General features: G+C 58.0%; 1 protein-coding gene, 4 long non-coding RNA genes and 1 pseudogene across 10 annotated transcripts in view; 3 read left to right on the plus strand and 3 right to left on the minus strand.

The window, feature by feature from the left end:
* The first annotated feature begins 16622 nt into the window (after nt 1–16622).
* Nucleotides 16623–36840, plus strand: TSKU (tsukushi, small leucine rich proteoglycan). 6 transcript variants are annotated; one of them, XM_089331390.1, is made up of 4 exons: nt 24293–24366; nt 27690–27809; nt 28109–34126; nt 34522–36840. In XM_089331390.1, the coding sequence occupies exon 4, from the start codon at nt 34530–34532 to the stop codon at nt 35601–35603; it is 1074 nt and encodes a 357-aa protein (XP_089187516.1). In that variant the 5' UTR covers nt 24293–24366; nt 27690–27809; nt 28109–34126; nt 34522–34529; the 3' UTR covers nt 35604–36840. The 6 variants fall into 6 exon arrangements, with proteins under 6 accessions (XP_089187512.1, XP_089187516.1, XP_008261938.4 ...); XM_008263716.5 differs by lacking the exon at nt 28109–34126; XM_089331386.1 differs by lacking the exons at nt 24293–24366; nt 27690–27809; nt 28109–34126 and adding an exon at nt 16623–16647.
* LOC149128450 (uncharacterized) lies at nt 24245–25298 on the minus strand. The gene is made up of 2 exons (XR_016232976.1): nt 25136–25298; nt 24245–24513 (listed from the first exon to the last, which is right to left on the minus strand). It is a non-coding gene; the product is annotated as an uncharacterized LOC149128450 (long non-coding RNA).
* A 5878-nt stretch (nt 36841–42718) lies between the features above and the next one.
* Nucleotides 42719–43856, minus strand: LOC138847118 (uncharacterized). Its single transcript, XR_011384727.2, has 2 exons — nt 43681–43856; nt 42719–43239 (listed from the first exon to the last, which is right to left on the minus strand). It is a non-coding gene; the product is annotated as an uncharacterized LOC138847118 (long non-coding RNA).
* A 2493-nt stretch (nt 43857–46349) lies between these two features.
* Nucleotides 46350–48048, plus strand: LOC149128451 (uncharacterized). The gene is made up of 2 exons (XR_016232979.1): nt 46350–46521; nt 47759–48048. It is a non-coding gene; the product is annotated as an uncharacterized LOC149128451 (long non-coding RNA).
* A 4175-nt stretch (nt 48049–52223) lies between these two features.
* LOC138850042 (tetraspanin-6 pseudogene) lies at nt 52224–52666 on the plus strand (annotated as a pseudogene).
* A 6809-nt stretch (nt 52667–59475) lies between these two features.
* The window catches only part of LOC149128452 (uncharacterized), a 13275-nt gene continuing 10921 nt past the window's right edge, over nt 59476–61829 (minus strand). The window contains exon 2 of the long non-coding RNA XR_016232985.1: nt 59476–61829. This exon is cut by the window's right edge and continues 1359 nt beyond it. This is a non-coding gene — a long non-coding RNA (uncharacterized LOC149128452).

Genomic DNA, 61829 nt, shown 5'->3' on the forward strand with positions numbered 1-61829 from the left:
GCCAACATCTCTCCTCCCGGAGCGCCCAATAAGACCCACTCAGCTCTGGGCATAAGGGCCTTAGAGCGCTGTGAGCTTTTTAGAGTTCCCGCTTGCCACAGAATCCAAATCCAAACCTGTATATAGAAAAGCATGATTTTGAAAGTTTACCGACTAGAGAGGGGGGTCCGCGGCCAGTGCCCCACACTTGCCAGACTGGGGCTGGGGGCTGAGAGTACACCCTGTGTGGGCACCGCATGTTGATGGGCGTCAGACATGCTGAGTGTCAGGAGAGGAGGGGACCCCGCCCCCCACCCACAGCCAATCTTGGCACATTCCATCTGCTCACACCAGGCCTAGACCCCTGGGCTCAGCACCGCCGGCCCCATTAGCCTCACAGCAAGCCTGAGCCCCCAGGAGGCAAGGCGCTCAGCTGGGCTCTGGCGCAGTGACTCAGTCAGCGCCAAGGGCAGTGGGTCCTAACTGAGTGCCGGAAGTGAGGGAGCAACAGAAGAGCAGGGGCATTCTCGCAGGGCTAACGCTCTGGGGATGGCACAGGGCTGGGGGCAGGAGTGCCCAGCTGGGGCCTCCTCCCAGGCTCAAGCAACCTCGGAGCTGAAAATTCCAGCAGCTGGAAAGGCCTGGGCTGGGAGCGGGGGAGGGGGGCAGGGCGCCTGCAGGGAGGCACAGCTGAGCCCCCTCCCCACGCACCACAGGGGGCGCTGCAAGTCCCAGGCCTGAGACTTCGGCTTCATTTCCCCATCGTAGATAATGAGACCAAGTCACTGAGTCCCAGCTGGGCCCCAAGCAGGGCAGCTTCATCTCCATGACTACAACTTCCGCTCCCCAAAAGCAAGCGTAACCCTAAGAACTGGCTGGCCTTGGCCTGGGCACACAGCTTTAGCCACCAGTTGAGACACCCACATCCATATAAGGGTGCTCAGGTTCAAGTCCCAATTCTGCTCCAAATTCCAACTTCTTGCTAACACACTCTCCTTGGAAGGCAACAGGTGGCCCGAGCGGCTGAGCCTCTGCCACCCATGTGGCCTGAACCAAATTCCTTACTCCTAGCTTCAGCCTGGCCCAGCCTTGGCTACTGCAGGCATTTGAGGTGTCAATCAGTGGATGGGAGGGCTCTCTCTCTCTCTCTCTCTCAGCCTTTCAAATAAAAAGAAAATTTAAGAAAAAAAATAATTGGTAAAATTAGTAATTTCAGCAAACAGATTTTCTTTTTTCAAAGATTTATTTATTTATTTGAAAGGCAGAGTTACAGAGAGGGAGAGAGAGAGTGGTTTGCGCACAATGGCTTTTGCCTGGAATAATATCCCCATGCTAATTACAGCGCGGCACGGCCACCGTGCCAGGAGAGACGGGCAGGGTGGACAGAGGGTGGGCAGGACACCTCCCCTTTGCCCTGCACATCTGCTCTTCTCCCTTCCCCACTCTGCCCAGGCCCAGAGGCTGAGCCGAGGGGTGGCACTTACAGGCTCCAGTGCCCTGTGGCTTTGGACCAGGCCAAAGGGGAGCCCATAGGAGATGGCGGGAAGAAGGAAGGTGGGGGAGGCTGCTTCTCCCTCTGCACAGTGCCTCCCACTGGCCACATCCCCTCTTTGCATCGCTGTGTCTCCTCTGACCCCTACAGGCTCTGGGTCATGTCAGTCTTGCTAAGTCCCGGCACCGGCAGGACCCCATGAGGCTTCCCTTCACACACACACACACCTACCCCCCCTTACAAAGGGTCCCTTCATTGAGCCCACCTTGAGCCGTCCTGCTGCCATCTGTCTGCCCCAGAAGGGCACCGGCTGCCCAGAGGGGCGGGGTAAGGGCGCTGGGGCGGTTAGGAACCCACGTTCCCAGCCTGGAACGGCAACCTCGCTCTGCTGCTTTTTTTTGATGTATAAACTTGGCTACGTTTTGTGAGATTTCGTTTTCTCAGCTCTAAAGTGGGAGTTAGAACAGTACCTTGCAGGGCTGCTGCGAGGACCGAACGCGATAAAGAATGCAGAGCTGAGCCTCTTGCCTGGCGCCCGGTAGGTGTTGCTGCGGCTCCTGCAGCCGCTGAGCAGATACGGAGCAAAGGCCCACGGTTTCTCCCCCAGCTTGAGTTGCCTGGGGTTCATGAACAAGGAGGTCAACCAGATTGCGGTGTGAAAGGTCTCCAGGTTCTTTCCGTGGGGCTGTGAGCTGTCACCCACCCTTGCTCAGGGCCCTTGGGGCTCTCTCCTGCCGAGGGTTGGTGGCCCCAGCTGACCACTGTGTGACTGCAAGACCCGGCCACCAAGGGAAGCCCTAAGGCCCTAGACACTGAGCCCCCAGCCAGCTTCCGCCTCTGACAAAGGTCAAGAGGCCCCAGGCCTTTCTGGTGAGAGGCATTCAGGCCAGGCACTCCCCGCTGAGGCTGGAGAGGGGCTCCCAGCTCTCCTGGCCACCGGCCCACCCAGTGCCCCTGTGTTGCCCCAGCCCCCAGCTCAGCCACATGGGCCTGCCCTGCGCCCACAATCCATGGATGTTTGCTGAGTCCTCCTCGGAGCCCAGGGCCACCCCAGGTGAGGCCAAAGTAGCTCCAGCCGTCCATGCTCTGACCACACACCAGCAAGTGTAGATGGGGAGATTCAGAGGGGGCAAGGACCTGCCCAAGGCCACCCGGTGCCCTGGAGCACAGCCTGTTCCAGCCTGGCCTTGCCAACTACCAGGCCCTGAGTCAGCATGAGTTGCAGGAAAGGAGACACAGCCCAGAGGCTAAAGTGTGCCATGGCCCAAGGCCAGGCATGGAGAGACTTTGGAACTGACCTGAGTTCAAGGCCTGACCCTGCTACTGATTTGCTGGGAGCTCTTGGTGAGTCGCCTGATCCCTCTTAGCCTGTTTCCTGAGCTTTGAACTGAACATAATAACGCCTTCCCGGCCTGGCTCCTGTGGGGACAGGGAGAACAACTGCCGCAGGCCGGCGCCTAGCAGGCCTGGGTCGGGCCAGCAGGAGGCGCCAGCTTCTGCAGTAATGGTTCCCCCTCCAGGGACCTCTTCACTGGGGTGAGCAGCAGCATCCACTGCCTCTGCTCTTGTGCAAATCACCTCCTCTCTCGGCCTCTTCATCCGGAACCGTGGAGATTGTGTTCAAACCCGTGTAAGGCCTGGCCACATAGTAGGTGCTCACTAAAGCCTCGTCCCTCACTCCCTTGCGCCTCCCCGTGCGGACACTTCGTCTTCTGAGTGTAGCCTCAGGAACTTGCCCTCTTTGATGATCACAGGCCAGTGGCCGTGAAGACAGGACAGTGGCCAGGAAAGGGGAGAAGAGTGAGGACCTGCCTTCTAAAACTGTCTTCTCCATGAACAGGCGAGAGTTAGAAGGCAGAAGGGAAACCCGACGGAGCAACACTCCCAGGCCAGGCCGGGACTTCCGGTGTGTTCTACGCTGCAGCTAGGACCACCCCCTCTGTTCTGCCCCTGCAGACACTCTCCCGACTCCCCGGGCAGGACTCAGGAGGAAGCCGATCCTGTATGTTCTGCTCACAGCAGAGAGAAGAGTGGGACAGAAGATTCCAGATGTGGGACGGCCCCACCGTCGGAGTCCCACCTCCTGCCCCTGGATGGGTGTCTGCAAGGCACAGCCTGCAGGGCAGAGCCTTAGAGAGGTGACCCAGCCTGAAGGAGCCCTCGGGTTCTCTCTCAAGCTGGGCAGCGGGCCCTTCCTTGTGTCCACAGGCAGTATCTGTGAGCTGGACCAGGAGTAACACAGGGATGAGCAGAGCGGCCCCTGCCCCCTCCACAGCCTGTCTCCCTGCATTGTCATCATGTACTTAGCACCCAGCTCCATCAACAGCCTGGACCAGGGTGAGGCTGGACCAAGGGACGCCAGGCACTAGGGGTGCTCTCAAAAATATGGATACAAGGACTAAGAGGGTGACTCGTGTGCTGGGCAGGATAGAGGCAGCACAGGGCTCATCGCGCTGCTCAGAACGCATGCGGCTTAAAAGTCTGTGAATGATTTCTTTCTGATTTTTATGTATTGTATTTGAAAGGCAGAGAGATGGAGACAGACAGACAGAGATTCCCCCATCTGCTGGTTCATTCCCCAAATATTTGCAACAGCCAGGTCTGGGCCAGGAGCCAGGAACTCCACCAGGTCCCCCACGTGGGTGGCAAAGGCCCGAGTACTTGAGTTGCCTGCCAGGTGCATTGGCAGGAAGCTGGAATCTGGAGTGGAGTCAGAACCCAGGCTCTCCCAGACGGGCTGCAGGCATCCAAGCAGCAGCTTAATCTGCTGTGCAAATACCTGCCCCATGAATGATTTATATCTAGAATTTCCCTTTAGCATCCCAGGCTGCAGTGGATTGTGGGTCATTGAAACCGTGGAGAGAGGGACTCGTGCTGTCAGTATGAATGAAGGGGCTGTGCAAAGCAGTGAATAGTGGGCTCCACAGGGAACAAGGTGCTCACTGCTTCCAAGGCAGCCCGTTTCCCTGAAGGTCTAAGCCTGGACAGGCACAGCTGGCCCCGGGTCTCCGCCCATCCACCGGCGAGGCCACTACACTGCTACCCAGAGCCTTTTCACCCTTGCCCGGCCTCCCAACTAGGAGCTGGGGGATCCCCAGGCCTGGAAATTCCCACAGGCTCGGCCCACCCGCCCCTGCTCCCGCAGAGCTGGTCTTTCTCAGCACTGTTTCTTGGAAGGAGGCGTTGGCTCATGACCAGCAGTGCCGGAATTCACCAGAGGAAGTGACTGAACAGGAGGGGAAGGGGCCTGATTAAAGAGCTGGGAATTCTGGGTTTGGAGGCACAGGGAGGCGGGGTCGGGCGGCCCTGGCTCAGCCCCAGCTCTGTTGTTTAGGAGCTGTCTGGTTTCTTATTTGAAAGGCAGAGCAAGAGCTAAAGGGAGAGAGAGAGAGAGAGACAGAGAGAGAGAGAGAGAGAGAGAGATGTGTCCCATCTGCTATTTTACGTCCACAGTGCCTGCAACAGCGAGGGCTGGGTCAGGCTGAAGTCAGGAACCAGGACCTGCATCCGGGTTGAGCCTTCAGGTGCGTGAGCAGGGAGCTCAATCAGAAGGCGAAGGCAGGACGCGACCTGCGGCGCTCCGATACAGGCCACAGGTGTTCCAGCAGAAGCATTATTAAGCCTCCCAAGTCGCACGCCTCTCTGGTTTCTGCAAGTCCCTTTTAGCCCTGGTTTCCTCTTTTCCGGAGGGGATTATAGCACCTGCCTAGCGGGTTCTCGTGGGGAGTACGGAGGAGCCAGCAGGGCTGCCATGCAGCTGGCGTGTCATGATTTGAACTCACTGCTTAGTAAGTAGCCGCTACCCAGAGCCCCCTGTGTGGTGTCCCCACCCCATAACCCAGCAAGCAAAGGGTTAACATCCAGCCCGGCAGGGGTCTCCATCTCCAGGACACTGGAGACCCTTCTGACAGGCTGCCATACTGCACCAGGTGTGTAAAATGCTCTATGGACTGCCAGCGTTGGTTAGTCCCAGACACACACCTCCTGAACACAGATGTCCACCTCGCCTCAGGGCCCTCCACCTGCTGTCTCCTGCCCAGGGCACCTTCACCACGCTGCCAACAATCAGGAGCTGGGTGGTTCCCGGGCCCCCTCCAGGCACAGTGCCTCCCTGCCTGGCCTGATGCTGCTTACTTCCGGGAGCAGACAAGATCAGGGTAGTGTTGTGTTTCTCTAAGCCCCCAGACCCATCCCTCTCTCCTTCCCCTCCCCACCTTGCCCCCTTGGCATTTCTCTGCCCAATCAGAAGTACAACCTCCCAGCTGGCTTGTGCTCCTGCGCACCCCCCCTCCACCCACTTCCTTCTCACACAGTGGAGAGAGCCGCCTTCCAGTAGCAGGGGCCCCTCGCCCACCCTCCATAAAGCGTCACCCACCACTGACAACCCTCAGTGACTGTTGGCACCAACTGGCCTCCGGCGGAGACTTGGAGATGACGAGGTTGGCTAGGGAGGACTCTCAGGGCAGCACGGGCTGTGCAGGGGGATGAACTGGGCCAGAACCCCCCAGGGGCCGCAGCAAGTGGTTGACTTCAGGCTCGGCCCCGATCATAGGGGCCTTTACAGCCCACCAGGAACCTGTCACAAGAGGCAGGCTGGCAGAGGGCAGGGTACCGATACCAGGTGCCGAGGCCGTGGGATCTGGGCAGCAGTGGTGCTGGGCTCTGGGCCCACCCACCCCAGAATGTTGGCTGCACGCCGGGAAGCCCAACCCTGCGCTGCCCTCACGGTCTGCCCTGGCCACCTGGCCATCTGGGTTAGATTCCAGCTCTTTACTGCCTGCCCCAGATGTCCCCCCCACCCCCCGACTCCCAAACCGCGCTTCGTGCACTTTCCCAAGCCCACACGTGCCCTCTCACACCTCTCCACTTGGCACGCAGTATTTCATCTGCCCGGGACGCCCTTAAGTGGAGAAAAGAAATTCTGTTCTCTTCCAGCCAGTGCCTCTTGGTCCTCCAGACAGGCCCCAGCTCAGCACGGCCTCCTCTGGGAAAACTTCTGTTTGTTCCTCCAAAGCTGGAGCCGCCCCTGGGTGCTGGACAGCAGGCACTGGCCATGCCCAGGCCCAGGGCCCCAGGGCCTGGCTATTGGCTTATAGGGGCCTCACCGAGGAGCATGCATTTATTACAGGGGTAGGGAGCCTTGGGAGAGGCAGCAAGCGAAAAGACTGAGCTCACGCCGCGTCATCGTCCCGCCATCAGCCCCGTCGTCATCTGCGTCCCCAAGGCACTCATTCTGAGCGCCGGCTACACCCCAGGTTGTGTGGTCAATGTCTGCCAAACACCTCCCTGTGGTTCTTGTGAAAACTACTCACAGCCTCTGAGAAGCGGAGGGTGGTCCTACTGGAGCAGCCCAGAGAGCTGGGAGGGGCTGGCGGAGAGTATTTAGAGCCACATCCACCCTGCTAGGTCTGACTGAGGCAGGCCTTGACTCAGCCACGAGGGCAACGAGTTGCTTGAAAATCTCGTCTCGCCACTGCCTCATGTCATGGAATCGGAGTCCCAGAGGGAGGAACCCCATCCAAGGTCATGGCTGCCTACAGCGAGGGCTGATGCCTGGACCCTGGGCTCCCAGACGGGGCCCTGCCCACTGCCAGGCCAACTGCAGCCAAGGGCATCTTTAAGGGTCATTTGAGGGTGCTAGGAGGAGCCCCTCCTCACCCACTCAGTGTGCATCTCCTATGGCTGCTAAGGTGTCTGGGACCGCTCCCGTGGGCACAGGTCACTCACAGGCCTGGAGGAAGAGTGAGGCTCCCAACCCTGGACTCGAGCCCCTACCCGGCGTCTTGGGGCTGTGGCTTCCCTCACACAAGTAGCCAAGGGCTGACTCAGAGGAGGCTGTGGGAGGGCCGACACCAACCCTGGGCGTGCCGTCTCAGATGGACAAATAGACGGGGCGGCACAGCAAGTGAGAGGCTCTGAGCCAGACAGGCTGTCATCAGGCTCCGTGTGGACTGACACTGTGGACTACGGGACGATCACTCTGCACCCCGTTTTCCCCACCACAAAGTGGGGGGCAGGGACCACAGTTGCCCGACTGGCAAGGGTGTTACAGGGCCTCAAGAAGACACAGACCCAGAGGGTATTGATGAAGCAATGGTCCAGGCACCCGGGAGGGACTGCAGGAGGCAGCTGGGCTGAGTGCTGATCTGGGGTCAGACAGAACTAGGGAACCCGTCCCTGTCTCTCCCATCCTTGCTGGACAACGCTGACTCCTCCGTGTCCCCGGAGTCCCGCACAAGGCCTGGCCAGGGTCCTCAGCACCTCGGGCCTTTCGAGCCGTGTGGCATTCTGTGAACTGTGCAGGCAGAATGGACCCTGTGACTGACACACCGTGTGCCAAGCGCACCCTAAACCCTTCGGCCAGAGCCCCCCACCCAAGGTGGAGTGGGGCTGGGGGAGGCAGGCGAGCCCCTGGAAGCGGTCAGGCAGAGCCAGTGGGTGCTGGGCAGTGCCATGCTGACCACAGAGCAGCCAGTCTTCTGCAACACAAGCCCGCGGGGGAACCCAAGTGGGAAAGACCCTCGGCGGCCTCCGGGGACTGACGCCCCCATACCCACGAGAGGAGACGACTGAGGCCCCGAGAGGGAAGGGACTTGGCCAAGGTGGGTGACCGCCCAGTCCAGGACGAGGGGTAGCTGTCCTGTCTGCTGAGGATGGCTTTGTACCCATTCTGCAAACGCGGATGCTGAGGCCCAGAGGGAGGGGGAAGCTTGCTGAGGTCACCAAGAGGGTCTGCGACAGGCCAGACACGGGCTGAAGGGTGGCTGGCAGAGTGGCAGCACCAGCAGCCGCCTGCCCTCCCCCCCCCCCCCCCCCGGGGCAAAGCTGGAGGGAATCCTTCCCAGGGCCGGGAGGCGCCGTGTCCTGTCCCAGTGCTGTGCTGTTTCTGCCTCCTCTGCCGAGAGCCACAGCAAGCCATTGGTGACCCACCCACCCATCCACCCACTGCGAGCCTGAGCAGCACCCCAGGATCCCACGGCCTTGACCCTGAACTCCTGCTCTCTCAGCAGAGAACAAAGACAGAGAGAGGCAGAGAGAGACACCAGCTGAGACAGGAGAGAGAGCCCACCTGGGGCAGGCAGCAGGACACACCTGCACCACCTGACGAGCAGCTGGAGGCCCCGCCCCTCAGCCGGCGGAAGCCTTGGAGAACTGGTGGAAGGAGCCGCCCAGGGCTGTGTTCTTGTCCCACCCGTGTTCCCGCGGACCCCCACTCCGCATCCCACTTTCCAGTCACCGCGCCCATCCGACCCCTGGACCCTGCAGGATGAGCCATGCCTCTGTGCCTTTGCACTGCTGTCCTCTCTCCTGGAGAGCTGTCCCCTCCCTTGTCCCTCCAGCTCTTTCTCACCTTTCACTTCTCAGCTCTGGCTTCTCTGAGAGACATCCCATGACCACGGCTTCCCCAGCCCAGGCGCCTCCTTCCTGCTGTTGCGGTGCAGGCCAGACCAGGGGGCCCTGTCTGCGTTGGTGTCCACCTGCTACACAGGATAGAAGCCTCCAGAAAGCAGAATCGGCTCGGACTGAAGGCAACATCTCCGAAGGGTTGACCACAAAGGATCCACAGCTTCCCTCCTCCCCTACTCCCTCCCACAAAGACTCACTGCACACCCACTATGTACAGCTGTTTCAGCAGCAGGAGGCAGAGGGGGAGTGAACTAAGGAGACCATAGCGAAAACGTGACAGCCCAGGTAAGCCAGTTAAACAGTGTTTGCCGAGCTGGGAGCTGCAGACAGGAGGTGTCAGACAAGTGCAGGGAAGGCGCAGGCGCTGAGTTCCAGCCCTGTGCCTTCCCTCGCTGAGAGCTGCCTGCCGGGCCCGGGGGCGGGAGGCGGTAGAAGGCAGCCTTGCACCCCTTGGAAGTGCCAGACGTCTCTCCCGCCCACACCCACTTCCAGACTCTCCAGGAATTTGATTCAGCAGGTTACTGAACAGTTCTTAGGAAACTGTCATAATAGCCGCCACCTATTGAGGGCCTGGGGGCGGAGATGCCTCCCCCATCTCGCTGAGCCTCTCACTGTCTGGCTCAGTGAGTCGCACAGTCCGGTGCCCAGCCCACCTGGGTTGGGTTCTGTGCCTCCCAGCATGCCTGGCAGGGGTGGGGAGAGCCTGGTCCCTGCACCAGTGAGGAGCAGGAGTCCTTTAACCCCTCCAGGCCTCAGTTTCTCTCTGTGTCAAGAGGAGCCTGCTGTCCCAGCCTAGCAAAGTATTGCTATGAGCATCATATAAGACACAGACTGTAGAAAATGCCACTGCTGGGGCTGGTGCCGTGGCAAAGCTGGTAAAGCCACCTCTTGCAGTGCCGGTAGCCCATATGGGAGCCAGTTCAAGTACTGGCTGCTCTACTTCCAATCCAACTCTCTGCTATGGCCAGGGAAAGCAGTGGGAGATGGCCCAAGTGCTTGGGCCCCTGTACCCATGTGGGAGACCTGGAAGAAGCTCCTGGCTCCTGGCTTTGGATCAGCACAGCTCTGGCCATTGCTGCCAATTGGGGAATGAAGCAGTGGATGGAAGACCTCTGTGTGTGTGTGTGTGTGTGTGTGCCTCTCCTCTGTGTAACTCCAAATTTCACATAAATAAATAAATCTTTAAAAAAAAAATACCACTACCACACAAGTCAGCCCCTCCAGGCCTGAGACTCCCACCACCACCACCACCGCTACTCCCTGAACCCGCCCCGGTGTCTGGGCCTACGCTAGGCCGATCAGTGGCTCACACGGAGAGCAGAGTCTCTGTGAAGACCGCTGACCTCACGGCCTGCTAGAAGCCAGGGCAGGGGTGCCAATGTTAAACAGGAGGGTGGGGCGGAGGCCAGGAGGCCTGCGTTCATGCTGAGGCAGGATGACTCAGTCACATCAGCTTCCCCACCTCCGACCCTGCCTGTGTTGGCACAGAGGCAAAGGCCACATTTGCTGAAGGCCTACTGTGTGTCTGGTGCTTTCCCAGGCCTTGATGTCATTCCACTCGCCATGTGGAGCACACAGTTGGAGTCACTAACGGGACGCTGCATGCGTGTGTGTTAGCTAGAGTGGCCAGAACAGAGCCTCCCAGGCTGAACGCCTTAAACAGCAGAACATGCTGTTTCTCGGTTCTGGATGGTGGGCATTTGAGCAAGACCACAGTGTGGGCAGCCCTGGGGATGCAAGGCCCCTGCGTTGAAGTGCCTGCGTTCCAATCCCCTGCTCTCTTTCTGATCCAGCTAATGCACGCTCTGCGGGCAGCAGGTGATGCTCAAGCACTGGGGCCCCTGCCTTCCGTGTGGGAGACGCAGACAGAGTTCTCTGCTCTTGGCTTCAGCCTGGCCCAGTCCCAGCTGCTGCAGGCATTTGGGGAGTAAACCAGAACACAGGCTCGCTCACTCTCTCTCTCTCAGACTTCTCCCCGCAACCCCTGCTCCACCTGCCAAATAAATAAAAATAACTGTGAAAAAAATAGATGTCATCAGGATTGGTTTCTTGAAGCCTCTCCTTGGCATGTAGACAGCCATCCCTGTGTTCCCGTGCTGTCCTCCCTCTGTGTGTGTCTGTGTCCAAAGTCTTATAAGAACACCGGATGTGTTGGATGACGGACTGTGCTAATGACATCATTTAACTTAATTACCTCTCAAGAGACCCTGTCTCCAAATGCAGTCACATTCCGAGATACTGGGATTAGCACTTGAACAGATTAATTAGGTGGGGGGGGGGGCACTCATCTGTTACAGTGAGTAAGCGGCAGGATCACTTTCTGGACTTGGCTTTCTGGCTCAGAAGGTCTCGCCCCTGGACCTCAGCACTTCTCAGTCTGCTGCAAGGGGCTCTGGTAGGTTCAGGCTGTCTGTCTCCGCTAGGCAGAGGGCCTCAACCTTAATTTCGCTTATACCATGACACTGGGAGGTGGGCACCACGAGAAGCAGAAGTGTAGAGAGGGGACGTGATCCCTGTGCACACAGGAGTCAGGGCCGTGGGAGGGCGCGTGCCTGATCCTGGCATCCTGTCCTGGGGCCACGTCCACATTACCTGACTGGGCTACAGCAGCACAGCAGCACGGCCATGGCCAAGTGCATGCTGGCTGTCCTGGGTGGGCACAGGGCTGCCAGGCACTCACCACTGATTTCCAGGTGTGCCTTAGCAGAAGGGGATCACGAGGGGAAGTTAAGAGAACCAAGGTAGAAGCGTGTTAGTCTTTCCACAGCCACTAGAGCAGCTCAGGGGGTCTCCTAGCTGGACACCAGCCTCCATGTCCACCATTGGGCACCCCTGTAGGGGAGAGGCCATCCCAGAAAGTCAGCATTAGCTGGTGGAGACGCGGAACCTGCCAGGTTTTTCTTCTGGCCTGGAAGGATTTGCCCTCCTCTGAGAAGAGAAGCCATGAAACCACAGCATCCACGCCCCACACTGTGCATTTATTGGGACTTAGACCTTAGACCGGGGACCAAGGATTTGCCCAGGTTTGCACCGCGAGCTAGGCCACAGCAGGCAGCAGCCTCCCTGGCCTGACTCAGCTGCCCACGTGCCCTGACCCCACAGAACAACCTCCCGGGCTGCACAATTGCCTCATCCAGGAGCGGTGGACATGATCTCACTGGCCTCTCGGGCCAGCACAGGTCACCAGAGTTCCCCCGAGTGCCCCTAACCCCGACCTGGGCTGAGCCGAGTAAGGCTGGCAGTTGTCCTGGAGGGCAGAGGCCTCAGCCACCTGCCTGTCCAGGGCCGGGTCAGCTGACCGTGCTGTTGACCACAAGGCCTGGCAGGACCCCAGCCCATGAGTGAGAGGGCAGGAGCTGGGCGCCATCGGGGGAATCCCCTCCCACCGAGCCCCCGGTCAGTGAAGCTGTCCTGGGCACAGGCTCAGGAGCTGGAAGGGCCAGCCTCCAGTCCCGGCTCCACCACGCTCTCGCTCTGGGCTGGCGCAAGTTCTTTAGCGTCTCCATGCCTCCTTTTCCGTCAAATGGGGATGATGATGCTAGTGACCTCCTCGCGGAACTGGGGAGACGGAATGAGCGAAGGCAAGAGCTGTAACTTGCCCGTTGAGCCTCTGTTTTTAACTAAGTGTTGTGACTGGGGTCACTGCCATGGGTGCCCACTGGTGTCACCCCCCCTTTGGCCTCTTTCTCACTGTGTGGCCTGGACACTCATGGCCCTGGTCAGAGCTGCAGTCTGTAGGCTGGGGCGCAGGAGCCCCACCTCCCAGGGCCCCCGTGAGCTGCGGAGGTGGCCACAGTGTGAGCACTGGAGAGCCCTCCAGGGCTCTTCCACTCCAGGATACGGAAGTGTGGAGACACAGAAATAGCCTTCTTGCTCGCGGGCTCGGGCTTGCCCGTTGCTACAATGGTGGGACTTGGAGCCGGACCTTGGCTGAGCTGTGGGCAGGTCATGGGCCCTGGTGGCTTGCCATGGCCTGCAGAGGCCCTTCTTTGCGAAACCGTTCCGGGGATGTGAGTTTCGATGGCACACAGCCTGTGGCTGAGAAACTTGCTTCACCCAGCTGGCAGGGCCCCGGGCACACAGACTTACATAACTGTGCCCTGGGCCTGCACTGCCTGTCACCCGCTCCTCCCCCGCCTCCCCAGACCTCAACCATCTCCCTCCATCCCCTCAGGCCCTGGCTTGGACCCCTCAGCTCCTCGGTCTCTACCTGGACACAGGCAGGACCCCACCACCAGGGCAACCAGGACAGTGGAACAGGCAGAGCACGGTGGGTCCGGGGGGCCTGGCACCCAGGAGTGGTTCTGGGAGTGGGCAGGTGGGTGGAGGGAAGTGAGGCCTGCTGGGCAGGGGGGTGCTCACCCCCTGGTCCTCAGGAGCAGGACGGCGGCCCAAGCCTGGAGCTCAGAGGTCTCCCGGGGGGCGGGGCCTGCTGGGAGGGTCCAGGGCGGCTGACACCTCCTCTCAGCAGGGGGTGTGAGTGCTGAGGGTGCTGGGGTCGGGGTGGAGGACTGAGGTCGCACAACCACACCCAAGACACACAGCCTCAATCGGAGCCCTTTCCCCTCCTGGAGCCTCAACGTCCCCGTCTATGAAAGACGGCTGCTGACGGCAGAGCGCACTTTGGGACGAGTTGTCGCGGAGGCGGCGCTGGCCAGGGCCGGGCTTGCGGCTCGCAGCAGAGGCCTCCCTTGCCCGGTCTCAGCTCTGAAGGCAGCCATGTGAATGGAGCCACTTCTGTCAGTCCACACGGCCTCCCGGCTACCTGTCTCCGTCATTCTTGTCATAGGAGAAGGTTGTTACTGAAAACACTGAACCCTGAGCCACTTCTGCGTGTCGGGGTTGGCAGAGTCACCCACATAAATGACTTCGTTGAAGGGCATTGATGTTCTTTGTTTTACGGAAGAGGCAGTGGAGTTTTTAAGGGCTCACTAGGGGTGGCAGAGCCGAAACTCCAGCCCTGGCCCATGTGGTTGAGGACTTGAGCATTCCCCACGCTCTCTGCCAGGTGGGGTTTTCTGCCCATCTGTTGCTCATCCGGCCTCCCTGCTCCGTCTGCTTCCCAGGGCCTGAGGCAGAGGAGAGAGTCCAGGGCCAGTAGGGTGTAATGGAAGGAGCAGTCCCCAGAGTGGGAGGTGGGGCCCAAGTCCCGGCTTTTGTCTTGTGACTGCCTGAGCTGTGGCCTCAGCATCCCCACCTGAACGGCAGAGGTAAGACAGAGGGAGCAGTGCATGCTGCCAGCCCAGGGTCTGATGTGAGCGTCTCCCCTTCCTCTAACACAGGTTTGTGCAAATTACTTGGTGGACATGACCTTGCCGTGGTCACGTAAGGAATCATTAACCAGGACTCTGAGTGGCCAGTGGCCCCGGGATGGAACCATCTGGAACCATCTGCTCAATGGACCCGGTCCATCAATGTTCTCAGAAACCCCAAGCCGTGTGACTGTTCCAGAGCAAAGTAAACACCTCTAGAGAAGCTGGAACTGGGGAGGGGGGGTGGGAGCTCAGAGGAGATTCCAGCTATGGCTCCCCACCAGCAAGCTGCGGGACCCGCTCTGAGCCCCAGTCTCCCCGTCTGTCCAATCCAGGCTTTTCTTGATTGTAGAGAATACTCCTCACCCTCCGACGGCTTCTTGTCCCCGGGCCCAAACCCTGGGCCCCGAGCCTGCCAGGCCAGGGCAGAGGCTCTGTCCTCTGGGCCCCCAAGGAAAATGGGCTCCCGCCAGGCTGGGCTAAATACCCCAGGAAGTGTCTCCTCCTCAGAGCAGCACCGTTGCTGGGTTACAGAGACTCGGGTCAGACAACCCCACCCCCACCCCTGTCCTGCCTGAGTCAGAGATTAATTGTTCGTGACTCCCAGACAGGGCAGGGAAGGGTCTCTTATCAGTGCTTCATAAAAAAAAAAAAAAAAAAAACAAAAAAACAAAAAAACAAAAAAACAAAAAAAAACAAAAAAAAACACACTGCAAGTCAGAGAGCTCACCGCTGGCAAGTAAGTGGTGAGAACGGAATCCTCCGCTCCCACGGTCTCCGCCCTGTGAGTCCCCCTGCTCCGGCGCCCATGCCCCCTGCACCCTCTGACGCTGTCACTGTCACGGTCGCAGTGCCCATCATCAGGTCCTGCTCTCAGGCAGGGGACACAGTGACAGGCATGACAGTCCACAGGCTCCGAGGGCAGACAGTCTGCGGGCAGAGGCGGGGAGCCAGTTAGGAGCCCCGGTGAAGAGAAGCGCGGTGGGGGTGGATGGGTGCGACAGAGTCCACAGTGGTGGGTCACAGAGGAAAGGCCTCCTGGACAGCGGTCTGCTTAGCCATGACTGGTGACTGGGCTGTAGCCAGCATGAGCCAGGGCAGTGAATGCTAAGGCTGGGGGGAGGTCCCTTGTCCAAAGACCTGGAGGTGGCTGGTGTGTGTCTGGAACACAGAGGAAAGCGAGGCGGGAGGGGTAGGCAGACTTCTCGACGGTAAACATTTTCAACTTCATCCCCAAAGCCACAGAGTATTAGGGGGAGGATTCTAAGCCAATTAGAGACAAGAACAGAAATGCATTTTAAACTTTTTAAAAGTGTATTTATTTAAGAGGCAGACAGAAAGGCAGGGAGAGATAGTGAGAAAGATAGTGAGAAACAGACACAGAGAGGCAGACAGATTTTCTTTCTTTCTTTCTTTTTAAAGATTTATTTATTTGAAAGGTAGAGTCATAGAGGGGCAGAGGCAGAGAGAGGTCTCCCATCTGCTGGTTCACTCCCCAGATGGCCGTAAGGCCGGAGCTGTGCCAATCTGAAGTCAGGAGCCAGGAGCTTCCTGGGTCTCCTATGTGGGTGCAGGGGCCCAAGGACTTGGGCCATCTTCTACCACTTTTTCAGGCCACAGCAGAGAGCTGGATCAGAAGTGGAGCAGCAGGGACTTGAACCGGCGCCTATATGGGATGCCGGCACTGCAGGTGGCAGCTTTACCCACTACGCCACAGCACAGGCCCCCAGGCAGATTTTCCATCTGCTGGTTCACCCATAATGTGCTCAGTCATCGGGGCTGGACTAAGCCAAAGCCAGGAGCCAGGAACCCAGTCCAGGTCTCCCATGCGGGTGGCAAGGACCCGAGTACTTGAGCCCTACCTGCTGCCTCCCAGCATCTGCAGTAGCAGGAAGCTGGAGTCAGGGGCCAGAGCAGGGAATTAAACCCAGGTACTCTGACACAGGACATGGGTGTCTTCACTGCTAGGCCAAAGGTCTGCCCCTCAAATTGCATTTCAGAAGAAACCTTCTTCTTGCCCCACAAAGCCAGCTCCAGAGGTGATGAGATGCAGGCAGGGAGACTTCATGGAGGTGGTGTCCACGTGATCCTGGACTAGGATGGGAGATTGATAGGAACCCAGAGAGGAGGGTATGGGAAGGTTGAGGACATTATAACTGTGGCCAGGAGGAGTCTTGGGCCAGTCCCAGGCTCCTGGTTGATACAGTGGGGTGGGTGGTAGCACCTTTCACCACCATGAGGACTTGGGAGGGAGGGGCTGCTGGGGGCAGGAGATGACTCTGGCTCAGGCAACTGGAGCGTGGGGCCTGTGGAGCTTCCTGGTGATGTTGAGAGGACAGGTGGCCAGTGAGGTCCCAGCCGGAGACACTGATCAGCAGCTATTACCAGGGGCAGCAGAAGGCCCGAAGTGGGCGTGGTGGGGGAGGGGGATGCAGAGCAGAGCCTGCGGGAACAGTCTTGTGTGGGCCAGGGACCAAGGAGGAGGCAGCCAAGGAGCCCAAGCTGGAGCAGCCAGAGGTGCGGGGGGTAGGGGGGCGAGGAAGCCGCTGGTGAGCCCTTGTCGGCAGCTTGGCAGTGGCAGAGGCCAGGGTGCAGCCCTGCGGAGGGGGCGGATGGGAGGTGGCAACAAGGAAACACTGAGTCTAGATAGCTGTTCCCCAGTGTTGCTGGTGGTGGAACCCGGAAAATGCTCAAGAAATAATTCTACCTGGATGTTTAGGGCTCGGAAGGGAGGGTGTGACTGCAGTGGGCCAGCCTGGAGGAGGTTCCCTCTTGTTCTTTTGTTTTAACAAGAGAGACTAAAACAGAAGCTTTCGAATTCCCATTGTAATGTGTTAGTGAGATGTGAAATCAATTTACTAGGCCTGTGACCACCATTACTCCTAGTGGAATAGAATAGGAAAGAAAGAATCAGGTTGCATTACACGTGGTAGAGCTGAGTGCAAACACAGATCCAGCTGGGTCCCAGGTTGTGAGATCAGGTGCATTTCTGACTATTGGGCTGCCTTTTAAAAAAATCTGGAAACGTCTCGGTAGAACTGCTCTGCTTGTGGCTAGCACTGATTCTGATGTTCCCCGAGATTAACCTCCCATGGGCCAACATTGTGGAGTTCTGTTTGTCCTGGGACAGAAGGCAATAAATTGAGCACACAGCCCTTTGCACGCAATAACGTAATAATGCACCACAGGCCGATAACAAAGTTCCTCTGAGTTCATTGGCCCTCAAGGATGAGTGACCCAGTCAGGAAGCTTCAGGCTTTGGAGATGAGACACCTTCCCCTACAGGGGGTGCTGGAGAGAGACAATGGGTCAGAGGGACTTTGTGGGCTGCCAATGGCCTTGCAAATTTGTCATTTTTTTTTTGACAGGCAGAGAGAGAGAGAGAGAGAGAGAAAGAGAGAAAGGTCTTCCTTTTCCATTGATTCACCCCCCCAAATGGCTGCTGCGGCCGGCACGCTGCGCTGATCCGAAGCCAGGAGCCAGGTGCTTCCTCCTGGTCTCCCATGCAGCTGCAGGGCCCAAGCACTTGGGCCATCCTCCACTGCCTTCCAGGGCCACAGCAGAGAGCTGGCCTGGAAGAGGAGCAACCAGGACAGAATTCAGCACCCCGACCAGGACTAGAACTGCAGGTGGAGGATTAGCCAAGTGAGCCGCGGCACCGGCCGTAAATTTGTCATTATTAACAAGCTGTACTTGCTGGGTCTGAAAGCCAGGTAGTTGGTGGCAAAAGCCAGGATGGGAATCCCGTGTCCCGGGCTCTGTGTGTGCACAGTGCAACGCTAGGACACGGTGGTCATTGTCAGGGAGACAGGAGTGGAGTGCAGCAGGGAAGGGTCTGGGTAACCAGCAAGGACAGAAGGCTAAGAGAGAGATGGACCAAGGACAGGGGAGGAAATGAGTGCAGGTGCGTGTGTGTGTGTGTGTGTGTGTGTGTTGGGGGTGTAGAAGGCCTTCGGGAAGACATCCACAGGCTAGCACAGGGGGGACAAGGACGCCCTCAGGCCTCCACCGCCTCGCTGAGCACTCTTTGTGGAGATGGTCTCACTGGTGGAGCCCATTGGTGGCTCCCAGGTGCTGGCACCAAGGGCTGTCCCCTCAGCCTGCCCCCAGCACTCCCTGTGACTGCTGTTTGTTCCCTTCTCAGACCCATACCCCAGCCATGTGGCACCATTCACTGCCCCATACTCTCCCCTCTGGTCCCTGGTCAGGCCACTCCCTCCTCCTGGAATGCCCTTCCCTGCTTTGCTCAGCCTGACCCCCACCCTCTGTGCCCGACAGGATGCCCTCCCCGGCTGCAGCCAGGCTCCTCTCTGCTCCCGTGCGCTGCACAGATGTCTAGCAGGCACCCGAGACTCCTCAGGACCTGAGAGGGGTCTGTGTCAGATGCCCACCCCAGTGGGGAGCTCCAGCAGCCCCGCAGCAGACCCGCTGGGTCTCAGAGGCTCAGGAGGTTGGGTGGACGCACGGGGGGACTAGACAGAGGACGGACGGGTGGGAAGTCAAGCTGGGCAGACACAGAAAGAGGCAATGTCCAGGGGTAAAAGGAACTGTTGCCTAGGAGACCAGGAGCTGTGCTGCTCACCAGCCCGTGACCTTGGTCCAGTCACTACTCTCCTTTCCCTCTGAACCTCAGTCTGCCACCGACACAGCAGAGGGACGAGGGGTAGGGTGCCTGGCCGCTGACCCCCAGATCTGCTAGTTCCCCTGCTGACTCCATGGCGGGAGCATCATGCCCTGTCTGAACATGTGGGTCCACTTAGCTCCCGGATACAGCGATGGAGCAGAGCATCCAGGGTCAGAGGCCTGGAAGCCAAGGGGAGCAGGGAGGTGGCCTCCCCGGAGGAGACTGGCTCGGGCAGCTGCTCAGAAGACTGTTTGCTCCTGGCCTTCTCCCCACCACCACTGAACTGGGCAATCTGGAGGCTGAGGTCTTGGCCAGCCCTGGAGAAGCCAGGGCTGGATGGATGGCACCACAATGTCCCCTCCCCCACTGGCTTCCCCTTTCCCCCTTCGTGCTTTCCAGGCCTCCCACACCCCACGCCGTGCTCCCCTCGCCCTACATCCAGACTCCTGCTTCATTTCCCATCCAGTTATCTGTTGTTCAATTTTTCTTTTATTGTGGTAAAATATCCAGAACCTAAAACTTGTTATCTTAACTGTTTTGAAGTGTGCAATTCAGTGATAGTAAGTACACTCTAATGTTGTGCAACCATCACTGTCTTCCGTCTTCATAACCCTTTGCATGGTGTAAAACAAACTTGACACATTAGCTGTGTGTCTGTTACATCTGCTTGGTTTATTAGGCTGTCCAGGCCCTCTTTCTTTCATCACCCTCTGTCTGGTTGTTCTATCCATTATTATTAATATTTTCTTTATTATTTTTGGTTTAATACTTTTTTTTTAAAAAAAGAGACTTCTTTAATTGCAAGTCAGAGTTAGAGAGAGAGAGAGAGAGAGAAATGATCTTCCATTTACTGGTTTACTCCCCAGGTGGCCACAACAGCTGGGGCTGGGCCAAGCCAAAGCCAGGAGCTTCTTCCAGGTCTCCCATGTGGGTGCAGGGGCCCAAGGACTTGGGCCATATTCTACTGCTTTTCCTGGGCCACAGCAGAGAGCTGGACCAGAAATGAAGCAGCCACAATGCTGATCTCTGTTCTATCCATTATTCAGAGAGGAGTATTGAAATTTCCACCTATTATTGAGGAACATGTGTTTCTGTCTTCAATTCTGTCAACATTTATTTCATATAGTGTGATGATTTCTTACTGGGTGTATACATTCTTGTAGTTATTCTATTTTTTCTTGCTGTATTGAACCTTTTGTGAATACATAATGTCCTTCTTTGTGTGTTGTGACCTTTTGTAGTTAAAGGCCACTTTGGCAGATATTAACATCACTGCCTAAGTTCTCTTTTGGTTCCTCTGTGTATGGAATATCTCGTCCTGTTCTTTCACTTTCAACCTATTTGTGTATTTGGATCTAAAGCAAATGTCTTATAGGGAGTGTAGAGTTTGGATCTTGTGTTTTTATCCATTCTGCCAACCTTTGTCTTGACTGGAGAATTTAACCCATTTACATTTAAAGTCATTACTGGTGAGGCATTCAGCTCTGTCATTTTGTTATTTGTTTTCTATATGCTTTACAGTGTTTTCATTCCTCACTTCTGTATCACTGTCTCCTTTTGTGTTCAGTTGATTTTTTTTGGCAGCAAAACATTTAAATTCCTCTCTCATTTCTTTTTGTATATATTCTATAGCTATTTTCTTTGTGGTTACCATGGGGACTACATTTTACACCCTAAAGTTGTAACATTCTAATTTGCATTTATACCAGCTTAATTTCTTTTTTTTTTTAAATTTGACAGGTAGAGTTATAGACAGTGAGAGGGAGAGACAGAGAGAAAGGTCTTCTTTCCGTTAGTTCACTCCCCAAATGGCTGCTACAATCAGCACTGCGCTGATCTGAAGCCAGGAGCCAGGTGCTTCCTCCTGGTCTCCCATGTGGGTGCAGGGCCCAAGCACTTGGGTCATCTTCTACTGCTTTCCCAGGCCACAGCAGAGAGCTGGACTGGAAGAGGAGCAACCGGGACTAGAATCGGCACCCATATGAGTTGCCGGTGCCGCAGGTGGAGGATTAACTAAGTGAGCCACGGCGCCGGCCCCCAGCTTAATTTCAGTAACATATACAACTCTGTTCCTTTAACAGTTCCCTCCCGACATGTATAAGTCATTGATGTCACAAAATTACAGCTTGATTCATCATGTGCCCCAACTAGAACTATTCTTTTAAATATTCATCTCTTAAATTAAGTGAAAAACAAAGAGTGGAGTTACACGTAAGAGTTACAATGATACTTATTTTTACAATTGCCTGTGCACTTAGCTCTGTTGAGACCTTTATTTCATCACAGTGCTTCAGGCTACTGGCTAGCGTCCCTTCATTTCATTCTTTTTTTTTGACAGGCAGAGTAGACAGTGAGAGAGAGAGAGACAGAGAGAAAGGTCTTCCTTTGCCATTGGTTCACCCTCCAATGGCCGCTGTGGCCGGCGCACCGCGCTGATCCAATGGCAGGAGCCAGGTGCTTCTCCTGGTCTCCATGGGGTGCAGGGCCCAAGCACTTGGGCCATCCTCCACTGCACTCCCTGGCCACAGCAGAGAGCTGGCCTGGAAGAGGGGCAACCGGGACAGAATCCGGCGCCCCGACTGGGACTAGAACCCGGTGTGCCGGCGCCGCAAGGTGGAGGATTAGCCTAGTGAGCCGCGGCGCCGGCCTTTCATTTCATTCGCAAGACCCGTGCACAGAATCCGGGAGTTATCACAGGGAGCCAGCGGAAGTTCTCTCATTTCTGAGTCTCAGTTTCCCCATCTATAGAAGGGGACTGGTAGCCAAATACCTAAAAATCTGTTAAAAAGGTTTAAAAATGGGAACACGACGGGAGGAATGTGCCACCTGAAGGGGTTCTGCCTGTCCCCCGTCCTCATACCGACACCAGAATCACCAGGGAAGCTTTTAAAAGCGCAGCACGGCACACACACATACACACACACTCACACTCACACACACACACACTGCAGACATGCAGGACCGGCAGGGCAGCTGGAGACACATTTCTTTTCCTCCCAATCTTCTTTTCCATTATTTCCCCCGTGGTCCTGCGCTCTATTAACTTCACCCTGCCAGCTTCTGCCAGCTGAGGAGAAGAGAATGCAGCAGGAAAAACCCACTGCGCTAGTTAACTAGTTGAGGTCCGGGGTGGGGCACAAGTGGTGCATTGGACTCGGGGTGGATTCTGGCCTGACTTTGGCAGCTATGGTGGGGAAGAGAGAAAGGAAGATCTGGCCAGCGCCGCGGCTCACTAGACTGATCCTCCGCCTTGCGGCGCCGGCACACGGGGTTCTAGTCCCAGTCGGGGCGCCGGATTCTGTCCCGGTTGTCCCTCTTCCAGGCCAGCTCTCTGCTGTGGCCAGGGAGTGCAGTGGAGGATGGCCCAAGTGCTTGGGCCCTGCACCCCATGGGAGACCAGGAGAAGCACCTGGCTCCTGCCTTCGGATCAGCGCGATGCACCCGCCACAGCGGCCATTGGAGGGTGAACCAACGGCAAAGGAAGACCTTTCTCTCTGTCTCTCTCTCTCTGTCTACTCTGCCTGTCAAAAAAAAAAAAAAAAAAAAAAAAAAAAAAAAAAAAGAAAGGAAGAAAGATCTTTCTCCAACCCTGGAAAGTGAGCAAACAGCCAGAGGGAGTGACGATGCCTTTTAACTTCCGTTTGAAAGTTGTGCAAGCAAAGTGGTTCTGAGCCAATCTCCTTCAGCTGCAGGATGACTGGTCCTTGGGTTAACTGAAAGCACCCAGCTCCCTAGAGCTGAGGGGGCTGGGGTGGGGGTGGGGAACGGCCGGCCCCCAGGCCACATAAGGCCGGCAGAATCATTCGGTCTGGCTCTGCCAAGGCAACTGCAGTCAGACTTGAAATTGAATAACCCGATAGCAGGCTAATGTTTAAGCTGAAACCGTGTGCAACCCACGAATGATGTTCTAAATACCCAAACAAGAAAGGCTCCCCCCCACCCACCGCATCTGCACCTATTCATCGGATCTTCCCAGCACCCCTGGGAGGCTGGGCTTCTTACTTACACCTCTTTTACAGGTAGGGCCGCCGAGGCTCGGGGAGGTGGTGACTTGCACCTGGCATCTCGAGCTTCCCAGACCTTTCTGCCACACCACACTCAGCTGTGGGTGGGGGCCGTACAATAGCCAAAAGAAAACTGGGGCCCAGACCGCTGTGGTCGCTCTGGAGAGAACGTGCTGGTAATCTCTGGCAGATCTCTCACCCTCTCCGGGCCTCCCCGCCGTTGATTTACGGTGGCTGATGTCAGCACTGAGTGATACAATGATTTTTTTTTAAGATTTATTTATTTATGTGAAAGAGTTACAGAGAGAGGTAGAGACAGAGAGAGAGGTCTTCTATCCGCTGGTTCACTCCCCAGATGTCCACAACGGCCAGAGCTGCACTGATCCAAAGCCAGGAGCTTCTTCTGAGTCTCCCACATGGGTACAGGGACCCAAGGACCGAGGCCATCTTCTACTGCCTTCCCAGGCCATAGCAGAGAGCTGGATCAGAAGAGGAGCTGGGACTAGAACCAGCGCCCATATGGGATGCCAGCGCTTCAGGCTAGGGCGTTAACCCGCTGTGCCACAGCGCCGGCCCCAGGGATACAATGATCTTAAAGGTGTCCAGCGCGGTCCCTGGCCAGGCAGAGCAGCCACGCTGACGGTGCAAAGAGGGCAAATGGTGAAAATCACAATGAGGGCTTCTCTGTAAGGGTCACGGCAGCACAGCAGGAGGAGGGGTCAACTCTGCCAGACTGAGGACTTCCCGGAGGAGGAGACTCTGGAAAGAGGATTGAAGACGGCAGAGGCACCCCCACTCCTCCTTATTCCCGTGTGACTAGAGTCCCAGAGCTTGGGCTGTGTAATAGTGGTGGCCAGAAGGGATACTGAGGAGGCCGGGAGAGAGGGCGAACCACATGGGGCCTTGCATGCCAAGCTAAGGAGTTTGGCTTCTGCCAAAGTTTTAAGCGGGCAAGTGTTGTGATCCATTATACAGATCTGCAGCTTAGAACGGGTCACTCTTGTTACATGACAGTGTGGACGGGAGACAGGAGAGGGGAGCAGAGGCAGAGACAGTGACAAGAGACACAGTGAAGGGGGAGGCAGTAAAGTTAACAGAACCCCTCCCCCCAGGCCCCTGGAGGCCACCTGCCAGGTGAGGGCAATCCAGCGAAATGATAGATGTGGAAGTGCACGGGAGCTGCTGCCGGCCAGCAGCCAGTGTGGAAGGGCACTTAGCCGGTTCCTGAGAATGGAGGGGCCCATTCCAGGGCCCTGGTGCCCACAGCCCTGCACACCTGGGCAGCCGCCTCCCAGACAGCCAGGAAGCTGAGCAGTCTTTAGCTACAGCTGCTGGGTGCTGAGACCCAGCCCTCCACACCCAGGCAAGGCTACCCAGTGCTGGAACCTGAGCCCGTCCAAGTCCATGTGTGGCCCTCACTCCTTGCCCTGGGAGGAAGGATCTGGCCCCGCCCCTGCCACCGCCCCAGGTTCCAAGTAGACCAAGGTTGAATGCCAGCAGCGCCTTTATTAAGCTTGACCGTGCAGAGGACACTGGGTGTAAAGAGCCGGAGGTACCGTTCCCAAAGCCGGTTGATGAGGGGCCAGTGGAGTTCTCACCCCCACACAGGTAAGACAGGTGCCCGCCCTCCCAGCCCCCTGACAAGGGTGCCCAGGCAAGTCCCCATGACCACACAGGGACCAGGAGGCCGCAGACTTGACTATGAGGGTGCCGGCTTCCCTCCTCCCAGGCAGGCAGCCAGACACAGCAACTCTTCTTAATTAAAAAGAGAAAGAAAAGTAGTAAGGAAAGCAGGAGCAGAGAGACTGAGCCAAACAAGACTGGGCCACGGGGGTGGGGGGGCAAAGTCTCCCCCCAGCGCTCTGTAAAGTGCAGAAGTTCCTGGGAGGTCTACACGGTGCCCCCCCCCCAGGTCTCTCCCCTGCCAAGGTGGGCTGTGGTCTGGCTTTGTAGACAGGGACACACACACACACACACACACACAGGCACCCAGCTTGCACCTTCCAGGAAATGCATCCCCTAGGTGATTTCTGCCCCCAAATCCCTACTGTAAACTGTCTTAGATGCTTTCCTGACCTTTTTTTTCCCCCTGCATAAGCAGGAGTACAGGAGGATGGCCTGGGAGGGAGGGAGAGACTTAAACTTGTGTGGGGTGCACACAGCAGCTTCTCATCTGAGACAGCCAGCCACAAGTCCACGGTTTCCTGCAGAAAAATTTCTCTCCTGCCCTGCCTGAGCCGGGCTCTCCCCTCTCGCCTCTCCGGAGTTGGTCTTTGCCTGCTCTGATTCTCCGTCTCTCTCTAACGTTTCTGGACTTCTTTACACTCTTTAAAAGAAAGGGAGGGGTGAACCCCAGGAAAGGGAAACCCTCACCCACCCATCTCTTTCTCACCAACAAGTCCCTCCTCTCTCTCTCTCTCCCTCTCCCTCGCCAGCGACCTCCAGATGTTCCCGACCGAGCGGCCATCTGCTGAGACTGCTCGGGCGCGCAGGGGGAGGGGCAGGGGTTCGGGATGCAGGAAGCCGGGAGTGAGGCGGCCTGGAGAGGGCGGGCGCTGCGCACTTTTGAGACGCTCCCTCGGGTGGAACCCGGGCTCAGAGCGGGCTCAGCCGGCGGGCGGGGGGCGGGGCGGGCGGGGAGCGCGCGGCGGAACGCCGGCACTTTGGCGACGCTCCCTAGCCGCGCGGCCGCCCGGCGGAGCCGCCACTGGGCGCCCGGCAGGGGGGAGCCCGGCGGCGGGCGGGGACCGGGGGGCGGGCCGCGCGGCGCGGAGAAAAGAGCCGGCCCCGGGGCCCGCGGCCGGGCCGCCTAGGTGAGCGTGCCGAGGCGGTGGCTGCGCAGCCTTCCAGGTGGGTGCGGGTCCCCGGGCGCAGCGGGAGTCGGCGCCGTGGGCAGGGGCCGAGCCGCGGACCCCAGCCACCCCCGCCGCTCCAACGGACGGGCGGGCGGCGCCAGGCACAGGGGCGGGGCGGGGTCCCGCCGAGGCCCCTCAACTTTTCCTGGACCCCGGGCCATGGCACGGAGGGGGAAACCCGGACCGAGGGGAGAGGGCTTCCAGGAGACAAAGGCTCTGCCCTGGGCCGTGGGAGTGGGCGGGCGCCTGGGGGGGTCTTTGTGGCGACACGTGCATCCCGCGGGTGTGGGTCTTTGTGGACTGGGGTTCGGGACGGTCATCTGCCCGTGCCTTTGTGTGTCCGGGCTGTGCGCCGGCGTTCGGCGGTGGGTGTCGTGGGCGCGCCGCCGCGTGTCCCTGTACGTGGTCCGTGCTGTCTACGTGTCTGGGCTGGGTGTCCGTGGGGTGTGTGCGCGCCCGGAGCCAGCGCCGCCGCAGCTGCTCGCCCCCTGCTGTCGGCCCGGCCCCCGACTTGGCTCAAACTTTTCCCCGGGCTCCCCGCGCGGCCGCCCGCCCCTCTTTAGCCTCCTGAGGTCCTCGGGGCAGAGAGCCAGTGGGATGGGACGAGGAGGGGGAATCGGTCGGTCCTGGGCCCCCGCCAGGGCTGGGAGGAGCGTGCCGGACCTGACTGGGAGCAGGAGGGACGCGGCTGGTCCTGGGCTCGGACCTGAGCTGGAGAGAGGAGGGGACAGGGCAGCCAGCGTCGCCCGCCCAGCTTCTCGGAGAGAGTATGTGACCGAGAGAAACGGGGCGGCTCGGCGTGGAGAGCGGCTCCCCTCTGCGGTCCGCGCTGCAACCACTTGCACCCCGACCCGGGTCGGTCGGCGAGAAGACAACTGCTGGTCTGGATCCGGGCTTGCAGGACCCCGAGCTGGGCCGCGGGGCCTGCGAACCTCACACACACTGGCTTCGAGTGGGACGGGCAGGGTCGCACTATTGGCCGCTGGGCGCGATGCCCGGCCTGGCCGAGTCGCGGCGACCCTGCCCCCCGGGGTGGGGGGGACTGGGTGAGCACGCCCTCACCGCGCTGGGGATAGCCTGCGCTGCCCGAGCCGCGAGCGGCGGAGAGCAGTGCCCGCCCACACTTGGCCCGGGAGGCCGGGAGGTGGTGACTTAGGAACTTCTCCGGACCTTCCTGGCTCCACGCTCTGCCTCTGGGATACGTTGAGACTTGCAGGGCCCGGGCCGGGAGGGCTGGGAGCTAGAGGCTGGAGTCTGCTGGGCTTTGATCTGGGGTTAAAAAGATAACCCTGACACCTTCCCCCCACCCCAGCCCGTCTTTAACCAAGGACTCTAGGAAGGCTGCGGTCAGGAGGGAGGGGCAAAGGCCACTTGCCTGGAGAGGTGGGTGCTCTGCTGTCCTTCTCTCTGCCTGAGTTTCTCTCCTGGGAGGAGAGGGTGGGGGGGGGCCTGTCTCCTCCCTTCCTGTTCTGGTTGACCCGGTAATTGGCACCTCCAGAGTGACCTCTACCCCCTCCCCAGGAAAGGCAAAAGCTGCTGAGTTCCAAATGGAGGGAGTTGAAGGGACCGCCACCCTCCCCCAACCCCACCTTTTAAATGACAGGTTGTGAGTGGCTAGAGTCCAAATCAGCTCTCTTCGTAATCATGACTTGTGATTCAAAGCAGGGGATGCACTTGGAGTCCACCCATCCTTTCTCAGGGAAGGCTGGGCTGGGCACCGAGGGTACTTATTAAAGACTGCGGGGGGGGGGGCGGTGCCATGGTGTACTGGGTAAAGGGGTGGCCAGGGGTGCTGGCCTCGCGTATGATCACCGGTTCTTGTCCTGGCTGCTCCACTTCCAATCCAGCTCCTGCTGAATGGCCTGGGGAAAGCCCTGGAAGATGGCCCAGGTGCTTGGGCCCCTGCCACCAACATGGGGGACCCGAGGAGGCTCCTGGCCAAGCCTGGTCGTTGTGGCTATTTGGGGAGTTACCAGTGGATGAAGGAAGATCTCTCTCTCTCTTTGTTTCTCTCTTTCTCTCTCTTTCTCTAATTCTGCTTTTCAACTAAATAAATAAATCTTTTTTTTTTTTAAGAAAAAATAGGAGTGTTGGTCCCCCTGGAAGCCCCCAGCCACAGGACGCACAAGGAGGCAGGAAGGGGCCCGGACAGAGGGGCAAGCGCAGGATTGTGTGTGTTGTGAAGACAGCACAGAGGTGGGCAGCACGGTGGGCTGTCAGGTGCCCGGTCGTGGGGGTGGGAGGGGAGGTGGGGGCTGAATTGCCCCAGATCGCGAGGAGCTGGCATTTGAACTAGGGCTGTGGAGAGCAGCTGCAGGCTTTAACCAGGCGCTGAGGGTGGGACTGGTCGTTCTAGGACACCGGCCTCTGCCTTGTGGGTGGCGCTGGCGGCTGAGCGAAGTAGCCTCTGAGTTAAAAGGACTGGGTTTTCCTCCCGCTCCGTTGCCGTCTAACTCCTTGGCTGGGCTGAGTAGCTTTACCTGTCTCATTCTCAGCCTCTTCCTCCCTCGAGTGAGGATGCTCGTCTGCACCGCGGCGCTGTCGGAGCTGTGAGAAAGGCTGAGGAGTGACAGATGAGAAGTGGTTTGTGGTTTGTGTCACGTCCCGCAGACATTTGCTAGGTGGCACTGACAGTAGAAGGCACGGCCGGCATCTGCTCTGGTCCTGAACCGGATTTCCCTACCTGGCAAAACCCTAAGTATTGCAAGTGTTCTGGGCAGAAGGAAGCTTTGTGGCCGTGACATTGCAGTCATCTGGTTTACCCCATCCCATGCCCAGGTCCTGAGCAGAACAGGAGCTGGACACTGATTTGAAGACAGTGACACACCACGAAATGGTCTGAAACCTTGACCGGGGCAGCTGCAGGGCCCCGGGAGCTCATGGGGACAGAGAGCCTTCGCTGGGTGAGGGGCCGGTGAGAGGGAGAAGGCTTCCGAGAAGAGAGAGTTTGGTGGACAGAGGAGAGGGGACCTTTGTCGTCTTTGTCAGAGGGAACAGCCTGTGCGAAAGCAGGGGCCCTAGTGGGGGTGACAGGCCTCTGGACTGGGAGGCTCTGTGTGGCCCAGACTTTAAACAGGGAGCAGTGGTGGAGTCCTGGTCTTCTGGTGGGGGGTGCGCTCTGCTGCCACACTGGCTGCCAGTTGGAGGCAGGTGCCAGGGTGCCGTGCTGGCCTCCCAAGCCCACCCTGGGCAGGTGCATCGACCGCCCCACTGGGGGACGAGGAGGAGCAAGCCAGTGAGCCACCAGCTCCTCTTCCTGCTGTCCTGGGCAACATGGCTGCTTCGGCCGCTCTGGTCCCTGTGAGCCTTCAGCTGCCCCTCGCCTCACCAGCCTCCTGGGAGTGCTAGCCAACACTGGGAGCCCAGGCCAGGCCCTGGCTGGGATGCATTTTCCATTCTGCATCGTCCTCTGCCCCTGCTGTGCCTTAGCACCTGCTGGTGGCACATGAGACCACCCTGAGGGAGCAGACACCGACCTGCAGTAAGCACCAGGGGTGGCAGGCCCAGCGCCGAGTCCTTGTCTCTTTACCTTGTGTCCGCATCACGGAGACCCCCTGGCAGCAGTACCAGGGTTCCCACCGTGTCGCAGAGCGGGGTGCGCCGAGACTCAGGGATGAGGACACACACCCTATGCATTGGAGCCCAGCACGCCTGGCTGCAAGAGTCTCCCCCTGCCCGCCCCGTGCTGCCCCCACCTGTGCCCACACATGCTGCCTCCAAAGAATGGCACTTGCCAAGCTCCCAGAGGAGGAGGTGTTGGAAGGGGGAAGTAACACCAGGAGCCTTGCCTGTCTCCTGACAGATTATCCCCCTGGGACAAGGTTGCTGGCCTTCCAGGCTTCTCCTACCCCAGAAACCTGGGTCCTGAGCCCAGCCCCTGCCCTTGGTGGCTGGCTGTGTGTCTCTGGTCAGATCACTGAACCTCTCTGGGCATCTTCACACTGCACTAACTTAGGGATGGGGCCGTCTAACCTGCTGATCTCGCAGGGTGGCCAAACAGGTGACGGGGGCTTGGCAGAGGGTGAGAGAAGCAGCCTCCCACATGCCTGGTGTGTGTGCATATGCTCTCTGCCCTGGGCCAGGCCCAGTGCTCGGCTCCAGGGCCGTAAAGGTGAATCCAAACCCCACCCCCACCCCCAGCGGGCAGGCAGGTAAACCTGTAATTGCAGTCCGGCATGGCCAGCTCAAAGGTGTCGACCACACATGCCCACTTGTAAGTGGAGGCAGAGCAGTCTAAGGGGTCCTGGCTTTGGAGCCGAGACGCCTGGGCATGAGTCCTGTTTCCTATCCTCCCCAGCTGAATAACGTCCATCCCTTGCTGGTCTGCACATTAGGGGCCCTAGTGGCCCAGTCCTGGGTTATGGCAAGGCAGGATCAAGATGGTGGTGGGGGCGTGGTGAGCTGCTGCCTGCGTCCAGATGTGCGGCGTTAGTGTAGCTGCTGGGGGAGCCGGCCCTCGAGGTGCCTTGTGTTTCTGCCTTGCGTTCGCAGAGCTGACTAAGGGGTTGGAGGCAGGCCGTTGATGCAATCCCACCCGGGGATTCCGCTGGCGTCAGTGTGGGTGAGCTCATGACGGAGGGGCGTGGGGCGGCTGGCCTTGAGGAGCAGCTGGGCAGGCCAAGGCCTGTCTCAGGTGGCTGCTGCAGCCCCTGGCCTCCTCCCCACCTGGCTCCTGTGCCAGGGGCTCTCTGTTAAAGCTGTTGGAGGAAGCTGGAAAGTTCTGTGGGCCTGAGGTGCTGGGCGGTGGCACCAAGGGCAGGCAGCAGGGGCCAGGGAGGCCTGAGCTGGAACCCCAGGCCCTTGGGGAGGTGTCCTTGGAGGAAGAGGAGAGAAGGAGGAGGGAGATTGTGGGCTTGGTGACAGGCACAAACAAAGTGACTGGAGATTGTTGGCACAAGCTGGGAGCCTGGGCCTGCACTGGGAGCCTGGGTGGGAGGAGTGTGAAAGTGTCATGGTCACGGCCTTCAGGAAGCTGAATAAGCGAGCGCCGTGGTCCTGCCACCCGGGGAGCACTTGGCACGCAACCGACACCGAGCCGCATGCCTTGCTCCTGCCGTTTCATCCTGGGGACAGCCCTGGGTTCTGCTCCCCGTCGAGGACCCTGAGACTCAGCAGGGCTGGGACTTGCTGGAGGCTCGGTACCACGTTCGTGCCCGTGCCTGCCACGCCTGGCTTGGACCCCAGCTCAGGGAAGGCACACAGGTGAAGAAGGCGGGGCCCCACCCCACGCTGCTCACCCGTCAGGGACTTGGCCTGTGGCGTGAGAGGCCAGGGCTGGCCCAGGAGCGGGTGTGGGCAGAGGGGATCTGCATGGGCCCAGCCGCGGCGCAGGGGGTCAGCTCCCAGCTTCCTGGCCTGCTCTGCCACTTCCTTGGCACCCCATGCCCCTCTGGGCCTCAGTCAGCTGTGGCCTCCACGGAGCCTGTGATGCGAGCAGAGGCTGGCGGGTGAGGGTACCCCCCCTCCCCTTGACCACCAAGCAGGGTCTAAATCCAGATGGGGGCTTAGGTCTGGGAGGAAGGTAGGGACAGCTTGCAGGTGCATCGGTGCTGGTTAAACAGAACCCGAGGCGCCTTTGATCAGGGCAGCTGTCTCGTGGCAGAGAGCCCTGCCCATGCTCCCAGGCCGTCAGCACACTTTGCCTAGAGTCACTGTGGACTTGTCACCTGGAGAACCCCGGGCGACGTCGCTGCTCCTGCCCGCAGGTTCTGCCGGATCCACCGGATCAGTGCGTCGGGGGAAAGTGAGGAACTATGACCCCGGACCCCTTTTCTCCCTTGGCCTTCTGCGGGGGCCGCCCATCTCTTTTCTCCGCGCAGTCTGCGGCCGGGGGAAGCGCTGTTAGTGCTGTCCACAGAGGAGAGAGCCCAGGCTCGGACGAGTGCACACAGCTGTGAAGGGCGCCCAGAGCGGCGGCCCTGGCCTCCTGGGTCCAGGCATGTACGTGCTCTTGTGCCTTTGTGCCTGCCCACATTGCTGGTCTGGGCTCCAGCCCTGCCTCCCCCCACCCCACCCCTTCCCGTGGCCTTGTCCAGTGTTTGGTACATAGTAGCAGCATATTAAATGTTTTTGTGAATTTTTTAAAATCCTGAAACTCTGGAGTTGGATTATCTAGACTGAACCGTTTACCGTGAAGCTGGGGAAGCCGAGGCTAACAGAGGGCTGGGGACTCGTCCAGGGATGGGACAGAGTGGGAAGAAGACCTGACTCTGCACCAGGATGCACAGCGACCCTGTCCCCACCCGGCAGCCCCTGGAGTGTGAGAAGGGAGGCAGGGCCCCGGTACCCAAGCAGGCTGGGGGAGGCTGGCTCCGTCCGTGTCCAGGCTGGGCACTGTCACGTGTGTTCCCCTTGGGAATGGGTCGCCCTTTCTGTCTCCTCTGACCCATGACCCCCCAAGCTTGCACAGTGGCCCATGTGATTCCATGCTGGTCCTGTTTCCTTTCCTGTAACACGGGGATGGGACTACAGGCCTTATGGAGAGACCCTGGGCACTGGACAAGCAAACGTGTGTTTAGCGCTGGCCTATGGTGAGGACTGTCCCCCACTGTCACAGTCAGCACTTCCCATGGCCGGTGCCCAGCCCTTGGGTGTGAGCTGGAGCCCCTGGAGAAGTGTGTTCCCCCTTCCCTCCCTCCCGAGCCAGCGGCCCTGTGCAGGGCTGAGTGAGGGCCTGGTCCCATGCCCTGGGAGCAGTTATGAGTGGAGTCGTCTGGGTGGGTCTCCGTCCACGCTTCTGCCCCCTGCAGTGGCCCCTCTGCCATTGCCTCGTTCCTGATCTGTCCTGCACACGGGCTCCACGCTGCTGTCCGCATGCACTCCAGCAAGGGCTGATCGACCGCTGTGAGGGCAGCTGGAGCCCAGCACAAGGCCGAGGCTGGAGGGGCAGCGCTGGCACCGCGTTCTGTTGCCAGTTACATAAGCAGGTTCATGTGAACCGCTTGGTGTCCCAGGGACGCCTTGTATAATCACCCTGGGAACCCAAGGGTGATCCTGGGCCCTTTGTGGTGTGTGTTTGAGCCCCAGGAAGGGTGGGTAGGATTAGATGGACCTAGCAGGGCAGGTGGAACACGTGGCGGTAACGAACCCTGCTCGCCCCGGGAACAAAGGGGACCTGAAGCAGCTTCATATTTTCCTTTTGGTTCCAGACACTGGAACATTCTGTCCTGCCTCAGCAGAGACCCAGCAGAGGATGCACCTGGGCTGGGTTTAATCCTCAGATTGGCCTCTACAAAAGAAAGGGGTGGGAGAGGAGGGAGCCCCACTTCGCCCTGCCCCTGGGCGGGCCGGAGTGCAGATCAGGTGACCACTCCCTGAAAGTTTCATGCTGGCCTGGAAATGCTATCCTGCTGTCCCTGGCCTATCTGCAGGCCGGTGGGAGGGCTGGGGGAGGGGGGAGGGAGGGCAGGAGGGCAGGGGCCAGGCCAGGAGCCCTGCTGGGGCGCGGCCTCAGCCCTTCCCCCTGCCCGCCCTTCCCCCTGCCCCGGTGGTCCCTGAGCTAGGCAGGGGTGGCCACAGGCTGCCCGAGCCGTCCAGCTAGAATCCTTCACTGCTCAATCCTTTGTTCACACCAGCACCCCTGGGTGCCGGCGCCCCAGCCATCAGCGGAGGCAAGCACAGGCCTTGAGGCCCACCACGTGGCTGTGCCTGTTAGATGGGACAGCAGATACAGGATGCCTGGCATCTGTGGCAGCCACAGTTGTCATTGTACAGAGAGCAGGGTCCAGGGAGGATGTGGCCTAGCACATGCCAGAGGGAGGAGCTGCCCCCCGCAACTTCGCCTCTCCCTGCTCCCCTGCCTGGCCTGCTGGAGGCAGTGGGCGTGAATAGGGGGATTGGGTTCTAATCCTGTCCTGATTCTTACTAGTTCCGGGTATCAGGTCCTCTTGCTACCTGAGCCCATTTGTTCTGCCTGCCCAAGATTAAAGGCAGGTGCACGAGTAATAGCTCTGTCAGCTGGGGAAGGGGTCGGGGCCAGGGGGAAACAGCATATGACGGAGGTCCCTCGAGTCCATTGGGAGCCTAGATGGGGGCCCCAGGTGGAGGAGCCTGCCCTGGAGGACTGGCCATGGGGATGGGGCAGGGAGGGATGAGGTGGGGCTGGCTTTTGCAGGCCCTGGTCTTTGTGGGTCTTGTGGTCTTTGTGGGCCTTGGGGCTGGTTCAGCCACTGCCAGAGCACAACAGGGAGCCGTGCTCCCTTTTCTGTGTGCCCTGTGGACACATAACTGTGTGGCTCTGTGTAAGTTTCTTTCCTTTTTAAAGATTTATTTATTTGAAAGGCAGAATAACAGAGAGGGAGAGACAGAGATCTTCTATCCTCTGGTTCATTCCTCAAATAGCCACAGTGGCTGGGACTGGGCCAGACTGAAGCCAGGAGCTTCTTCCAGGTCTCCCATGTGGTTGCAGGGGCCCAAGCACTTGGGCCATCTTCTGCTGCCTTAGCAGGGAGCTGGATCAGAAGTGGAGCAGCTGGGACTCGAACTGTCGCTCATATGGGATGCCAGCATTGCAGGTGATGGCTTAACCACACCCAGCATGAGGCATGGGCTCAGCAGAGGAGATAGGAGCTCCCTTTCCCAGTGGGGCCTAGGTGTAGCCCATGGACCCAAGGCCATGGGCGCTGGCGATGCCAGCCCGAGAAACCCTTCAGTGAGTTTTCCCTGGGGTGGAGACGGGGGGCAGGTGTGGAAGGCTCCGGGCCCCCACTTCAGCTGCAGCAGTCCCACTCGCATCTGCCCATCTGAGGTAGGTGCGTCCAGTTAGGAAGCCGAGGCCCCTTTGCCGGCTCTGGTGAGGAGCGGGAGCAGGGATGGAAGGCGTTCCAGGAGGTCAGGCTGGCCGGCGCCTTCCGGGGTGGGGTCAGGCCCGTCTGGGACACTCAGCCCTCACCCCTGGCTCCTTTTCCAGCCCCGACCATGCTGTGGCCCCTGCTGCTGCCCCTGCTGCTATCGCTGGCCGCGAGCAGAGCCCAGACGAGCCGGCCATGCTTCCCTGGCTGCCAGTGTGAGGTGGAAACCTTCGGCCTCTTCGACAGCTTCAGCCTGACGCGTGTGGACTGCAGCGGCCTGGGCCCGCACATCGTGCCTGTGCCCATCCCTCTGGACACGACCCACCTGGACCTGTCCTCCAACCGCCTGGAGACGGTGAACGAGTCGGTGCTGGCTGGGCCGGGCTACACGACGCTGGCTGGCCTGGATCTCAGCCACAACCTGCTCACCAGCCTCCCGCCCACTGCCTTCTCCCGCCTGCGCTACCTGGAGTCGCTGGACCTCAGCCACAACGGCCTGGCAGCCCTACCGGCCAACGCCTTCACCAGCTCACCGCTGAGCGAGGTGAACCTCAGCCACAACCGGCTGCAGGAGGTCTCCATGTCAGCCTTCACCACCCACAGCCAAGGCCGCGCACTGCACCTGGACCTCTCCCACAACCTCCTGCACCGCCTGCTGCCCCACGCCACCCGGGCCGGCCTGCCCGTGCCTACCGTACAGAGCCTCAACCTGGCCTGGAACCGGCTCCGCGCGGTGCCCGACCTCCACGACCTGCCTTTGCGCTACCTGAACCTGGACGGTAACCCCTTGGCTGCCATCGGCCCTGGCGCCTTCGCGGGGCTGACGGGCCTCACCCACCTGTCGCTGGCCAGCCTGCAGGGCATCCCCCAGCTGGTGCCCCATGGTTTCCAGGAGCTGTCGGGCCTCCAGGTGCTGGACCTGTCCGGCAACCCCAATCTCAAGTGGACGGGCGCCGAGGCGTTCACAGGCCTGGGCTCGCTGCAGGAGCTGCACCTGTCGGGGTCGGGCCTGGCGCCGCTGCCGGAGCTGCTGCTGCGCCACCTGCCGGCGCTGCAGAGCGTCAGCGTGGGCAGGGACGTGCAGTGTCGGCGCCTGGTGCGGGAGGGCGCCTACCCCCGGCAGCCTGGCTCCAGCCCCAAGGTGACCCTACACTGCACAGACGCCCAGGAGGTCGCGGCCAGGGGCCCTGACATCTTGTGACGAACGGCGTGGCCCAGGGCCACGGGACAGACTGCTACCCAGGGCCTGCTCAGGTCTTGAGTAACTTAGATTCCAACGTGCCAGTGTGACGGGGGAGGCTGCGGCCTCACCGTGGAGCCGCGGGCCTGCGGGAGGGGCTCTGCTGCACCCGGCCCCTGTGTCCCTGTTGTCCCGAACCACGAGCAGAGGGACTTCGATGCCAAACTGGACTCCATCTCTTCCTGCTGCCCTTGCCGCCTTGTTCCCCAAGTGCCTTCCCTCGTGCCCCGCCCCACGTGACCATGACAGGAGGAGGGTGGGCGGGACCAGCGCTGCAGGCCAGGTCTCAGATCCCCCTGGGCCGGAGGTCTCTCCCAGCCTAGTCCCATCTTAGCTCTGGGCCGTGAGGTCCAGCTCATCCTATTCCCTTCTCCCGAAGCCCTGGGTAGCACCTTACCTGTGGGGGCCACTGGAAAGGATGGCAGGTCCCCTGTCATCACAGCGCAGAGCGGAAACCCAAGGTCCCACGGGGGCAGACTCCTGGCTGGAACCTGCCTCCTGCTTCTCAGCCCCAGGCCCTCTGTGACTCCTGGCTTCTCCACGTCGTCCCCTCCCCGGGTTCCCCCTTGCTGTCATTCGTGCCCTTTGCCTGTCGTCACCAGCGGCAGTGACAGCAGGGCCCTCAGAGGGGCGTCTCAGCCCGGGGACCCACTATGTGGCATGGGCAAAGCCAGTTCACCTTTCAGAGCCCCTGGGAGTGTGGGGCTCACCAGTCCCAGCCCTGTCAGCTCCTCACTCCAGACGGGAACTGCCCCACCCCCCAGATGCTCCCCCGAGGAGCTGAGCTAGCAGAGGCCAGCTGGACCCAGTTCCCCTGGGGCCTCTCCCCCACCCCTGTGCACACCCACACCCAGGGCGGCATCTCAGCTCCCCAGCCCTGGGCACTGTCCTTCCTCCTCGTTTTATAAGCATCGTTCCCTTTTTAATGACCGTCCCTTCCAACCGCTACTCCCCTCCCCCGCTGGCAGGGGACGGGAAGGTGTGATTTGTAAAAGAAGAAAGTTGGTATTTGTTCACTTTTGTAACGGTGGGTCCTGGGCGTGTGCTGGGGTGTTGGGCAGAGGCCAGCCTTTAGCGGCTGCGGGAGCACCAGGGCTGGTCCCAGTCAATGCCCATGAGGCCGCAAGAGCTGTGTCTTCCTCCACCAGCCCAGCCCAGCGCGCGACCAGTCCTTGGTTTAATAAACACTATATAAAGAGCTCTTTCCATTACTCGGCGGCAGCCACTGAGCCTCCCCAGGCCGGGCCCTGGGGCCAACAAGAATGGAGCCGGGTGGGCCCTGACCTGGGCAGCTTGTTTTTCCTGAAAAGCCTCCCAATCTGGCGGGACTGTGGGCGTCAGGTCGGGAGGGAGCTACCCCAGGGAGTAGCGTGGCCACCTTGCTCCATCTCCCTCTCCCTGCTGCCCAGCTCCACCCCGGCCATCCAGCCGTAGCCGTGAACTTGCTGCTGTTTGGACCCTCACTGTGGGCCCTGGTCCTGGCCCCGATCCCTGCCCCTGGACTGTGTGGTGCCCCAGGTCATGTTGGCACACTTCTGGTGACGGTGACGGCTGTCCCAGCTTGTGTGGACACCTTCGCTGTCACAAAGTGCTCCCTCTGGCCCAGGTCTACGAGCATGTCCCTCGGGAGCGCCTCCTGCTGCCCACTGAGCCCCGGACCCTGTGCTGGACAGGGAGTTGAGTGGAGATGCGTCTAGGTTGGGAGAGGGAAGCACTGAGTGGCCCTGTGGTGGAGGGAGGAGGCCTGAAGGGAGGGCTCAGCAGTACAGAGCCCAGCATTCAGGTCACAAGCATGGGGGGTGGAGCTTGCCACCTTGTCAGTCAGGCCTCCCCAGGTGCCCACTGGTCAGTGTAGGAAAAGCTGAGACCTGGGGTGGGGGAGGTGTCAGGGGAGCCCCGAGACCCTCAGTCGCCAATACATAAATGTAGGGGTTGGGAGGGGTCGGGGACACTTAGCACCAAGTGGATCAGGGTTCCCAAAAGCTCCGTTGTGGAGGAGCCCTTGGGAGAAGGCCAGAGGGCAAAGGGTCTTTTTAAAAAGGATGACTTGGGCCGGCGCTGCAGCTCACTAGGTTAATCCTCCGCCTTGTGGCGCTGGCACACCGGGTTCTAGTCCTGGTTGGGGCGCCGGATTCTGTCCCAGTTGCCCCTCTTCCAGGCCAGCTCTCTGCTGTGGCCCAGGAGTGCAGTGGAGGATGGCCCAAGCGCTTGGGCCCTGCACCCCATGGGAGACCAGGATAAGTACCTGGCTCCTGGCTTTGGATCAGCGCAGTGCGCCGGCCGCGGCAGCCATTGGAGGGTGAACCAACGGCAAAGGAAGACCTTTCTCTTTGTCTCTCTCTCTCACTGTCCACTCTGCCTATAAAAAAAAAAAAAAAAAAAGGATGACTTATTTTATTTGAAAGGCAGAGTTAAGAAAGGGAGAGAGATCTTCCATCTGTTGGTTCTCTCCCTAAATGGCTACAACAGCCAGGGCTGTGCCAGACCGAAGCCAGGAGCTTTTTCTGGATCTCCCACAGGGGTGCAGGAGTCCAAGGACTTGGGCCGTCTTCTGCTTTCCCAGGCACATTAGTAGGAAGATGGATCAGAATGGAACAGCTGGGGCTGGTGCTGTGGCGCACTGTATTAAAGCCACACCACAGTGCTGGCATCCCATATGGGCGCCAGTTCGAGTCCCCGCTGCTCCACTTCTGATCCAGCTCTCTGCTGTGGCCTGGGAAAGCAGAAGAAGATGGCCCAAGTCCTTGGGCCCCTGAACCCACATGGGAGACCCGGAAGAAAGCTCCTGGCTCCTGGCTATTGCAGTCATTTGGGGAGTGAATCAGCAGATGGAAGACTTCTCTCTCTCTGGCTCTACCTCCCCCTATAACTCTTTCAAATAAATAAATTAAAAAAAAAAAAAAAGGTGGAACAGCCAAGACTTGAACCAGCGCACATATGGGATGCTGGCATCACAGATGGCGGCTTAACCTGCTGTGCCATGACACCAGTCCGAAACAAGAGGCCTGGAAGATGGGACAAAGCTTGAGCAGCCAAGAAGGCTGCAGGGAGCTTGCGCGAGAGCCATCGCCTTGGCCAGGAGTTGTGATTCCTTCATCGGTAAACTGGGCGGGGTGCGGCTCCTGGGGGAGGGGGAGCTGCCATCACACCGTGTCATCCTTCCCTGGGGGGCATTGCTTACTCCAGCCCTGGCCTTGGGCAGTGTCTTCCAGAGAGCCAGGCTCTGCAGGGTGGTGGGCTTGGCGGTACCAGAGTATAGGCCCTTCCCAGAGCAGCACCCAGCCCATAGCACCACCTAGTGGTCACGTGCTGGGACACCTCCTGCTCTCCCACAGCCCAGTTACTGGCCAGTCTTCATTCCCCACCAGTCAGACCACCTTCATTCCACGTAGTCTGCCCTCCAGGAATTCCGGCACCCGGAACGAGGGCATTAGAATCTTTTTTTTTTTTTTTTTTTGACAGGCAGAGTGGACAGTGAGAGAGAGAGACAGAGAGAAAGGTCTTCCTTTTCCGTTGAGTCACCCCTCAATGGCCGCCACTGCTGGCGCGTCGCGCTGATCCGAAGCCAGGAGCCAGGTGCTTATCCTGGTCTCCCATGGGGTGCAGGGCCCAAACACTTGGGCCATCCTCCACTGCACTCCCTGACCACAGCAGAGAGCTGGCCTGGAAGAGGGGCAACCAGGACAGAATCCGGCACCCCAACCAGGACTAGAACCCAGTGTGCCGGCGCTGCAAGGTGGAGGATTAGCCTACTGAGCCGCGGCGCCGGCCGAGGGCATTAGAATCTTACCAAACCCCAGAGGTTAGTGCAAAGATTCCATTTTGGGGTTCACAGAAAATGGGCCCTCCCTAAAGCAGTTGTGTGACCTGGGCACAGGTGTGACTCATCTGACTTCGTAGAGCCTGGAGAGTAGGGGTAAGAATGTCCCCCTGAGTGGGACTGAGCGGCCAGGACAGGAAATGCGGCGGTGGACAGGTGAGGCCAGGCCGCATGGCGTAGGCGCCTGGCCACTCTTCGCGCCGTGCCTGCCCGTGCATTGGGAAGGTTATAGAGCCAGTCCCCCTGGAACCCTGTCTCAGTAATTTCCTCAGAGCTGAAAAGTTTTGTCCACTCATAGGATTACAGACTGGCAGAGCAGTACCCTTTTTTTTTTTACTTGATTCCTTAGTTACTTTATTTATTTGAAAGGCAGAGTTACAGACAAAAGGGGTGATGTGGGGGGAGATCTTCTATCGGATGGTTCACTCCCCAGATGGCTGCAACAGCCAGGGCTGGGCCAGGCCAAAGCCAGGAGCTTCATCCAAGTTTCCCACGCAAGTGCAGGGGCCCAAGCACTCGAGCCATCTTCTGCTGCTTTCCCAGACCATTAGCAGGGAGCTGGATCAGAAGTGGAGCAGCCAGGAATTGAACCAGCATCCATTTGGGATGCTGGCATCTCTGGCGGCGGCTTTACCTGCTGCACCACAGGGCCAGCCCCAGAGCAGTACCCTTGAGTCCGCGGAACCTTGGCGGCTCCGTGTGAGACGAGCTTCAGAGATGAGGGAAACGGAGGCAGCACAGCCAGGGAGGGCCGCTGCCCACGCAGCTGCTGTGCACTGGGCTGCGTGCCTTGCCCAGCCCATGGTCTCACAGTGGTACCTGCTCTTTGTCACCATACTGGTGAGGAAAGCCCCAGGTCTGGCTTCGTCTGTCGGTTGGGAATTCCCCCAGTCTCGCCTGCCCCTCCGGGGAGCTGGGCCAGCTGTGCAGACCCCACAGCTCAGGGAAGAGGTGCTCCGAGAAAGCAAACAGTGCTGGGACTCCGTGTGTTTTCTGGTTGCAGCTGCATCTCCAGGGGGCTGCTGATGGCAGATCCAAGAGCATACACAGCCAAGGTCACGGCGCGCTGCTTCCACTCCCGGCTCCTTTTCACAGATGGGCAGACTGAGGCCCTGGAGGGGGCAGCCCGAGGGCCCCATGGCAAGGAACCAGGATTCTGTGCCTCAGGGCTGGGTAATTTGTGGAACGCAGGGGAAAATGAACAAGGGGACTTCTTGTTCAAAGATCGTGAAGAAGCTCAAGGCAATACGACCAGGGTGTCAGACGAAACCCCAGGTCCTCCCGGGGTCCCTCTGCCTGTGAAGCCAGCGCTGCTGTACCCTGATCGTCCCCTGACCAAGACGGACAGGACAGCGTCCATTGGTGCCGGGCAGCACAGCAGAGGAGAGCGTGGGGCTGGATAACCTGGTCCCTTGGTAGTGCCAGGAGCTGGTGAGACTTCCAAGTTCGGGAAATTCTCTCCCCTCTGTTACCACGCCACGTCCTGGCTTCCCCCAGCTGTCGCGGCCAAGGGGCTTTTGGAATGAAAGGGCAGACGGAAAGGCAGGTACTGTCACCGAAATGCCAGCAAACCAGCTCACACAGGGGGTGTTTCCCCGGACAAGACTGTGGGGCCGCTTTGTGGGGGCAGTGCCTATGACAACAGGTCACTGAAGGCCACTGTAACCCCGCCCCACGAAGTTCGGTGCTCCTTGTTGGCTCCTGTTCACCAGGACACAAATGGCCGCTGCTGCCCAATGGCAGCTCCCACCGAGGGTCAGAGTGCACGAGGGGAAAGGGCCCCACGCCCCATGGTAGCCACGTCAGCCGCACGCCAGCGCCCCCTGGTGGTGACCACAGGTGCTCTGTGCTCAGCAGCACAGTTCCCTGAGATGGACCGAGTGGTTTATTTCAGCTCGCGGTTTTGGAGGTGAAGACCAAGCTCAGGTGGCCCCCACTGGTCAGCTGTCTGGTGCCGCAGTGGCAGAACACGTGTGGAGGGAGATCACGTGGCCAGGGAGGAAGCAAAGAAAAGGTGGGGCCCAAGTTGGCTTGTAGAACACGCCCCTCGCACCTCTCCCACCACCCAGGGACCTCCCACGAGGCCCACCTCCTAAACACCGCCAGTAGAGGAAGTTCCGCCCTCTTAGGACCCTGAACTTGGCTCTTGGGGTTCGGAGGCCCGCTTGGGCTCAGGAGCCGCATCCCAGTGAAACCGCAGCCTGCTCTGTGCACCTGATGCACCTGCTCTGTGCACCTGCTCTGAGCAGTGTCTGTAGCTGGACGACTGGCAGCAGCACGTGTCCACCAGGGAAGTCCCCGCCTTGTGTCCATTCTTCTCTTGTTTATTTCCCATCTTGTATTTATTTAAATACTAGTGGCTGTGTTTACGGAAATTATTGTGTTTGTTGAGCTTGGAGGAAAACTCTTCCTGTGTTTCTTCTGCGACTCCTGAAGTTGTTCAGTGTTTTCTTTTGCATACTCGTTAGACAGTCGACATGTCCGGAATTGGGAGTGAAAGTCTTTCTGGACACACACACACACACATACACATACACACACACACGTGTGCGTGTGGGCGGGTACCCTGGCTGTAATTGTTATACCCAGGGTACAGGCAGACACAGAAAGGGAGAAACCAACTTTTGCATAGTTGGTTCTTTGAAACAGCAACTTGTCCGAAGTTTAGGGGATGAATTCAGCGGCAGCTTTCCTGCTGGGGTGTAGCACAAAGAGCCCTCTCCTGGGCTGAACCCCGCCAGACACCCCAAGGAGGTCCAGGCGCGGGTGTGGGGGGCTTCCTACAGCAACATGAGTGGCGGGTGAGGCTGCCTGGGCTCAGAGCCCAGTTCTGCCACCTACAGCTAAGTGGCCCTGGGAAAGCCACTCTCCCACTCTCCCAGCCTCAGTTCCGCATCTGTGAAATGGGGCCATGGTGGCCAGTCACAGGAGTGCCATGGGGAAAAGTAAGTCACACACCAGACTGGTGCCTGGGTGTGAGGAGTGCTGGAGAGAAATATTATTTCTCTTCGTCTGAAAATTCTTCGTATTCGTCTGTTGTATCTGGAAATAGTCTCAGGCAAGGTTTCGCCAGCGGGCATCGGCTCCCAGGGGTGCTGTCATGGAGGCTGTGGTGCTCAGAGGTTCTGCCCTCTATCCCAGTGCATTTCAGAGCCACCCAGCCACAGGGCTTCTTTCAACATCAAGCCCTTAAAGGCACTGCACGGGCCAGCACTGTGGCATAACAGGTCTCAGGCCATTTCCTATGCACTGTGTCTTTTTTTTTTTAAAGATTTATTGTATTTATTTGAAAAGCAGAGTTACAGAGAGAAAGAGAGAGAGAGAGAGAGAGAGGAAGGGAGAGACAGAGACAGAGAAAGACCGTCCGTATCTGCTGGTTCACTCCCTAAACGGCTGCAGCAACCAGGGCTGGGCCAGGCAGAAGCCAAGAGCCTGGAACTCCATCCGGGTCTTCCGCATGGGCGCAGGGGCCCAAGCACCTGGGCCATCTTCGGCTGCTTTCCCAGGTGCCTTAGCAGGGAGCTGCATGGGAAGTGGAGCAGCCGGGACTAGAACCGGTGGCTGTGTGGGATGCTGCTGTCACGGGTCGGGGCTTAGCCTGCTGAGCCACATCGCCAGCCCCAGATACAGTGTCTTTTAGTTGCAGCGCAGGAGTGGCTGCACTAGTGTCCGACTGGAGTCTTCGGAAGACCTGGCCACTTCCGTCTCTGCAGGCTCGGGAGCCCTGTGCAGCCACGTTCCGAGTCCGGCGAGACCATGGGGAGAGGCCCGGAGTTTCTATGAGCAGAGGAAACACTCAGCCGTCCCGTGTCCCTCGAGTCTCACGCCCTGCCCCACCCCCCTGCCCGGCAGCTTTGTGCACCTGTATGACCACACAGAACCAGCCGGCCGAGTCCAGCCCAGGGCGCAGAACCATGAACAAATGGACAGGCGGTTGTCCCGGGCCTCTGTGCTCTGGAGCACACAACTACAGCAGCCAGCGCCCCCGCCTCCCGCGCCCCTCCTGTGCTAATGTCGACGTGGGACCTGGCAGGTGGAGAAGATGCCAGATGCCAAGCAGCTTCCTGGAGGGGGCGCAGTCTGTGGGCGGCAGGAGAGGGGGCAGCGGGGAGGAGGCCCAGGGGCTCAGCTCCTTAGATCTCTGCTACCCTCCCTGCAGCCTGGCCCACTCCTCCCGGCCCCGCCCCAGACAGACCCACCTGTCACCCTTGGACTTGCCTTGGTCTCATCTCAGCCCCCAACCTGTGCAGGCATCTGGGGAGCCCTGTGAGGACTGCCCAGGCCGCAGGGAGGGAGCCCCCGGGCGGGGACAGGCCACAGCAGCTCCACGGCCACGAGGGCAGCATGGCGCTCCCAGGGGGCCCTGGCGGAGGTGCTTCCCGCAGCCTGTGGGCAAAGCCATACTTAGCGCAGGCTTTAAATACTCTCCCCACACACGGACACAGTGTAATTCTCTCCCTCACCCCACCCGACTGTGCAACCCGGGCAGACACGTGAGGCTGGGGCGGGGCTGGGCCAGGCGGGTGACTCTCACTTCCCTTTGCCAATGTGCTCTACAGGAAGGAAGGGAACACTGAATGAGGGGGTCTTCGCACCCAGCAACCCAGTTAACTCCCACTTATCCTTCCTGCCTCAGCTGCATGCCACCTCCTCTAGGAAGCCCTCCCTGACCACCTCCCCCCTCTGCCCCAAGGTCAGAGGCTCCCCCTCCATGCCAGCCCAGTACCTGGCCTTCCCTGCAAAGTGACACTCATCATGTTTATTTTGTGTTCATTTTTGCAGCTTTCGTTCTACATTGAGGGCTGGACCTGAGCCTGCCTTGGTCCCCAGAGGGTCTCTAGCACCCAGGCTAGATATATATAGAACAATATATAACATATTAATTATAAATAAAAATGAATAATTGATATATTTATATGTAATATAATGAAAAACAAACCATCGGATATGGTCAAATGACTTGACAACAGTGCCAGGACCATCCAGTGTGGAAATACGAGCTGTTCAGCGTATGATGCTGGAAAAACTGGATATACTCATGCAGAAGAATGAGGCTGTATCATTCCCTTCCAGCACACATAAGGACATATATAATCTACATATTATATCACTATATATATGCGGAATTAATAGGCAGGCCGATTCCATCCATTTACTGATGGTTAAGTGTGGGGTTCAGAGAGGTTAAGTGACTTCCCCAAGGCCACACAGCAGAATGCAGTTCCTGAGACTCCAGTGCTTCCGCTTCTTCTGGTGAGGGGTGGGCGCGTGGCCAGGCCCGAGCTGGGGGTGGCAGGGGCCCCGGGCACTGCCCCCTCCGCCTGCCAGGCCCTGGCTCTGCTCTGTCCTGGTGCCTGCTTACACTGCACCCCGACTGGCTGTGGAGGGTGTGGCGCGGCCCTGAGGCCACCTCCTTCCTTCTGCGGGCAGGCTCCGCGCGGCCTGCGGCCCTACTGGGCACCACAAAGGCCCAAAGATCACGCTTTTGCCAAACGTTCCAGAACTTTGCTTCAAGGTGCCACCATGTGGAGACCCGGATGAAGCTCCCATCTCTGTGGCTTCCGCCTGGCCCAGCTCCAGCCACTGCGGTCAGTTGGGGAGTGAACCAGCAGATGGAAGATGGCCGCAACAGCCGGAGCTGTGCTGATCCAAAGCCAGGAGCCAGGAGCTTCTTCCAGTCTCCCTCGCAGGTGCAGGGGCCCAAGGACTTGGGCCATCTTCTACTGCTTTCCCAGGCCATAGCAGAGAGCTGGATCGGAAGAGCAGCAGCTGGGACTTGAACCAGAGCCCATATGGGATGCTGGCGCTTCAGGCCAGGGCGTTAACCCGCTGCTCCACAGCGCCGGCCCCTTGGGTCACACTTCTAAGAACTGACACAGGCCAGCGCTGCAGCTCACTAGGTTAATCCTCCACCTGCAGCGCCGGCACCCCAGGTTCTAGTCCCAGTTGGGGCACTGGATTCTGTCCCGGTTGCCCCTCTTCCAGGCCAGCTCTCTGCTGTGGCCCGGGAGTGCAGTGGAGGATGGCCCAAGTGCTTGGGCCCTGCACCCCATGGGAGACCAGGAGAAGCACCTGGCTCCTGGCTTCAGATCAGCGCAGTGCACCGGCTGCAGCGGCCATTAGGGGGTGAACCAACGGAAAAGGAAGACCTTTCTGTCTCACTGTCCACTCTGCCTGTCAAAAAAAAAAAAAAAAAGAGAGAGAGAGAGAGAAAGAAACTGACTGACACTGACCCACAGCTCGTGGGTTCTCCCCAAGCACCTCGTGGGGAAGGCAGGGAAGGCCTGATGGTAGCCACAGGGAGGAGCAGACGGCGCCTGCGGGACCGCACGCAGAGGCCCTGCCGTCTCCCCACGCTCTTCAGAGGGATTTGGGTGGAAACAACGAAAAGGAAGAAGAGAGACGTGAAGAGGAGACAGGCAGGGGATGGACAGAGCCACTTGGCTGGCAGAGCGGCCCAGGGGTTTCTTGGCCCTGGCAAGGCCTCACTCACGTTGGGGGAAGGCCTTTACTGGGGAAACTCCAGGACAAACGCAACAGGATGCCTGTGTCTCACGGATTAGAGCAGCCCCGGGGGCGCACGCGAGGCTCAGAGTGCAAGATCTGTCCCCACGGACACTTCAAAGCCATGCACTTGGCCGAGACCCCACTGTCCTCGCTACAGGGCACCAGAGCCAAACCCAGCCCTGGCCCAGGCAGCTCCCAGTCCCAGTGGGGGTGGGAGCTGGATGACTGCAAACCAAGGGATCTGGCAACTGGGTAAACCGGGGTCTGCACTAACTCTCCCAGGCCACAGAGCAGGCCCGGGGCTGCCCTGGGACTCCAGGTCTCTGTGCGTTGTCGAGCTGTGCCCACCAGAGGGCGCTGTCCCTGTTCTTTTCCCACAGGCTCCCTTCTCTTCCCGGCCTGCGCTTGCACTTGACTCCAAACCCAAGCCAAACCAAACCCAAACCCAAGCAAAGGCTGCCACCTGGAGGACATGGAAGTGACTCGGGTGCACATGACTCCCAGGAACCTGAGGGCACCTGCCTGGGACAGGGACTCTCAAGTGCTCAGAGGGTGAGAATGAGGGGCACGGCTCCTTTAAGGAAGGAGGGGTGGTTGCCAGGGGCTGGGGCTGACAGACCCGGGGTCTGGGGGGAGAACTGAGCTCTTCGAGGCTGGCCTGAGAGGCCTCTGGGAGGGGCTTAGACGTTCATCCAGTTGCGCTGGGAGGCCAGTGAAAGGCTGAGTTGCAGTGGACAGTTCACGAAGAGCCCGTGTTTGCCAGTGAGATCAGGAAGGAAGGGGCCGTGGTTTGGACAGCATCCGGCTCCCAGACTGGTGGTAGACTTTAATGCTTATTTACTTAGGGGCCGGCGCTGTGTTGTAGGTTAAGCCTCCACCTGCAGCGCTGACATCCCCTATTGGCTCCAGTTTGAGTCCCGGCTGTTGCACTTCCTTCCGATCCAGCTCTCTGCTGTGGCCTGGGAAAGCAGTAGAAGATGGCCCGAGTCCCTGGGCCCCTGCATCCATGTGGGAGACCTGGAAGAAGCTCCTGGATCCTGGCTTTGGCCTGGCCCAGCCCTGGCTGTTGCAGCCATTTGGGAAGTGAGCCAGGGGATGGAAAAATCTCTCTCTCTCTCACTCTCTCTCTCTCTCCCCTCTCTCCGTCTCTCCCTCCCTCCCTCTCTGTAATTCAAATAATCTTTTTAAAAAATGTTTATTTATTTATATTCATCTTTTGAAAGAGCAAAAGAGAGACAGAGAACAGGATCTTCCAACTACTGGTTCACTCCTCAAATGTCTGCAACAGCCAGGGCTGGGCCAGGCTGAAGCCAGGAGGCAGGAGCTCCATCCGGGTCCCCACGTGGATGGCAGGGGCCGTCAGAGGCTTCCTCCCAGACGCATTAGCAGCAGCTGGATTGGAACAGCCCTGACTTGAACCAGCACTTTGATGCGAGCACCCCAAGCGGTGACTTAATGTACTGCACCCCAGCTCCATCCCCTGCGCTGGAAACTGAATCCGACTGTGTTCAGGGGCTGGCTTGGTGAGAGGCCTTTAGGTCGCCATGATGTGCCCTCAGAAGGCACATCTTGCAGGGGGCAGGTTATAAAAGGCGAGCTGGGCCCAACCACTCTGGGTTGCCTGGCTTGCCACGTGACCCTCCTCTGCCGCTCGGCCCTGGGGCCTTGCCTGATCTCACACTGGGACTCTCCCACCTGTGGCTGGTGGTGAACTTTTCACTTCCTAAAGTCAGCCCCTCATGGGTGTGGCATGGTGAGAAGCCGACTGACACAGAAGTTGCCACTGTAGATGACACCAGTTCAAGACCTGGCTACACCACTTCTGATCCAGCTCTCTGCTATGGCCTGGGAAAGCAGTAGAAGATGGCCCAAGTCCTTGGGTCCCTGCACCCGCATGGGAGACCTGAAAGAAGCTCCTGGCTCCTGGCTTCGGATCGGCACAGCTCCAGCTGTTGCAGCCATATGGGGAGTGAACCAGCGGATGGAAGACCTCTCTCTCTCTCTCTCTCTCTCTCTCTGCCTCTCCTTCTCTCTCTGTAACTCTTTCAAATAAATACATAAATCTTTTTAAAAAATAAAGAAGTGTATGAATCTTCATTTTTTTTTGGAGAAGGAAATTAAAAAAAAAAAACAAAACCAAGCCTTGCTGATGAAATGGGAGTTCAGTGAGCAGCAGACACCGGGTGTACACGTTGTGTGCGTCAATGCATTTCCTTCTCACTGAATCCGAGAGATGCCTTACAGCTCAGAAAACAGGCTCAGCAAGTTAAATAATTGCCCAAGACCCCACAGCTGGTCTGTGACAGACCCTGGGCTTTATTTTTACTTATTTATTATTTTGTTTATTTGAAAGGCAGACAGACAGATGAGGGGAGAGAGAGGAGGAAGGAGAGAGATTTTCCATTGCTGGTTCACTCCCTAAATGGCCTCAACAGCTGGGGCTGGGCCAGGCTGAAGCCAGGAGCCCGGAACTCTTGGGCCGTCTTGCGCTGCTTTCCCAGGCGCAGTAACAGGGAGCGGGAGCCGGAGCCGAAGCGGAGCGGCCAGCACTTGAATGGGTGCTTCAGTGCGGGATGCAGGCATCGGAGGTGGCTGGTGGCTTAACCCACTGTGCCGCAACACCAGCCCCGGCATCTGGCCTTAAAGGCAAGTCCATCTGACTCGAGCTCACGAACACACTGCCAGGTGCATAGGATGGGAGGCAGCAGCAGCCAGCCCGGAGTGGTGGCCGCTTCGGCCTGTAAACCCTGTAAACTCACGGAAGCCACGACTGGGACTTCCTGGGCACCTCGGCCAGGACTGGAGGTCCTGGGGTCAGCCGTCCAGCCTCTTTGCTCTGGGTTCCAGCCCAGTCCAGCCAGCCTGTCCTGGCCAAGGGCAGCTGCCCCAGGATCTGGGGGCTCTCTCCGAGAGCTCCTGGGGCACATGCCTTCCTTCCCGCCCTCCTTGGCTGACCTGCTGGCGGTCACCACCCACGTGAAATCCCGGCTCCTCCACGCTTCCTGCCCAGCACACGGTAAGGCCAAGACCATCTTGTGGGCCACCACTCAGGACAGAGGAGGGCCTGGCACACCCCTTCCGGGGTCCTTGGCTTCTTAACACAGACCTCAGACTGTTAGCTAAAAACATTAGGTTATGTGGAGACCCTTGGACAGCAAGGAAAATATTCTGCTCTCAAATAAGGGTGGCAGGGAGAACAGGCGGGGCCCGGAGGGGGGCTCAAATTCCAAGCCACTCCTGCAGCTTCCTAGCTGCTTCCCCTCTTTGTACCCCCAGGAGGTGGGGCACTAGCCCTGTTTACAACACATGGGCCACAAGCTGGGAGCTTCCTGCAAAGGGTTTCCATGGTGACCAGATAGCCCCCACCACCACCACCACAGGACCCGGCCCATGGGCTCCTTCCGCCACTCCCTGGAAGGATCTGGTGTCAGCGCAACACTTGACTCCCCCTGCTGCCCCTACAAGGCAGCTCTAATCTCCACCCTAGTTGGGTGCACCCAACTGGTTCCTTAGCTCCTTGACACTCAGCAGGGGGCGCTGACAAAACAAATTCAATGAATGCAGTGTAGCCAGAAACAACATAGGAAAGGAGCTGAAAGCAGTAATAAAAACTAGCAGTGCCCGTGGACCACCTGAGCCGCAGGCCACGCCTCCACGCAGGTGCGTCTGCAGATGTCTTGATCTGCACACAACCCTGGAGGAAGACTCCTTGGCAGCTCCCTCTACAAATGAGGAGACCGGCGGCCAGGGAGGAGCTGTGTGCTTTGTGCAGCGACGGAAAGGAGAGCCCAGCCCTGCTCCCTGACCCCAGCAGAGTGTGGCAGGTGGGAGGAAAGGTCAGAGGGAGCACAGGCTGGCAGTGGGGACCCAAACCCCGCCTGGCTGCCCCCGTGCTTGCCCTTGGCAATCGGAGAAGCAGGAATTGACAACCACGGAGATGCTGTTTGTCATGTTCTGGTTTGATTTGGGGGAGTGCTTCCTTGCTTGGAGGAAGGCAGCCTAATTCCCCGCTCACCTCGACAGAGGGGACACGGGCACAAAACCAGCTGGAGCACAGTTCACCAATAAAAACCCGATTTCCTAAACATGGCCACAGGAATTCCGTTTCTACAACAGTCTTTTCAGGGAACAATTCTGAACAAGTGAAAAGTTTAGCTATGACAGTGTCCATGACCACTATTTATAATAGCAAAAATAACTGACAGCATGTAAAGGCCTATCCACAGTGTGGCTGTTTCAATAACTTAGGGAGCATGTAAGGATAGAACATGGGCTGACCATTAAACATTAAGCTGCACATAGGCAAAAACAAAACAGCCAAACAAAACCCTCCCCTAAATCCCTTGATCCAATCTTCACATTTTATACAAAAGTTGATTCAAAATGAATCACCAACTTAAATGTAAAACAAAATTATACAGCTTTTTGGGCCAATGCTATGGCATAATGGGTAAAGCTGCCACCTGCTGTGCTGACATCCATAAGGGTGCTGGTTCAAGTCCCGGCTGCTCCTTTTCTGATCCAGCTCTCTGCTATGGCCCGAGTCCTTGGGCCCCTGCATTCCCAAGGGAGACTGGAAGAAGCTCTTGGATCCTGGCTTTGGATCTTCGCAGCTCTGGCCATTGCGGTCAACTGGGGGAGTGAACCAGCAGATGGAAGACCTCCCTCTCTCTGCCTCTCTTTCTCTGTGTAACTCTGACTTTCAAATAAATAAATAAATCTCTTTAAAAATCATACAACTTTTAGGAAAAAAAATGAAACATTTTAAGATTGAGGGCTAGGTAAAGAGATTTTTAACTTTGTATCAAAAGCATAATCCACTGAAGAAAACAATTGACAAATTGTATCTCATGAAAACTTAGAAGCTTCCCATGTTAAAGACCTTGTGAAGAGGATTAGAAAGGTAAGTTATCCGGGCTTGTGTTGTGGTACAGTGGGTCAAGCTGCTGTCCGCGGTGCCAGCATCCCAAATCAGAGTGCCAGTTCAAGTCCCAGCTGTTCTTCTGATCCAGCTCCCTGCTAATGCACCTGGGAAAGCAGCAGAAGATAACCCAAGCACTTAGGCACTGAACCCATGTAGGGAACTGGGATGGAGTTCCTGTCTCCTGACCTCAGCTTGGCCCAGCCCTGGCTGTTGCGGCCATTTGGGAGTGAGCCAATGGGTGGAAGACCTGTCTCTCTCTCTCTCTCTCTCTCTCTCTCTCTCTCTCTCTCTCTCCTCTCCTCTCCCCTCTCCCCTCTCTCCCCTCTTCCCTCTCCCCCCTCTCCCCCCTCTCCCCTCTCTCCCCCTCCCCCCCTCCTCTCCCCCTTCTCCTCTCTCCTCTCCCTTCTCTCCCCTCTCCCCTGTTCCCTCCCCTCTCCTCTCTCTCCTCCCCTCTCCCCCCTCCCCTCTCCCCCCTCTCCCCCCTCTCCTCTCTCCCTTCTCCTCTTTCCTCTCCCCTCTCTCCCCTCTCCCCTGTTCCCTCCCCTCTCCCCTGTCCCCTCCCTTGTCCCCTCTCCTCTCTCTCCCCTCCCCCCTCCCCTTTCCCCTCCCCTCTCCCCTGTCCCCTCCCCTTTCCCCTGTCCCCTCTCCTCTCTCTCCCCTCTCCCCTGTCCCCTCTCCTCTCTCCTCTCTCCCCTTTCCCCTCCCCTCTCCCCTTTCCCCTCCCCTCTCCCCTCTCCCCTCTCCTCTCTCTCCTTTCTAAATAAAATAAAGATAATTGTAAAACATGTTAAGATGGAGATAACACCGAACACTGCTGTATTTGTTGAGGAACTGGATCACTCATGCATTGCTTGTGGGGATGCAAAAAGGAGGGTAGCCACTCTGGAAAACAATTTGAGTTTGCTATAAAATTGCAGTTTTGGGCCGGCGCTGTGGCGTAGTGGATAAAGCCACCACCTGCAGTGCCAGCATCTCATATGGGCGCCAGTTTGAATCCTGGCAGCTCCACTTGGATCCAGCTCTCTGCTATGGCATGGGAAAGCAGTAGAAGATGGTGCTATGGCCTGGGAAAGCAGTGAATATGGCCCCAGGCCTTGGGCCCCTGCACCGGTGTGGGAGATAAATAAATAGATAGATAGATAGTCAGGGCGTCCCACCTCAGAGGCTGCAGACTAAGCCAGTGAGCACCTGGTTCAAGGGCATCCTCTTGATCTAATGTTCACCTTCTGTGCCACTGCTGTCATCCTTCTTGCCTGTGACATTTGGCGCAAGGTGAGCGTGGGGAACTCTTGTTCAATTTTGAATGAGAAGCCACCAGTGTCCTCTTTGTCAGGGGCACTGTCACTATTGTTTTGTGCACCTTCGCTCTTGGCTGTCTGCTCCGCTTTTGCATGGGTGCTAACTACACAATGTTTCTGGCTCTCGTTTCTTTGGCTGGACTTGTTGCTGCCATCGTAGGATTTGTTTTCAGACAAGAGATTAAGAACAGCTGTAAGAACAATTATGAGAAGGCTTTAAAGCAGTATGAGTCTACAGAAGATTACAGAAGCGGTGCAGTAGGCACGATCAAAGCGTACTGCACTGTTGTGATGTCGTTGATTGTGGAGATTGGAGAGGTGTGAAATATTACTCAAAAGAAAAAAGGGATTGCCCAAGAGCAGCTGTAAACTCAGACCTTTCTCGGGTACAGTGAACAATGAAGGCAGCGACCCTTCGTGAGTCAGAGATGGGAGTCACGGCAGGAATTTTTTTGGAGTTGTTTGCTTCCAGTGATTGGCATCTTCCTAGCCTACTGCCACTCTTGCGCCATCAGGAATAAGCAGTGTGCAACCTGCGTAGCGGCAGCCTTACTCCCCGCCAACCCCCAAGGACACTTCACTTCCCCCGCCATGGACTGCATGAACGCCCCCATGGAACCCTGACCGCGCTACTTACCGATCGACTGAAGGCTTGCACCGAGCGGCCAACTTGATCGCTGAGACCCTGTGTCTCTCTGGAACACCAGAAGAGCTAATGCACTGTGAATGAGAAAAACAAGCCCAGCAGTGCACTCACCATACGGCCTAGCAGTCACACTTGGCCATTCAGCCCACAGAAATGAAAACTCAGGGTTCACACAAAGCCTGTCCATACATGTGCATCATGGCAATTCATAATGCCAAACAGAAACAACTCCTGTGACGGAACACACACACACACACACACACACACCCCAACACACAAGTGAGTGGTTATGCGAACTGCGGTGTACCCTAGTGCTATACTACACAGCACTAAAAAAAGAAAAAGGAATTGCTAAGTTGGATAGATTTCAAAGGAATTAAGAGATCCATCCCATCCCCAACTGGCACATGCTGTTAACACAGAACTAAAGGAAGCTATTCTACCGTGTTGGCACTGGTGCTCTCTGGGTGCTGGAATAACAGGGAATTTAAAATCATTTTCTTCGGTCTTAGCCACATGCACTGGTTTGGGAGGAGGGGGAAGAACACCACAGACACTTTGCACGCTAACCTGCAGCCCGTATTTCATAGCCACGTGCTCAGAGAGACTAGGGCAAGGGTGATCATTCTGAATTCGCACATCAGGAAACTGTGGGCCGGGGGGGGTGTGTGGGGGGGGGGTCATGTATCTACAGTGGCACCACAATCAGGTATGTGAATGAGGAAAGTGCTTGGGTCCCAGCTTCATCCCAAACTTTGACCTTGATTGCCACAGGCAAAACACCTTGTTGGGCGCAGAGGGGTCAGAGGGAACCAAACCCAGAGCCCTCTGAGCTGAACCCTCCCTGCCATTCAGTCCAGTTCCACTGTCCTCTGCGTCGCCCCCCAGAGAGCTACCTTGTCCCTGCCGCCACACCCCTGGGGACCTGGAGCCCACTAGCTTCCAGCAGAGCCCCTCCCCTCTAGAGCTGCTCCAATTCATGGCAAGTGACTCAGCATTTCCTTGACCAGATCCACGTGGCCTCCCCCACCTTCCTTGCCCCCTCTTCACCCTGGTGTGCAGTCCTGCAAAATCTCAGACACACAGATGGTGTCCTCAGCCTTAGTTCCCAGCAAGAGGACTCCAAGCTGCTAATTTTCTCCATCCAAGTCCCGGAGAGTTCAGTGGCTGACTGAAGGTCATGCAGCAAGTTCAAAGTCAATTTCCCAAACAGATTCTTGGCTTTCTGCCTTGGCACAGTGTTCTACTGACTGCTGATTTGGCTGGAGTTACCTGGACACTGAGGGAACACGTAGGATTCGCTTTGAGAAGTGGCAGGTGGAAAGGTGACACAGGATATGCCAGGCTGGCTGTGGGGTCCTCTTGGAGCCATGATCACCTCCCCAGGGCCCACACGGGGAGCCTGCGTGTGTGCCATGCCCATGCCTCACTGTCCAGGAGCTACTGCAAGGCCTGCCAAACCTCTCAGAACCCCACAGGAACCCCAGCTCTGCTCCCACAGCCCAACGGGAAATGAGTGAATGGGAGGAGCTGAGAACGAGAGGAAGGAAGGAGACAGTTCCAGGTCTCCCACAGGAGTTCTGGGCCGACCTTGTACAAGTCACCACTCCCACGGGGCCGCAACTTCTGCATTTGCCAGTCAGGACGACGCTGTCCCCCTAAACCGCACAGGGCCGCTGCAAATGTGCAGTGAGATTGAGGCGCAAAAAGGGCTCAGAAAAAAACCCAGGCACCTGGGTCAGGGTCAGAATACACAGGGCTTCCAGGGTGTTGCTGGGTGTGGCAATCAGAGGTCCTCCTGCTCCCTTGTCATTCATTCATTTACTCATTCACTCATTCGTGCCTCCTCTCTTGGCCCAGGGCTGGACCGGGCACAAGGATGGAGAGAGGGGCTGTCCAGGGCACCGCCCTCAGGAGTATGCATGGAATGAACTCGGCCTGCAGGGCTGGGAGGAGGTGGCCTGGGCCTGGGGGCTGAAGGAGGAAGTTTTCCCTGACGGACAAGATGGGGAAGGACGTGGCAATGGTGTGGCGTGAGAAAGGCCTTTCCCGGCGGTGCATGACGGTGTCCAGGAAAATGTTCTCAGGATCCCGGAAGGAAGGACGCAGGAGGGAGCTGGCTTTGTTTGGAGTGCACTGGGGCATGGGCAACAGAGGCGGCAGCGAGAGGCCTCCTAGGTCTGAGATGATGAGCTAGCCCTGATTAGAAACAAAGCATAAGGTCGCTTTGTCTCTGCACCCAGAGGCCCTGTCGTGTCTCGGGACTGCAGGACCCCGAGCCAGAGTCTTACACCCTCAAATGGGATTTGTAGGTTGAGGCGGGCAACCTCAGACAAGCACAGCCTGTCCTGCCATGTGCTGGAAGATCTTCCTCCCCCCAGAATTCTGCCCCTGCCATCCCAGTCTTAGTCTGCCCAGGGAGAGCTTGGGCCCCAGGCGACTGCCCAAGTGAGGGCCTGTTACAGAACGAGTGTACTGATGGCTGGTGGCCAGCACCTGCACTTCTGGCGGCACAGCGGTCCAGCCAGCACGCTGACCTCGGCAACGCATACCTGTGACCCAGCTTCCCTCGTGCCCAGACACCTGCTCCCTTAAAACACAGGCACAGCCATCCCCGGGAGGCGCTCTTCCCATCTCCTGCCAACGTGGAGAGCTCCCAGCTCCTTCTTGGCCCTCAAGGACAGCAGGTGGGTTCACTGAACGTCAATCATCCTGGATCCAAGCTGACTCAGAATGGAGAGGAGGGTTTGGGGGAGAACCTGGGAGGGCGAGCACGAGGAAGCCAGACCTTGGCAGTGGTCCAGAGGAAACGGTGCGGTCTGAGCTGGGGCCGAGGGTCTGGAGAGGAAGAGAGACCACAAGCCTCAGCGACTGACTGCATGTGGACGAGAGACAGGCAGGGCTTAGGGCTGACTCCAGAGCTCCGGCCTGGCTGGCCTGCAGGTGCTGGAAACACAGAAGGAAAAGCCGGAGGAGGAGGGGTAGGGGATACGGAATGAGCTAGCAGGAAATACCCCATCATCTCTGCAAAAATTCACCTGTTGTGGAATTGGGAGAAGATGTCAACAGCTTAGAGGGGCATTGAATAAACCGTCGCAGCCACAGGAGACAGGGCTGTGAAATTCCAGATGTGGGGAAGTCATCACCGGAGCTCACTTCTCAAAGTGAGTCACGACAAAGGATGGCCGATTGGCTCCATTTCTGTCAGAAGAGAGGCGTGTGCCTACACAGGGTTTTTATTAAAAACAGGAGCAATAAACATCAAAAGGTTTAAAAGCGATTGTCTCTTGATGATGAATCAGGGGACTTTTTTTATTATTATCTTCTCTGCTTTCGTCATCCTTTTCCAAGGAACAGCAACAAATGTCACTCATCTGTTTCCTGTGCTATGAAGATGAGGGGTCTGGGACAACCGCCCCTGGGGCAATGGCAGAATCTGAAGGTATTTCCACCCCCCGTGTGTGTGTGTGTGTGTGTGTGTCCCATCACAGGAGCCCCCATGAGCCCAGGTACCAGCTGAGTTCCTGCTTCCCTGGATTCTGGGTGGTACAATCCCTCTGGATTCTTGGGTCTAGGTCCAGATGGGACAGAGGCCACCCACACATGGCATCAGGACCCCTGGCCTAGGAGGGCTCAGGGAACTCACTCAGATGGGGAAGATGACCTGCCAAGGCCCAGAGGTTGGAAGAGGACAAAAGTACAGCAGTGTTGAGCGGGGCCTGGCAGACGATTTAAAACAAAACAAAACCAAAAACCAAAAACACGGTGTATGGCTCAATGAATTAATGAAGAGAGAGATCAGCTTTGTGAATCTTTTTTTGTTTTTGAAGATTTATTTATTTATTTATTTGAAAGGAAGGTAGAGTTATAGAGAGGCAGAGAGAGAGAGAGAGAGGTCTTCCATCTGCTGGTTCAGTCTCTCCAAATGGCTGCAACAGCCAGAGCTGTGCTGATCTGAATCCAGGAGCCAGGAGCCTCCTCCGGGTCTCCCATATGGGTACAGGGGCCCAAGGATCTGGGCCATCTTCCACTGCTTTCCCAGGCCATAGCAGAGAGCTGGATCGAAAGTGGAGCAGCCAGGACTCGAACTGGTGCCCACATGGGATGCCGACACTGTCACCGGAGAAAAAGCCGTGGAAGCCATGGGGTTCTTCACGCAAGAAAGAATTCAGGCATGCAACAGAGAGTGAAGTGATAAGGTTTTATTAGGGGTAGGGCATCCGTCAGAATGGACGGGACAGATAGAAAGTGCCCAGTTATTGGGACAGGGAGTGGAGAGCGAGGTTACCTGGTTGAATGGAGAGAATGCACCTGGGCAGGCCAGGCAGGTGGCTCAGCTGAGTGGTAGAGGGCTGAGCGTGCAATCTGTTTGGACTCCCTAGGTTTTTAAGGGAGTCTCTTTACCAGCCCCCACCCAGGACAAAGCATGGGCAGTCCTGGCAGAAGGGTTTGTTGGGTGAAAATTAGCAAATTGCTCCCAGATTTGCTGGTGCCTCCGTGGGCAGGTGACAGCACTGGCCCCTGAGGTCTGGCCGAGTCCTACAGCTGAGGGGCACTCTTCCCTCCCCGCGGCAGGGTCCTGTCCATGGCGGCAGCTGGCTGGAAGCAGGGGCCTCCCTGGCTGTCTTGTCCCCCACTTCCCTTAGGAAGTGTCTGCACACACAGGCTGTCCTGGGACACGCGACAGAAGCTGGCACAAAGCCCCAGACATTTCCGAGAGAGAGTGCTGATTCCAGAAGGACAGCTCATTGTTTTCTCTCGTCCTTTCCTGAACATCTATTAATGTAGGAGCATCCGGGGGATTTCAGAGTTGGCCATGACCTTGACAGCTTCCCCGCTGCTCTGCCTGGGGAGCCCTGGGGCATTTGATGGGATTTAACGGGCTCATGGGAGCCTTCCGAGAAGCTCCATGATTTCGAGACCAATTCGCATTGCATCATTGCACAGACATCTCGCTGCTCTTTCCTGGCCGATGCAGCTCTGTTCTGCACCACAGGATCCCCCCGCCAGCCTTGGCAGAAGTCTGTGGCTCAAATGCTGAGACCCAGGCAGGGCTGGAGGGCTCCTGGGCAAACCCAGGTCTGGGCTGCTCCATTGCAAGCTCATTTCGGTTCTTTTGCCAATCTCTACCGATCTGCTCCTCTGTGCCAGGCCCTGTGCCAAGCTCTGGGGGCAGAGACCTGGCACCCTTAGTGTTTCCAGCGGCCCCTGAAGCATCTGCTCACAGTCTGGGAATGGAGACGGACTGGGAACGCACCCATTCAGAGGAGTAAGGGAACGTCAAGAGCTCTGTCTGAAGTCGGGGTGGGGAGCGAGCAACGGGGGAGGGGATGGCCGATTCAGCTCAGTGAGCTCAAGGCAGGCAGCATGGAGGAGGTGAGGTCTGGTTAGTCAGGGGTTGTCAGGGTGATGAGGGAGGGACAAACATTCCCAGCCAGGACAGAATGGCCTGGCCGTGTGTTGCTCGGGCTCTGCAGGCAGTGTCTACCTGTCAGGTTGGGGGGCGGGGGGCTGGCTGAGTCAGCCATGTCTCAGCTCAGGCTCCTCATCTGTACAACTCACAGTGCCTGTAGACATGGCTGCCACCCGAACTGCATCGCCGAGCTCCGCCCAAGGGCGTGTCCTCCCCACTGATCATTTTTCAGTTCCTTGCGACAGTTTCCCAGCACACGGAAATAAAGTGCTTGTTTTCTCAAGGTACTATGGCAACTGGTGACACCGAAGTGAAGAGTCTCAAGGATGGGTGACTTTCTCCGGTTTGTACAAAGGCACCGAGTGGGCGCCCGTGGCCTGGCACCTGTGTATTCTCCTTCGTTCTTTCTTTTTTCTTTTCTTTTTTTTTAAGAATTATTTTTTTATTTGAAGGTCAGAGTTACATACAGAGAGAAGGAAAGGCAGAGAGAAAGAGAAAGAGAGAGAGAGAGAGAGAGAGAGAGAGAGAGAGATGTTCCATTGGCTGGTTCACTCCTCAATTGGCTGCAACGACCAGAGCTGAGCCGATCTGAAGCCAGGAGCCAGGAGCCTCCTCCAGGCCTCCCACATGGGTACAGGGGCCCAAGGATCTGGGCCATCTTCTACTGCTTTCCCAGGCCACAAGAGAGAGCTGGATTGGAAGCAGAGCAGTCGGGGGACTGGAACTGGCACCCATATGGGATGCCAGCACTGCAGGCGGCAGCTTTATCTGCTATACCACAGCGCCAGCCCCCCTCGTTCTTTCAAAAGTGAAATTCTTCTAGCAGGCAAGGGTCAGTGGAAAGCCTGTCTCTTTGCCTCTCTTGCATTGGCCATCCAGAAGCCTGTCTGCGGCCACTGCCCCCAGGCTGCAGCTCTCTCCCGGGAGCCTGGGCTGTAACCCCCTCTGTGGGCTACTGACCAGCCTTGTTGCAGAAGCCTGGAGGAGTCAGGAGGGAACGGGCCCTTCCCCCTCACTGCTCGGCCTGTAGGACCCACTGGGCAGGGGACAAGGTCTTCTTCACGGAGGATCAGGATGAGCCTCAGGGGCAGGCAGGGAAAGCTCACCCTGTTTTGAGATTCCCACCTGCAGAAGACGAAACCTGGGAAGTTCACAAGGGAGTAGGTCCCCCAGCGACCCCAGCTTCCAACCTTCCTCCTTGTGCCCCGAGACTCACACCTCTGTCTTTTTTTTTTTTTTAAGATTTTATTTATTTGAAAGAGTTACGGGGCGGGGCGGGGGGAGGGGAGAGGTCTTCCATCCCCTGGTTCATTCCTCAAATGACTGCAATGGCTGGAGCTAAGATGATCTGAAGCCAGGAGCCAGGAGCTTCTCCCAGGTCTCCCACATGGGTTCAGGGGCCCAAGCACTTGGCCCATCTTCCACTGCTTTCCCAGACACATTAGCAGGGAGCTGGATCAGAAGCGAAGCAGCCAGGACTTGAACTGGTTCCCTTATGGAATGCCGGCGCTGCAGGCCAGGGCTGTAACTCAACTGCGCCACAGTGCTGGCCCCCACACCTCTCTTTTTGCAAAAGAAGGAGGGCCCCTCCTCTCCACAGCCTCTCCTTCAGTTGGGAGCAGTGTCTGTCCCTCCACGGCTGGCCTGTTTGGGCCTCTGTAACAAAATATTACAGACTGGCTTACAAATAAGTTGAAGTTTGTTTCTCACGCCTACAGATGCTGGGAAGGCCAAGCTCAAGATCCCAGCGGGCCTGGTGGCTGCTTCTGAGATGGTGCCTTGTTGCTGTGTCCCTGGGGGCCGGGGGACACTGGTCCTCAGGTGGTAGAAGGGGCAGGAGGCCTGGCTTGTCCCTTTCAGAATCCCATCCACAAGGGTGCAGTGCTCACGCCCTGTGACCTCCTGAAGGCACAGAGTTTGGAGGAGCACAGCGCGCACAACTACACAGGTGCCTGTCTCTAACCACTGAGCTTTCTGGACTGAGCTCCACAGGTCAAAGAGGAAATCCAGCCGTCAGCACAGTTCAGGTACTCGCCACAGCCAGAGGCTCCTGGTTCAGCCGCAGGGCAGGAGGAGACAAGACACTGACCCCAGTCTTGCCAAAGAAGGGGTTCGTGTGTTTCTTGCTACCTGGGAGGCCCTCAGAACAGAGGTGTTATCACCCACCATCCCTGTCTCTTCAGATGGGGGTCCCCCCGCCCTGGGTCAGCAACATCTGGGCCTCACCCTGTGCTGCCCAACCACAGTTCTTGGGACAGGTCAGAAATTTGGACTGTTCTTGGGGTTCCTGGGTGGTCTGGGGGCAGGAGGCCTCCTGGCCCTCTCTCTGAATAAAGGAAGCACAGACAGAGCTGTTCCAGCAGGGATCTTGTTCGGTTCTCCAGCTCCCCTCCTGGCGTGCCTGTGAGTGGGTGTGGGCGGTGTGTGTGGGTGTGTGTTTATGTATGGTGTGGGCTCTGTATGTGGTTTGGGAGGGTGTGGTGTGTGTGTTGATAGGGCAGTGGACAGGCAGGGGGAAGGGTCAGAGCTTGGCACTACATTTCAAAATTGTCAACGTGTTAAATCTCTGGGAGTGGCAGTAAAATATTTTCCTTCACTTTATCTAAGATTTTTCAACTTGGAGCATGTAAGACAAGAGAGGTCTCAAAAGGGAGCCCATCCTACTCCATTGTCATCCGTCTTGAATCTCTTTGTCCCATCAGAGTGCCCAGGAGGCAGCCTGATGTGACCGTGGGAAAGGGCTCCGGGACTAGCCTCTGAACCAGAGCTGCTCCTGGGAGCCACCTGGAGACACTGGCCCCACCCTCTTCTGTCATCCCAGACTTGCCCAGAGGCTTGGGAGGGCACTGGAAGGGTCCCGAACCTTGGATTCCCAGGGTTCCAGGCAGTGTTGGAGCTGGATCCTGGCCAAGGTGGGGAAGCAGGTGCAGGGCCAGTTATGGAGAGAGGTCTGGTGAGAGGAGGAAGGTGGCACCAGAACGCTACCACCCAAGACAGCTGCCGCAGCCCCTCAGCTCCAAGACATGCATTGTTCTCCTGCTGCTCGCTTGTGAAATGGGGAAGGTCCAGTGATTGTCATTTACTGACGTGAGGTTTCTAGCTTTCCCAGACTTGTATTAAGACCGCATGTCAGGGTTACGACACTGCTCTGGGCACCCGGATCCCATTATCAGAGCGCCTGGGTTCAAGCCTTGGCTCCCCCTCCACTGATTCCAGCTTCCTGCTAATGCGCACCGTGGAAGGCAGCAGGTGATAGCTCAAGTCACTGGGACCCCGGCGCCCATGCTGGAGGCCAGATTGAGTTCTGGGCTCCTGGCTTCATTGTGGCCCAGCCCCAGCTGTTGTGGGCTTCCTGCCCAGGGCAGGGCCTTTCCCTTGGGAGCATCTGTGCTCACAGGAGGTGAGGGAGGGATCTGGGGATGGAGGGCACAGTGCTGTCTGTCAGGTGTTAATTTAAAGCAACAGGCACATCCTACTCTTCATTCCAGAGGCCCATGTTTAAGGGATATTAGACTGAAACTTTATACAGGTTAAGAAAAAAGGGGGTGTGGAGGGTGTTGAGGGCGACTCATTGCAGAT

The sequence above is a fragment of the Oryctolagus cuniculus genome, chromosome 1, assembly GCF_051225735.1.
Source record: "Oryctolagus cuniculus isolate XC-2025 breed Fujian yellow rabbit chromosome 1, ASM5122573v1, whole genome shotgun sequence".
NCBI lineage: Eukaryota > Metazoa > Chordata > Mammalia > Lagomorpha > Leporidae > Oryctolagus > Oryctolagus cuniculus.

What these genes read in the sequence shown, in the direction of transcription:
- TSKU (XM_008263709.5), top strand. Translation starts at nt 24,333, where the DNA reads ATGAGGGGCCAGTGGAGTTCTCACCCCCACACAG. An exon ending in GAGTTCTCACCCCCACACAG is followed by an intron (nt 24,367 to 34,521) that starts GTAAGACAGGTG and finishes CTCCTTTTCCAG; the next exon opens with CCCCGACCATGCTGTGGCCC.